Consider the following 72089-nt stretch of genomic DNA (forward strand, 5'->3'; position numbering starts at 1 on the left):
GGTATTTGGTAATCTTTGTTGATTTTTTAGGTATGTATGTTATAATGCTTAGGTGGTGATAAGGTAACCTGTTGAAATATGGTTAGTAAATGAATGGTATGTATATAATATGTTGGAATGAATTCGGTAAGGTATTGTGCATGCTTGAATGATTGATGTTGAATCATTATTATAAGGTGTTATAAATAGTTAAATAAGGTATGCTACGTTAATTGTTTTGAGGTTTTTTTGGAGGGAATATTGGATTGTTTTGAATATGGTATTATGTTTGAATTTGAATTGTTAGATTGAGGTGTCAATTGTGACATATTGGTGGTATGTTAGTAATGGATTGAATGAATTATTTGGAGGTTATTTGTGTACCTATATGTATCTATGAGCTAAGATATAGATTTGGGCATGAAATAAACTTCTAAATTTGTGATTTTGACCATCTAGGTAAAAGTACTGATACCAGGGATATGTATCAATACTTGACCAAATGAACAGTGTTTTGAAAATGAAAGAATGCTAAAACCGTATCGATACTGATTATAATATTGATGCCTACTATAAAAGTATCAATATTTGTTACTTTGGTATCAATACCTAGTTCCAAACTTTTAAAAATTTTTAGATTGGTCCTTAATCATGCTCAAATCTGTTAAACTATGTTTGTATGCTCGATTTAGTCCCTGTTTTACTAATAACTTCTATTATGCATGAATATTGGATTAATTTGATGATTTTATTCAATATTATAATTTGTGTGTCAATATTTTTGTGTTTGTTGTAGTATTCTGTAACTCAGGTCTGACAATTGGGTCGGGTGAGGGGTGTTACAGGAAAAATTATCCTAGTGTAACCTCCTTTCTTCTCAACCAATTTTTGCTGATTTAGCAGCAATTTCTAACCCATTATGTTGACCAAAATGCTCTTGAACAGGCCTCTCTTGATTGGTGCTTCGGTTGGACAAGCATTACCCATGGACTAATGATGTCATTTTTTGTCCCCTGACGACAGTGATATTGTGATACTCAGGGTTGGATATCGTGATATCGTCTTCACTCTTGAAATAGAGGTCTTCTTGTCACCTAGATATTGCAATACCCAAGGGAGATATTGTGATACCACTGTAGCTTGCTTTAATCCCGAGATTAATGGAGGTATCGCGATTCTAATGCCTTGATGTCGTGATACCCATACTATGGTGATTTTTTGCACAATTTTAAGCCCTTAACAAGTACCTACAACACTCAACCGAATGTTAAGGTCCCCAATGACACCATTGACAAATTTGGGTCTAAAAAACGAGTAAAATGATGCAATTCTCACTTATTCAATTGAAACTTAAAAACTACATAAAAGACACGAAATTACTCAAAAATAAGCTCCTTTAGTATAAAATCAGATTACGACAAATCAAACGTTTCCCTATTATGCTTGAAAATGTTGGACATAGACACAAACAAGACATGAAATAAAAGTATATAATAATTTGTTGAATTTTCCTATCAGTTGCAACTAGAGAAATAATTGGAAGATTAAAAATAAATGTGAACACAAAAATTGATTATAAAAGTATTTCTAATTTTCTATCAACTCTAATTATTTCTTTTACTAACACTTTGAAAATCCTATTTACCCGCTTTGTAACATCTCGAATTTAGGGCCTAGTCAAAATTTTGGTTTTGAGACCATAAATTTGAAGTATAAATAAATATTTTATGATTATTTTAGGTCTATGATATGATTGCATGCTTGTGTGAAAATTTCATGAAGAAATTATATTGATAAAGTGTCAAATTTGACATTTATGACTAAATTGCAAAAGTTGCAAAATATGAGTTCTAGAAGCTTTAAGTATGAAATTTTCATGGATTATTAATTAGAGGTCCTTAAATAGCAATTTTTATAATTTATATAATTACGGACAAAAATGGGCATGAATAGAAAAAATTTGAAAGAAAGGCCTTAAGGGCATTTTGGTATTTGGTTAATAAAAGAATAAAAAGGGAAAATGAAGCAAATTTGCTCATCTTCTTCAAGTTAGGGCCGAAACTTTGAAGCTTTCCATAGCTAAGGTTTCTTCACTTTCCAAGCTTGATTGTAAGTCAATCCTAGCCCCATTTTTTTAATGTTCTTTATATTTTTGAAGTTGTCATCAACCAATCTAGCTATTTCTACCATTATTTTGAGCTAGAGTTCATGTTCAAAAACTTAACTTGTCCATGTGTCTCATGCTTGTATTTTGATGTTTAATGGAGGAATATGAAAGTTTGATGTGTGTTTAACATCTTTTATTAAGTGATTTTTTATGGAAATGAATGAAAAGGACCTATTTCTAAAATATGCAAAATGAGTAGTAAGATATATATGTTTTAATGAGAAATATGCGTTGCTATGAGCATGTTATAAGTTCGGCTAGGCTTGGGTAACAAATAAAATGAACAAATTTCATTTTACGAGCCTAAGGGCTAATTTGTAATTATGTAAAAGTTTAGGAGAAAAATTGTAATTTTGCCAAAGTATGATTTATGGACTGATTTGAACAATGTGATAATTAAATAAGGGAAATTTGCTATTATAGATCAAGAAAGACAGAGTTCGGACCTAAACCAAGGAAAGAATAAGGTTATGAACTAAATCGAATAGTTAGCCATATTTTGGTACCGATGTAAGTTCATTTGTAAATAATGCGACATTACATTATCATGTCTTTAATGCTTTAATATTTCATGAATTCTGTAATTGTCTTTGTCGATTTAATTAATGATGACTCGATGACGATTCGACGAAGTTTGATATCTCGAAACCCCAGGTTGAACCTCAAGAATAGTTACGATATAAATGTCATGACATTAGGGTTATGTGCGATCCCATGTAAGACCATGTCTGGGACATGGCTTTGGCGTCGATATGTAATTTCGTATAAGACCATAGCTGGGCTATTGGCATCGATCTACGATTCTATGTAAGACCATGGGACATGGCATTGACATCGATCTACAATTCCATGTAAGACAGACCATGTCTGGGACATGGCATTGGCATCGATATGTGATCCCATGTGAGACCATATCCGAGATATGGCATACCATGTGTATGAGAGTTCCCGACTATCCTTTATTATTCCAAGTGGTTCAACTGGTAATCCAATGATTATGTCAAAGAGATGACAAGGTATGATCATGTTGAAAAGGTACAGGTACGTATACAAAGCTCCTAAACATTGAGATTATGAACTGATGAGACTCTGAAAGAAGTGAAGGAATGAATTGTGATCATAAGTTTTATTTTACATTATGTAAATGGCACGACTTAAAATATACCTATGATACTTGATGACATTGTGGTAAATATTGTTGTGCTATGTGTATAATAATGCATGGTCAGTGTTGTTAATTATTTACATAAAAACTAAGCTTTATGCTTACTCCCTTTTCTTTTCCATTTTCTTATAGTATCACCAAGCTAGCTTGGGGACCGAAGGACGTCGAAGCTCGATTCACACTATCAAACTAATCTTTTGGGTATAGTGAATTCAAGTATTTTGAGTATGACATGTATAGGGACTTAGTTTTTTTGCTATATGTCATATTGGTTTAGCCAAATGTGTTGGCTTATAATGATTTGGATGATTCATTTTGTACATGACCATGAGATATGGCCCATATTAATTATGGGAATGTAATCCTATTCATATATGCATGCATGTGCTAAGATCACTCATGATGTGGTTAAATTCATTTGGCATGGATGAATTGTGGATATGATCATGGATGTTTGATGATGAAAATGTGAGAAATGGCATAATAACACTAAGGCATAAATGTATGAAATAGAAGTAAATTGATGTCTCATATTGCATGTGACTGGTAAGCTTGGTCTAAATAAAATATGAAGTCTTAAGCATGTATAAATTGATAAGAAGTTAAAATGCATGAGCTATGTTTATGAATGTATAGGTCCTCATTTATGCCATGTAAGATGTCATTGAGATGTGTAAGTATGCATGTGTTATTGAGGGTGACAAAAGGCTTGGAAAATAGCCTCAAAGTTGTCCACACGGGTAGACACACGAGCGTGTGTCTAGACCATGTGTGACACGCGGTCTGCCTCATGGACGTGTGATTCGGTCGTGTGTCCCCTGCACCCTAATTAGGTAAAACAAAATGCTCAGTAGTAAATATATGGGCAGAGACACGGACATTTGTCTTAGCCGTGTGAGGGACATGGCCTCAGGACATGGGCGTATGCCCAGGCCGTTTGAAGTCTACACCTGATTTTTAGAATTTAAGTAGCCACACAACCTAAGCACACGGACGTATGACTTGGCCGTGTGACCCTATTTAGTTGATGATTTCATAAACAGAGAGTTACATGGGTTGAGGACACGGGTGTGTGTAACCACACGGCCTACCCATACGGGCGTGTGACCTTCCAAAATAAGAAATTTTTCTAAGTGTCGTAAAAATTTTAAAAGTTCTTGGTTTAGTCCCGAACCACACCCAATGTATGTTTTGGGCCTCGAGGTCCTATAGAAGGTACGTTATTCATGTGAATGAAAAGTTTTAAATTAGACAGAAATTCATGTCTCGATTTTTTATGATTGTGTGAGTTTATGTCTGGTAATGCCTCGTACCCTGTTCCAGCGTCGGATACTGGCAAGGGGTGTTACATTTATGGTATCAAAGCTACGATTTAGTTGATTCTCGGACTAACATAGCCTGTGTACCAATCTAGCTATACATGCCATAAATGAATTATAATAGCGTGATGACTCCTGACGTTTTAAATTGTGTTTCCATATAGTAATGAATCCCAATCGAGTTGAAGCTAATGATGTAGAAAGTAATGCGCCGGCTCCCGCTCAAAGGACAGTGCCAGTTGAGAGTAGACCCTTGACCATGAGTCAGGGAGGAGGAGAAGAGGCTAGGGAAGCCTTTCTCCATATGATGAATGCCTGGTATACGGAGTTTGTTTGAACGAACCAGAACGCTCAATCCCCTCCACCCCCACCTATTCCTCAGCCTGTTCCTATAGCACCCCAAGGTATGGATTTTGTGAGACTGAATAGACCTCTAGTGGATAAAATTCGATAGCAAAGGGTCGAGGAGTTCCGAGCTAGTATATATGATGACCCTGAGAGGGCAGAGCTCCGGTTCGAGCATACTATCAGGGTATTTGATGAGTTATCATGCACACCTGAGGAATGCATGAAATGTGTTGTGTCACTCCTGAGAGACTTGGCTTATCAGTGATGGAACACCATTGTGTCGGTTGCATCAAGGGAGAGAGTTAATTGGGAATTTTTCCAAGAAGTACATTAGTTTGAGATTTATCAATCAGAAGTGTAAAAAATTTCTTGAGTTAAAACAGGGCAGAATGACTGTAACAGAATATGAGCATTGGTTCGTAAGACTTAGTAAGTACGCTCAGGAATTGGTTCGTAAGACTTAGTAAGTACGCTCAGGAATGTGTATCGACTTAGGCCATCATATGTAAGAGGTTTGAAGATAGGTTAAATAAGGACATTCGATTGCTGGTTGGCATCCTAGAGTTAAAAGAGTTTGTTGTACTGGTTGAGAGAGCTTGCAAGGTCGAGGAATTGGCTAAAGAGAAAAGAAAGGCTGAGTTTGAGTCTTGAGATTTGAAGAAGAGACAGATGAGTAAGTCAATGCAGTCCTCAACTAAGAAACCGAGAGAGTTTAACACTCGATCGAGTGCTTCAGTTGGGTACTCAAATAGAAATAAAGGTAAGCAGTACTCGGTTTCAAAAGCTCAGACTACTTCAATTGCTAGTGTTGGTAATGCCCAACCGAGTAGACCGGAGTGTTCATATTATGGTAAACGTCACCTTGGCGAGTGCCGAGCTAATGATGGAACTTGTTTTAAGTGTGGTTCCCAAGATCATTTCATTAGAGACTACCCGGAGATGGTTAAAAAGGAAAGATTTCAGAGTGCAAGATTAAGCAATGCTATTTTTAGAGGGAGACCGCAGACCCAAGAAATTGAGCGAGTAGTAAGAGTGCACCTAGAGATCCAGCATGACACCCGAGGGTAGGGCACCTACGAGGACTTATGTCATTCGCGCTCACGAAGAGGCTTCATCTCTTGATGTGATTACAGGTACTTTTTCTCTCTATGATACTCATGTTATTACTTTGATTGATCCAGGATCTACTTATTCGTATATTTGTGTGTAATTGGTGTCTAACATGAATATGCCTGTTGAGTCTATAAACTTTGTGATAAAAGTGTCAAACCCTCTAGGCAAGCATGTGTTAGTTGGAAAAGTATATAGGAATTGCCCTTTAATGATTAAAGGTCATTGTTTCCCTGCTAATCTTATGCTTTTTTCTATTTGATGAATTTGATATAATACTTGGTATGGATTGGTTGACCATACATGATGTAGTGGTAAACTGTGGAAGGAAAATCATTGAATTAAAATGTGAAAGTGGTGATATTCTTCGGGTTGAACTAGATGAATTGGATAGCTTATCTATAGTGATTTCTTCTATGACTACTCAGAAATATATAAGAAAGGGTTGTAAATCTTATCTTTCCTTTGTGTTGAATACAAAAGAGTCTGAGTTAAAAATTGAATCAATGCCGGTAGTATGTGAGTATCTGGATATGTTTCCAGAAGAGTTGCCCAGATTACCTTCTATTAGGGAAGTTGAGTTTGGTATTGAATTAATTCCTGGTACTACACTTATTTTGATTGATCCATATAGGATGACTCCAACGGATTAAAGAATTGAAAGTTCAGTTACAAGAATTAACGGATAAAGGTTTTGCGAGACCTAGTTATTCTCCGTAGGGCGCACCGGTGATATTTGTGAAAAATAAAGAAGGTTCAATGAGATTGTGCATTAACTACAGACAGTTCAATAAGGTAACCATAAAGAACAAGTATCTCTTTCCAAGAATCGATGACTTGTTTGACCAATTGAAAGGAGCCACAGTATTTTCTAAGATTGACTTGAGGTTCGGTTACTACCAGTTAAGAGTTAAGGAGTCTGATATGTCGAAAACTGTATTCCTAATGAGGTATGGTCACTATGAATTTTTGGTTATGCCTTTTGGTTTAACGAATGCTCCTGCGGTATTTATGAACTTAATGAATCGTATCTTTCGATCATACTTGGATAAATTTGTGGTTGTTTTTATCGATGATATTTTGATTTATTTTCATGATGAATCCGAGCATGCCGAGCACTTGAGAACAATTTTGTAAAATTTGAGAGATAAACAATTATATGCTAAGTTTAACAAAAGTGAATTTTGGCTTCGAGAAGTCAGATTTTTGGGGCACATTATTTCGGGTGATGGTATTAGAGTTGACCCGAGTAAGATATCAACTATTATTGAATGGAAACCGCCAAGGAATGTTTCATAGGTTAGAAGCTTTCTAGGCTTAGCCGGTTATTACAGACAATTTGTTAAAGGATTTTCTATGATTACTACCCTGATGACAAAATTTTTACAGAAAGATGTCAAGTTCGAATGGATGGAAAAATGCCAACAGAGTTTTGAGAAACTAAAGGCATTGTTGACCGAGGCACCAGTTTTAGTACAACCTGAAGCGGGAAAAGAATTTGTAGTTTATAGTGACGCATCCTTGAATGGATTGGGTTGTGTACTTATGCAAGAAGGCAATGTAATAACTTATGCCTCGAGGAAACTTAAACCGCATGAGAAGAATTATTTGACCCATGATTTGGAGTTGGCCGCCATTATGTTTGCATTGAAGATTTGGAGATACCATTTGTATGGTAAGAAATGTTGAGTATTCACTGACCATAAATGTCTGAAGTACTTAATGACTCAAAAAGATTTGAAAGTACTTGATGAATCAAAAAGATTTGAACCTACGGTAAAGGAGATGGTTGGAGTTGTTAAAAGATTACGGGTAAGTGATTGACTATCACCCGGGAAAGGCGAATGTAGTTGCTAATGCTTTGGATAGGAAGTATTTATTTGCTTTGAGGGCTATGACCACTCAGTTGGCCTTGTCAGATGATGGTTCGATTCTAGCTGAGTTAAGAGCTAGACCAATGTTTCTCCAAGATATTTATGAAGCTTAGTAAAGTGACAGTGATTTGGAAGCCAAAAGAGTCCAATGTGAATTGGGTATGAATTCAAATTTTCGGATTAGTTCTGATATTTGCTTGATGTTTCGAGATAGGATTTGTATTCTTAAGAATACCGAGTTGATTCAAAAGATTTTGCATGAGGCCCATAGTGGTTGTTTGTCTATGCATCCGGGTAGTGCGAAAATGTACAATGACTTGAAGAAATTGTATTGGTGGCCAAGTTAAAAAAAGATATTTTTGAATTTGTTTCGAGATACCTGATTTGTCAACAAGTGAAAGCCGAACACCAAGTACCTTTAGGCTTACATTAGCCTGTGATGGTTTCCGAGTGGAAATAGGACCGTATTACTATGGATTTCGTGACGGGTTTGCCTTTGACACCAAAAAAAAAATATGTTGTATGGGTTGTTGTAGATCGATTGACAAAATCAGCTCACTTTATACTGGCACATACCGACCATTCACTTGATAAGTTAGCTGAGTTGTATATTTCCGAAATAGTGAGATTGCACGGAGTACCTTTGTCGATTTTATTGGATAGAGATCCGAGGTTCACTTCGCGATTTTAGAATAAGTTACAAGAAGCGTTGGGTACGAAGTTGAATTTTAGTACCCCCTTCCATCCGTAAATTGACTGTCAATCCGAAAGGGTAATTCAAATTCTTAAAGATATGTTACGGAGTTGTGATATTGAGTTCCAAGGTCGTTGGGAAAAGTACTTACCATTGGTAGAATTTGCCTACAACAATAGTTTTCAATCGAGTTTGAAAATGGAGCTATATGAGGCATTGTATGGGCGTAAGTGTCGAACACCCTTGTCTTGGACCTAACTTAGAGAGAATCAGATTCACAAAGTTGATTTAGTTAGAGAAACTGAAAAAAAAGGTAAAGATAATACGTGATTGTTTGAAAGCGGCTTCGGATAGACAGAAATCCTATGCGGATTTAAAACGGAAAGAGATTGAGTTTCAAGTCAGTGATAAGGTATTCTTGAAAGTATCTCCGTGGAAAAATTTTTTGAGGTTTGGCCAGAAAGGCAAATTAAGTCCACGCTTTATTAGACCGTACGAGATCATTGAGAGAATAGGGCTGGTAGCATATCGGTTGGCTTTGCCGTCTGAGTTGGAAAGAATTCATGATATATTCCATGTGTCTATGTTGTACTGATACTGATCCGATCCTTCGCATGTGATTTAACCAACAGAGGTAATATTCGACCGGATATGACTTATGGTGAAGAGCTGGTTAAGATTTTGGCTTGAGAAGTCAAACAATTGAAAAATAAAAGTATTTCCCTTGTGAAAGTATTATGGCAAAGACATAGGGTTGAAGAGGCTACATGGGAGACCGAGGAAAATATGAGAAACCAATACCCAATCCTTTTCACTGGTAAGATTTTTGGGGAGAAAAATCCCTAAGAGGGGAGAGTTGTAACATCTCGAACTAGGGCTTAGTCAGAACAGTGGTTTCAAGACACAAATCTGAAGTAGAAATAAATATTTTATGATTCTTATGAGGTATTTGTTATGATTTCATGCTTGTGTGAAAATTTCATAAAGAAATTCTACTGATAAAGTGTCCAATTTGACATTTAAGACTAAATTGAAAAAGTTGCAAAATGTGAGTTCTAGAAGCTTTAAGCATGAAATTTTCATGGATTATTAATTAAAGGTCCTTAAATAGCAATTTTCCTAATTTCTATAATTATGGACAAAAATGGGCATGAATAGAAAAAATTTGAAAGAAAGGCCTTAAGGTTATTTTGGTCATTTGGTTAATAAAAGAATAAAAAGGAAAAATGAAACAAAATTTACTCATCTTCTTCAAGCTAGGGCCGAAACTTTGAAGCTCTCCGTAGTTAGGATTTCTTTACTTTGCAAGCTTGATTGTAAGTTAATCCTAGTCCTATTTTTTAATGTTCTTTACATTTTTGAAGTTGTCCTCAACCGATCTAGCCATTTCTACCATTATTTTGAGCTAGGGTTCATGTTCAAAAACTTACCAATGTGTGCCATGCATGTATTTTTATGTTTAATGGAGGAATATGAAAGTTTGATGTGTGTTTAACATATTTTACTAAGTGATTTTTGATGGAATTGCATGAAAAAGACCTATTTGTAAAAGAAGCAAAATGAGTAGTAAGATGTATGTTTTAATGAGAAATGTGGACTGGTATGAGCATGTTATAAGTTCGGCTAGGCTTGGTAACAAAGAAAATGAACACATTTCATTTTACGAGCCTAATGGCTAATTTGTAATTATGTGGAAGTTTAGGGGTAAAATTATAATTTTGCTAAAGTATGATTTATGGAATGATTTGAACAATTTTATAATTAAATAAGTGAAATTTTCTATTATAGATCAAGAAAAATAGAGTCCGAACCTGAACCGAGAAAAGAACAAGGTTGTGGACTAAATCGAATAGTTATCCATATTTTAATACCGATGTAAGTTCGTGTGTAAATAATGCAACATTACACTATTATGTTTTTAATGCTTTAATATTGCATGAATTGTGTAATTATCTTTGTGGATTTAATTAATGATGACTCGATGACGATTCGACGAAGTTTGATATCTCGAAACCCCATGTTGAACCTTAGGAATAGTTAGGATACATATGTCATGACATTAAGGTTATGTGTGATCCCATGTAAAACCATGTCTGGGATATGACTTTGGCATCGATATGTAATTTCGTATAAGACCATAGCTGGGCTATTGGCAAGGATTTACGATATCATGTAAGACCATGTCTGGGACATGGCATTGGCATTGATTTACTATCCTATGTAAGACAGACCATGTCTGGGATATGGCATTAACATCGATATGTGATCCCATAAAAGACCATATCCAGGATATGGCATCGGCATCCTACCATGTGTGTGAGAGTTCCCGAGTATCCTTTAGTATTCCAAGTGGTTCAACTGGTAATCCAACGATTATGTCAAAGAGATGACAAGGTATGATCATGTTGAAAGGGTACAGGTAAGTATAAAAAGCTCCTAAGCATTGAGATTATGAACAGATGAGACTCTGGAAGAAGTGAATGAATGAATTGTGATAATGAGTTTCATTGTACATTATGTAAATGGCACGACTTAAAATATACCTATGATATTTGTTGACATTGTGGTAAATATTGTTGTGCTATGTGTATAATAATGCATGATCAATGTTGTTAATTATTTACATGCAAATTTACTAAGTTTTATGCTTACTCCCCTTTCTTTTCCATTTTTTTATAATATCGCCAAGCTAGCTCAGCGATCGAACGACGTTGGAGCTCGATTCACACTATCAAACTAATCTTTTGGGTATAGTAAATTCAAGTATTTTGAGTATGGCATGTATAGGGACTTGGTCTTTTTGTTATATGCCATATTGGTTTAGCCAAATGTATTGGCTTATAATGATTTGGATGATTCATTTTGTACATGGCCATGAGATATGGCCTATATTAATTATGGGAATGTAATCCTATTCATATATGTATGCATGTGCTAAGGTCATTCATGATGTGGTTAAATTCATTTGGCATGGATGAATCATGGATATGATCATGGATGTTTGATGATGAAAATGTAAGTAAATGGCATAATAACACTAAGGCATGAATGCATGAAATCGAAGTAAATTGATGTCTTATATTGCATGTGATTGGTAAGCTTGGTCTAAATAAAATATGAAGTCTTAAGCATGTATAAATTGATAAGAAGTTGATATGCATGAGCCATGTTTATGAATGTATAAGTGCTCATTTATGCCATGTAAGATGTCATTGAGATGTGTAAGTATGCATGTGTTATTGAGGGTGACAAAAGACTTTGAAAATAGCCTCAAAGTTGTCCACATGAGTAGACACACGGGCGTGTGTCTAGACCGTGTGTGACACACGGTTTGCCTTATTGACGTGTGATCCAGCTGTGTGTCCCCTGTACCCTAATTAGGTAAAATAGAATGTCCAGTAGTAAACACACGGGCAGAGACACGGCCGTGTGTCTAAGCCGTGTAAAGGACACAACCTCAGGACATGGGCGTGTACCCAGGCCGTGTGAAGTCTGCACTTGATTTTTGGAATTTAATTCCCCACATGGTCTAAGCACACGGGCATGTGACTTGGCCGTATGGCCCTATTTAGTTGAAAACGTCATAAACAGAGAGTTACACGGGCTGAGGACATGGGCGTGTCCAAACCCACATGGGCGTGTGACCTTCCAAAACAAGAAATTTTTTTAAGTGTCGCAAAAATTTCGAAAGTTCTCGGTTTAGTCCCGAACCACACCCAATGTATGTTTTGGGACTCGAGGGTCCATATAAGGGACATTATTCATGTGAATGAAAAGTTTTAAATTGGATGGAAATTCATGTCTCGATTTTGTATGATTGTGTGAGTTTATGTCCAGTAGCGCGTCGTGCCCTGTTCCGGCGTCAGATACGGGCAATGGGTGTTACACGCTTCTAAAATTCTCTAATATTCCTTACTCGCTTTGGTACTGTTCCTAACTCAAGGGTGTACTGAGGGTGTTACATTTGATGTGTTCTAATAAAACCACGTGGTTGATCAATGACTGGTCAAAATAAATTTTTTTAATATTTAAAAAATTAATATTATAATTTTTTATTTTTTATGTAAATTTAATGTTTTTATTTTAAATAGACTTAATTGGGACGTGACATTTTTTCATTGGCTAAAACATGTCACGTGACGCTTTTTCAATAGAAAAAATTGCCTAACAATTTTTTTAACGTCCAAAAATAATGGAAATTGATACTTTAGGTACCAAATTGGGACAAAAAAAAGTTTAAGTACCAAAAGTTTAAGAACTAAATTGTGAATTAAAGAACTAAATGGTGAATTAATTGTTTTTAAAATTACTTTTTAAATAAAAAACCAATGAATGTGTAGATATCATTTATTGATTAATTTACCTATAAAGGCCCATTTCAAGTCTAATTTACGAAAATAGGTCAATTATTTTAAAAATTAGAATTGCATGGATATTAACTTCAAACATTTAAAATTGAATAGAAGATTATTGCATGTACAAGTTTCATATGTGCAATTTATTCTCTCTTTTTTAATAGCCCTTTTGTATATTCTAACAATTTTAAAATGCAACAAGATTAAATATCTCAAAAGATAATTTTATAGTATAAGAAAATGTTAACAAAATAAAAAATAGAAATTGTTTTGTAAAAAATATAAAATATAGTGTAGTCTTTAATCTTATGTTGCGTTTTGTTAAAACGGCCCTTTTCGGTAAATAATACAAAGATTGTACATTTTCATAGATATACTTGAAAATAGGCCTTTATAGGTAAATTAGTCATCATTTATTTTATTTATATATGTACACATATATACATAGGTTGTGATGTAGTTGGTTTTACCAAAACTTTTTAAAAATATTAAAAAATATCAGAAAGGACCAAAACAAATTTAAACTGGTTGTTATTGGAAGGGTAGGAATTATGAAGGCCCCGAGATATTTGATCCTAACTCAGTGAAAGTGACCCTTGCTATACGTAGCATCTTTGATCACAGTATTGAATACCATTTGATCAGATGGTATCGCTCTCACACTGTTGTAATATATTCTTGTGCATTTTGGACTTCAATGACAGTTCTATAAAGCTCTGAAATTCTTCAATTCTGGTTTTCTATTTCTCATTTTGTTCATAGCTATAGGAAAAGAGATTCCAAACAACATCAGATTAAATCTTTTCCATTTTTTTTCATAGTTGTAGGAAAAGGAAGTTCTAAATATAGTATGCATCATTTACTACAAAAAACCTGTCTATATTTGATCCTATTCATGATTAACTAAAATCTGCAATTTACCTCTAACATTATTAATTCTTCATGATATTATCATATCATTTGTTTAACTTCATGGTACTGAAGCATCAGTCCCCGAATCGACCGATTTGCATGTTCTAAATAGCAGTCCCTATAAACTTGCAAATTGCAATCTAGTTGAGCTCATTTAGTTTTTAGTCCCTATAAACTTTATCGTGCTTACTTTTCCCCCAATACAAAGTACAGGCAAGCACTTCTGGTATTGACTTCTACTCGTCCAAGGGAAAAGCAGTAGACTTGACAGTACAAATAATATGAAAAAAATTGTAATAAATTAAAGAGTGACGGATTCTAAAGAATAATAACAGAGTTGGAATGTAAGTGGTGTGTTTATCCTTGTTGACTTTAACTTCTACTGCTTTTACTTTTTTAACCCACATGGTTTTACTGACCCTTTATATATATTGAGCTTCTATTCTGTTTCGAAGTATCTTCCGCCGCAGTCCACACCAATCTTCTGCTGCCTTGAAGGTGCATTTTTTTGCTTCTTTATGTTTATACTACGATTTTTTTTTTCTTTTTTGCACTGGGGTTATTGAACTTTCCGGGTATCTGGGGATTGAGGAAAAGGCTCTTGTTTGATTGAATGTTTGATTTGAGGACTTTTTATTAATGGGATTCTGTAGTTTTGTAGTAGGGAAAAAAATGAAACTTGTTTGATTGGACAGTTGTTTGTTTACTGAAATTCAAGATTGATCGTTATGTTCATTGCTTATTTCTTGGAAAAATTGGATTATTTTCGTGTCTGTGGCTTGAAATTTGAGATTCTTCTTTACTGGGTCTTTAGTTCTTGAAAAAATTTACGTAGCATGTTCATAAAAATGTTTGTTTGGTTTCTTCAATTGAGGTTCAAGCTTTTTTTCCCCCGAGAATTTTGAGTTTTGGTTGAGTTGATCACTGAGATTTTCTAACTTGATTTAGTGAGAAACATTGGTTCTCTCTGTTGTCATCATTTGTAGTGCTGAAAAACTTGTAGGATATGAGTCGAAGAGTAAGGCAGAAACGTGAACATAGTAGGGGAGAAAAGACAAACGTTAGTTCAGAGACCCTTGATTGTGGAAGTTTGACTTCAGCTACTATTTCTGGAGTTGATTGGACAACCTTGCCTGATGATACAGTTATTCAACTGTTCTCTTATTTAAACTACTGAGACCGAGCTAGCTTGGCATCAACTTGCCAAACATTTAGGCTCTTAAGTTCTTCGCCCTGTTTATGGGGGTCACTGGACCTCCGTTCTCACAGATTTGACACTGAAGCTGCAGTCTCACTCTCCCCACGATGCAAAAATCTCCAGAGACTTAAATTTCATGCAGCAGGCTCAGCAGATGCATTAGTTAGTCTTCAAGCAAGGGAACTTCGAGAAATTAGTGGTGATTTCTGTCGGGACATTACTGATGCTGCACTTTCAGTGATAGCAGCAAGACATGAGATGCTTGAGAGTGTCCATTTTGGCCCAGATGCTTGTGAGAGAATAAGCAGTGATGCAATCAAAGCACTTGCATATTGCTGCCCAAGGTTGCGGAGGCTCTGGATGTCAGGTGTTAAGGAAGTTAATGGAGATGCTATAAATGCTTTGGTTGAACATTGTAGGAAGTTAAAGGATGTTGGGTTCATCGAATCAGACAACATTGATGAAGTTGCTCTTGGAAACTTGAATTCTGTTAAATTTTTATCAGTTGCGGGGACTAGAAACTTGAAATGGGGATCTGCGGCACAAGTTTTGAGTAGATTGCCTTGCTTGGTGTGTTTAGACATTTCTAGAACTGATGTAAATCTGAGTGCTATTACAAGGTTTTTGTCATCATCCCAAAATTTGAAAGTAGTGTGTGCCTTGAATTGCCCAGTTTTTGAGCGTGAAGTTGACAGTAACCCTATGCAAAGTCACAAAGGCAAAGTACTGCTTACTTTTCTGAATGACATTTTCAAGGGAGTGACATCATTATTTGCTGACAATTCCAAAAATGTTACTGATGTTTTACAGTATTGGAGGAGAACAAAGAATAGAGATAAAAACTTGGATGAGATTGTTGTTTGGATTGAATGGATCTTTTCATATTCACTTTTGCGTATTGCTGAAAATAATCTGAAGGAGTTGGACGATTTCTGGCTCACACAAGGGGCAGCAGTATTACTCAGTTTATTGCGAAGTTCACAGGAGGAAGTTCAAGAAAGAGCAGCTACTGCTATTGCAACTTTTGTAGTCATTGATGATGAAAATGCTACTGTTGATTGCCAGAGAGCTGAGGCAATTTTACGGGGAGATGGAATACGGTTGCTATTGGACCTTGCAAGATCTTGTCAAGAGGGGCTTCAGTCTGAAGCAGCTAAAGTATGAATTGCCTCTTTTTTCCGAGAATATACTAAAAATAAAAAAATTCGTTACTTTCATGAATTATAAGCAATGTTAGAAGTCGCTACAGCTGAACTTGGATGTTTTCATGAATATCATTTTAGAAGTTATGCTCTCATATAATTCTCCTCCTTGGAATTTGTTTTTATCATATAATTCTCCTCCTTGGAATTTGTTTTTATAAGTTGCTTGGGTACTGGAGTAGTCATTTTTTTATTGTTGGGATTCAGGCTATAGCAAACTTGTACATTGATTCAAAAGTTGCAAAAGCTGTTGCTGAAAGTGGAGGAATCAATATTCTTGCCAATTTAGCAAAATCAATAAACAGACTGGTAGCTGAAGAGGCTGCTGGGGGGCTTTGGAATCTTTCTGTTGGGGATGATCATAAGGTTGTGAAAACTGAAGAATTCTATTGATAGTTATCTTCAGATTTTCTATCTTCATTCAACCGTGTTCTTTTTCAGGGTGCCATTGCAGAGGCCGGTGGTATAAAAGCTTTAGTTGACCTTATATTCAAATGGTCTTCAAACACTGATGGACTTCTTGTATGCATCTTTACCTGTTCCTTCCTGGAGATATTTGCATTTTGTTAGCTAAATTGATCCTCTGCTGTATGAAGGAACATGCAACTGGAGCACTGGCAAATTTGGGAGCTGATGAGAAATGCAGCATGGAGGTGGCTGTGGCTGTGGCTGGTGGAATCCATGCTTTAGCTATGCTGCTCGCACTTGCAAATTTGAAGGAGTGCAAGAGCAGGTATTTTGTTGTTAGTTTCTTTTGTACCTTGAGAAAGACAACTGATGCTGATGGTTTTCTTTATGATGCGTTGTTATTGATTGATATAATTTGTTTAGGATAATTAATAGATATCTTAGAAGTCCATTTGAAAAGATTATGGATCTGCATTTGTAATAACCATACGGAGATTAAAGAATTTGATCGAGACTATTATTGTCTTCCATAGTAGGTTGGTATAATGCCTGAGTAACCAAAGACAGTTGACTGCAAAGTACCTTCGCCTTTACCATGGAATATGTATCTAATACTTTCACTCAGAGTGCCTAATGATTATAGCTCCCTCTACTCTATGATTATCAAACAAGGCATCGAGTAATGCAATATTTAACTGGATTCTTTTTCAAGTTTTTAATTTCAGGACTTGGAAAATTGTCATATTTCATTTTTAAGTGGTCATACTATCCCTGGTCAATAATATGCCTGCAAATGGGGATGTCTTTATAAGTTGAAGAAGTAGCCCTTAACTTCATTCAGTTGCTTTCGAACTTTTATCATAAATCATGAGTCCATTCTTGAAGAGTTTGAGAATAATTCTGCATTTCTATGCAAACTAACGTTTCAGCAGATAGCATTTATTTTTTCTTGATAAATAGAATTCTTCTCCTCTTGGCTAGGCTGCTCGTGCCTTGGCTAATTTGGCTGCTCATGGGGATAGCAATAGCAATAATGCTGCTATTGGACAAGAGGCAGGTGCATTGGAAGCATTGGTGCAACTTACTTATTCTCAAAATGAAGCTGTAAGGTAATCTACTTTACTTCATATCACATGCTGTAATAATAATGACTTCTAGAGTAGATTACCTGACACTTGGGATTTCAACCTATACGTTCCAATATGCAATTGCATCTATTAAACTAGGCTCGAACTCATAAACCCACCTTTCAAAATGCCATTTTATTTATTCATATCTACTATCAAGCAGGCAGGAAGCGGCTGGTGCTTTGTGGAATTTATCATTTGATGACAAAAATCGTGAAGCAATTGCTGCAGCTGGTGGTGTTGAGGCACTGGTATGATGAATTGCATGTCAAAACCTTATTATTTCATGTTTTCAATTTTCAAGTAAATTATTGTTCTGTTTTATTTTACATATGATGCATCAATTATGAAATTATCTCAAGTACTTCGTTACCTGTTAGACAACTATTAAATGTTTTTCTACCATGCTTTTTATCTTAGTCTTAATTTGATCGTATCCCATGCTATGTGTATGCCCTTGATGATTCCTTTGTAGTTTGCAGTTATGGTTACTTTTATAATAAGAATGTTGACAAGTTTTTTTGTCAAATTCTTCTATTAGACCCTGTACTTTGTATAAATTGGGGATTTAATACCTATACTTTAATTTGATCAATTTTAGTCCCTGTACTTATCGAATTTTGAAATTTTAGTCCTAACCCAATGGTAGCAATTAAATCTGTTTGGTTAAATTATATCATTAGTCATGTATTATATGTAAAGTTATAGCTTTATTCTACGTTCACCAATTGGATCATTCTTAGTGGCTATTTTTTTTTAATTTCAAAATTTTAGTCTTAATGCAAATGACAGTTGTTTAAGTCCATTAACTGATCTTTTGTGAGTAATATGTGAAAGTAACAAATAGACATAGCATTACACATGTGATAATATGTTTGACGCATCAAATTTTAAAAATAATAGAACTTAACTTAATGAATTTAATAGTGATCATTTGGTTAGGACTAAACTTTTTAAATTCTAAAAATATAGGGACTGAAAATGACCAAATTAAAGTACAGTTACTAAATCCACAACTTATGCGGTCTAATAGCAAAATTTGACCTTTTTTTTTTTCTTTCAATTGGCTTTCTTTTCTCCTTATTCTTATTTTAATTTGAATTATTTGTGAAGATTCAGTACAATCATTTAGAATAGGACACAAAATGTATGATTTCAAACATAAGAAGTAAGGTAATAATTAATATGCAAAGCCTCAACCTAGGAGACTCATAATATGCTAGTCATTCTTGTCTTTAAAATGGATGTGGCAGTATTGTTGCATTAGCTACGTTTAGACTTGAGGTAGATGTTTCATAGTTTTAGCAATACTAATTCATATTTAGAATCAGCTTTGATTTCAGTGATTCATTTTATCTATCGACTATTTGGAGGTCTCTACTATATATCCCTACTGAATCTAAACCAAAATTGGAGTTTGTACAAAGTTTATTCTATAGTTCAACTAAAACTACATAAAAGAACAATGAAGATAACTGCGTCTGATGTCAAAAATGGAAGGAAGTACATTTGCTAAAGATGATTTTGTTTCATATAGAGAAGCGTTCATGTTAAAGAAGCTCTCTGCCTTCATGGTTCTATTAGTAATTTACCCTATACCTCTAGACAAGAAAAATAGAAGTTTATGATTCCACTACTTGAACTGATAACCCTTATCTAGGTTGTGATTTTGCTCAAATATATTATTTTGCTATCAACCTTATTGCAGGTTGTTGAAACATTTTATTCCGGTTTTGCATGATTAGGTTGCCCTAGCTCAATCTAGCTCAAGTGCCTCCCGAGGTCTTCAAGAAAGAGCTGCAGGTGCCCTTTGGGGATTGCCAGTATCAGAGAGTAATAGGTATTGCATGAAACTTCTTATCTGTAATTGTTTGTTGTTTTCACCTTATGCATGAATACTTTTCAAACCAGTTCGTAGGTTAAAGTTCTCCTTTGCTTTGGTACTGTATACTAATATAAAGATCTTTTTTTGTAAATTGAATGCCAGTGGTGATGGCCTTGTTCGTGCTATTTAGTTTAAAGTTTGAAGCATTTAATACATGTGTGTAAACCTTAAAATCTAGATGTAATTCATCTTCAGTTTTCATGCATCGACAGAATGTATGATCTACAATGATTTAGGCCTCAATTGTGTAATATTATGTCAAATTGAAAGACTCAACCTCCTTTCCCTTATTTTATTGGTTATAAATGGCCATTTTGATATACATATTTCTATATTTTCTATTAATGTAGCATTGCTATTGGAAGACAAGGCGGTATAGCCCCCCTTATTGCCTTAGCATGCTCAAATATTGAAGTAAGTTTTTCACTCCTTGCTTGCAGATTAGTCGTTTCTTTCAAATTTAGTTTAAGATGTTTTTCTTTACATTCATTGTGATTGTAATCTTGTTATATCCTCTATCTAATGTTGTTGTTAGTGCAATTGCATTGGTTGTGATTTCTTTGACTTTTTTTTTTTTTTGAAAACAATTTAGAGAATAAAATGACTTAAAGTTGATGTGAATGGACAAATGATGAAATTAGAGATAAATACTCTAATATATTAAGGAAAAACTCACTCAAAAACTATATATTTCTAAAAAATATATGCAGATATATATACATGTAGCATTGAATCATGTAAGTACAAAATATCTCTAACTAGAATCTCTAAAAATCAGTTATAATCCCTGGAGAAGACTATGATAAGTCTTACAGCTAAGCCCTTTAATAAAAACATTAGCTAACTGTTTTTCGGATCCTAGATAAGATAGACTTAAGGCACCATTGACTACTTTTTCCTTAATAAAATGACGATCTATTTCAATGTGCTTGGTCCTATCGTGTTGCACTAGATTTTAAGCTATGCTGATGGCCGCTTTATTGTCACAGTATAAGGTTGATCCATTTTCATTCAACACCTTTAGCTCTTCTAATACTTTTCGCAGCCATAAAAGCTCAAAAACACCTTGAGCCATGGCCCTATATTTAGCCTCTGCACTTGATCGAGCAACAATACTTTGTTTCTTGCTCCTTTAAGTGACTAAGTTTCCTCCCACAAGAGTACAAGAACCTATTGTAGACCTTCTGTCATCAAGAGAGTCAGCCCAATCTGCATTTATAAATACTTCTATCTTGAGATGATTATTTTTGGAGAAGGGAATACCTTTATTCGGTGCATACTTCAAATAGCACAAAAGGCCCAATAATGCCTGCATATGGGCTTCATGAGGATCATGCATAAATAGGCTTATCAAACTAACTGCATAGGCTATATTAGGTTGAGTATGAGCAAGATAAATCAATCGTCCGACGAGTCTTTGGTATCTCCCTTTATCCACCATTTCACCGATCTCTACTTGTAACTTGTGATTACTCTCAATAGGTGGTTCTGTTGATTTGCAACCTAACATGCCAGTCTTTGTCAGAAGATCTAAGACATACTTTCTTTGGGAAATAAAGATTCCCTCTTTTGATCTGGTCACTTCTATTTTGAGGAAATATTGTAACTTTCCTAAGTCTTTGATTTCGAATTCCTGAGCCAATTGTTTCTTAAGTTGGGCCATTTCTTTCCTATCGTATTCTGTCATAATTATGTTATCAACATAAAGTATGAGTAATTTTACCATTGTGATGTTTTATAAAGAGGGTATGATCAGTATTACTTTGTCGATAGCCAATCAACACCATGGCCTCACTAAATTTGTCAAACCAGGCTCTAGGAGATTGCTTTAGTCCATATAGAGTCTTTTTCAGTCTACACACCTCCCCTTGAGTATCTTTATCCTCGAATCCTAGAGGAACTTTCATATACACTTCTTTCAGGTCTCCATGTAAGAAGACATTATTTACATCAAACTGTTGTAAGTTCTAGTTGAGATTTGCTACACATGATAAAAGGATCCTAATCATGTTCAATTTAGCAATTGGAGCAAATGTTTCTTGATAATTCACTCTGTAGCCCCCTAAACCCGGCCTAGACGTTGTGGCCGAATCTTAAAGATCACATTGGTCAAGTTGATGGCGCAGAAAAACATTTAGCTATTTTTCTTCTGGAAATCGTCATTTAATAAAAATCATTGTTTTTTACTTGAGTAAAGTCAAGTAGTGTCTATAAATTTTCTTTTTAAAAGTAATTATCAAAAATTGATTAACTTAGATAAAAAATCGAGTTTCGAATATATACAGAAAACATCATATTTCAAAGAAAGTGTCATAGCGAAAAATAACTAAATTTCATTGGTTGATTTTAAAATTGTAGTTTGACGTGTCTTGTAAAACATTGATTAAGTGGGCAAATAGATTTCAAAATTCTAAAAATGAGTTCTTAAGTTTGAAATAACAACATCAAGTTAGGTTTTTCGTTGAGTTTTTCTTACCAAATTTATAAACCATATTAAAATATAATTTTAAAAGCTTAATCATGCAATCTCATCCAAAAACCCTAAAATTCAAATAAAAAGTCTCATGTCATAGTCCACAATAATAAATAATAGTTTCAAAATATCAAGTAATAAAGTATGATAGTTCATTCGAAAATATCCAAGTGCACCTCCGTAAGTTGAGTCGATGCCTAACCTTGATTGTTATCTGAAAAATTAGAAATTTAAAGGAGTGAGCTTTTAAAGCCTAGTGTGGGTCAATTTGCATAATAACAAAAATTAAGATAGAATCTCAACAGCATAACAGAACACATACAAAAATATATAATCATAGTCACATTTATCAATATGCATATCAATGATGTCGATGCAATGCTTTTTCAAAAACAGTGCAGATTTTCATAAAACATTTCTTACCCATCTCTGCTACACACCATAATGAGTTTCCTAGAACTTGTCCATCCAATATCACACCAATAATGTGGTTAAGCCACCAGATAGTGCAGACAAGCTGCCAGATACAGAATATTGTGGTAAAATCATCAAATAATGCAGACAAACTGCAAGATACAGAATATTGTGGTCAAGCCACCAGATTTGCAAATATACTATTAGATAATGTGGTTAAACCATCAGATTGTGCAAATTATTAAACTGTAAGAATCTTCCTCTTTTCACATAATCCCAACCCCATGCATGTGATATGACATACAAAACATAATTTTTGGTTGGCATGCTTTACATGCGAAGATCTCATTACAAATTAACACATTGACATGCTTAACATGAGAATCAGATCTCATTATAAATTAACACAGTGGCATGCTTAACATGCGAATAAGATTAATAACAGAAACAGTGACATGTTTATTTTCATGCTTATTAAATAATGTCTATGTCACAATACATGAGTGTCATGAATAACATGGTATATCATTTAATAGAAAACATACAATACATTCACAACATCACAGATCTGTAAGTTTAGATTTACTTACTTGGGAATCCTCATTTTAGACGAATTTATCAATCAATTTGAATACATAGCGTATTCGCACATTTTCGCGTTTCAGAATTTGTTAAACAAATATTTAATATTATCACATTTATTTAATTATTAACAATTTCACACATTTTAAGAAGATTAATCCCCACACCTAAGTTATTTAGTTTCGACGCAATACTAGTCTCTTCAGTTGATCACGCTCGGATTTAGCTAGACTACAGTAGTTTTGAGTATAAAACGATGTTTTATTAATTAAACAATATTTTATTAGTCCTTAGACTAAAGTGATAACCACGACTTGTCTTTTCACGAATCATTACTTAAGCTTTAATGGATACTATTTGGATTCGTGACTCACTTCCAATGCTAGGAGTGTTCTGTGTTGATGATAGTCAACCCTTCAACAAACAAATACTTTATGAGAGAGGATATCTAAAATGAAAGAATAAAATTCGGAACCCCACTTTCATAATCAACCTAAGAGAGATTAAAAAAAAAGATTGGTATGGTAGGATTTACCAATACTTACACAATATCGATAGGAAAGGGGCTCAATGATTCCCACGATGATCCGATTAGAGAGGAGGATTTACAACTAACCAGATTACTATAAAATAAAAAGGATAGATTAGAAAAATGATGTAAATAAATCCTTTCTAAAATAGAAGTATAATAGTTGTACGAGTAGAAAATCAATTACAAGGTAAAGGATGGGAAAAGAAAGAAAAACAGAGAAGAATGGTGGAAGACGGCCACGACGGTGGAGGTCCGACTGTGGTGATGGTGTTGTGGTGGTGAGATGGTGGTTCGGTTGGCTAAAAGTGTTGGAGGATTGGAAGAAATATAAAGAAAAGAGGTAATTTAGGTGGTGAAATGGAAGAAAAATGAGAGAAAGGGGAGGAGTAAGGAGAAGGGGTGGCAAAAAGAAAGGAAGAGAGTAAAATGAACAAAAAAGAAAAGTGTTTCATGTGTCTAGATGCATTGGACGATTAAGGTATGGTAAGGGTGGAAAAAAGGCCATATGAGAAAACAATGGCATGGAAATGGGATCAAATGAGTGAAAATAGGGCTATTGAAGAAAAGTTTTATGTAAACAATGGAAGAATCTTCCCAAGCATGGCAACTATAGGTTGGATGGTAAGGGGGTTGACAACCCCTTTTTAAATGCCAAAAATTCTTAAAAGAAGTTCTAAGTAAGGGGAATTGAACCTAGGATCTTTAGAAATTTAATTAGGCACTTAACCACTTGACTACTCACTAGCTTATTTATGAATTGACAAATTAATTAATAAAAATATGAGGTGTGACACACTTCATATGTCTGAGTAAATCCTTGCGCTACTAATTTGGCTTTGAGTCTTTCAATTTAACCATCAACCTTATACTTGGTTGTAAACATTTATTTGCAATCAACCATTTTTTGCCCCTTAGGAGGATTAATCAATTCCCATGTCTCATTGTTTGCTAAATCCGAATTTCTTCTATATAACTTTCTTCCATCTTGGATCAATGATAACTTCTCTCCAATCTTGTGGAACAAACATAGAGAGCAAGAATAAAGTAAAAGCTCGATAGGATAGGCGTAAGGAATCATAAAGTAAGTTATAGATAGGATGTAAAGTGCAAGTTCTAACACCTTTTCGTTGAGCTATTGGTAATTCTAAATCAGTAGCAATTCAGGTAAAGAAGATTCATCTGTCAGTGAAGAATCAAGGCACAGAGTAGATTGTATGATGTCTTCTTTCTTGCCATTTCTAGTGTATGTCCTTAAATCAGGCCTATCCAACAACTGTCCACTAGTATTCTCTTGAACTAAAGTTTTTATTGAAACTAAATTGGGAAAAGTAATAGAGCAATGTGTTATCTCTTCATTTTCAATAACTACCTCTAAAGAGATGGTTGTGATGAAGAAAAGTAGGGTTCATTCTCACAAAATGTTACATCCATACTTACATAATACTTTCTAGATGGCGGATGATAACATTTGTAACCCTTCTGTGTGGGAGAGTATCCAATGAAAACACATTTGATTGCTCGAGGATCCAGTTTAGTCCCATGTCAAAGATAGACAAAGCAAACACAACCAAATACCTTAGTAAAACCGGGTAATTCGTCTTTCCCTATAAGATTTCTATGAGACTTTTAAAATTAAGGACTCGAAGAGGCATCCGATTAATGTGATAAGCAACAAACAAAATCGCATCCCCTCAGTAAGCTTTGCAAGGTTCATAGTGCACATAAATGATCTAGTAACCTCTAAAAGATGTCGATTTTTCCTTTCGATAACACCATTCTGAGCACTTGTACCAAGACAATTGGTCTAATGTAAAATCCCATATGATTCTAAATAATCATTAAAATTTTACTTAGTTCCATAATCAGTTCGCAAAATCTTAACTTTAGCATCAAACTGAGTAGTAATCAATTTAGGAAGAACAGAAACATGAGAAAACATCACTTTTGGACTTTAATAAAAAAACTCATGTCATTCGAGTGCAACAATAAATAAATGTAACGAACCAACGATTACCAGATAAATAAGTAAGGCGAGTAGGGCCCCAAACATCAGAATGGATAATCTCGAAGCAAACAGTACTTTTATTATTAGGTAAAGGATAACTGTTTCTTGTATGCTTAGCAAATTCCCATGCATCACACACTAAAGAATCCAATTGAGTTCTTGAAAACAAAGTAGGAAACATCTTGGCAAGAATAGTAAATGATGGATGTCCTAACCGCCTATGCCACTGAATTATATCCCGATTGACATCTTTATTCTCTCTAAATAAGGCTTGGAACATATTGGACGATCGGACCAGAAGATATAAGTCATCGCATAATCTACCATTGCCAATTGTCTTCCCTATCTAGAGGTCTTAAAAGATACAATGATTAGTAAAGAACTCAAGTTTACAATTTAAAGCTTTAGTGATAGTAATAATAGATAAAAGGTTAACCGAAAATTTAGGGACATGAAAGACAAAGGATAAAGTGATATTGGGAGTACAAACAATAGAACATGTTCCAGAGACGGAGGTAAAGGAACCATCGGCTATTCGCACACTATCTTTAGATGGACAAGTGATATAGTTAAATAAGCTTTTGTTTGACCCTGTTATATGTCTATTTACACTGGAATTAATAATTCAAGATTCAAAAGTAGATGGAGAATTTAAAACAGTACTTGATTTCGCATGATTAGACTTGGCACCGAGGTAGAGTCCAATTGAGACAAGAGACGTCGGAGATGTTGAATCTCGTCTGAGGTAAAACTCTTAGCAGAAGTGGACTTGTCTTCTGTTGTCACAGAGTCTGACAAATTTACCTGAGAATGAGAATTACCCCATTGCTTTCCACCACGACCTCAGTGGGGTCACCATGTAACTTCCAACACAAATCTTTAATGTGCCGAGGCTTACTACAATAGTCACACGTCAAGTGAACCTTGTCAGACTTATCACTTGACGGACCATCCTGGTTAGCAATGAGGCCAGCTTTCTCAATTGATGGATTATAGAGCATAACAGTATGCTGACTCTCCTCCTGTTGTACATAAGAGTATGCCTCATGAAGAGAAGGGAACGAAGTTTTGCCAAGAACTTGAACCTAAATTTGATCAAACTCAATATTCAACCCAACCAAGAAATCAAAAACTTGCTTCTTCTGCATTATCTTTTGAAATTCCCAGCATCACTGGTACAAGTTGCTTGAAAATCTTGATAATAATCAAGTTCCTGCCACAAGCCATTTAATTTAGTAAAATATTGAAAAATCGTTAGCTCCCCCTGTTTTGTACCATGCACTTTATTACGAATCTCAAATATTTGCACATCATTCCCGATATAAGAGTAGGTGAGAGTAGTAGCATTCCAAATTTTTTCCGTAGTAGTAAGCAACAAATAAGTTTTGGAAATATGATGTTGCATAAAGTTGATAAGTCATGCCATAATAAAAGAGTTCGCCAAAACCTGGTATTAGTGATGTATCCCTACAATCCACAAGCCTTGATAAACAACAAGCAAGACTTTGACCAAACAAGGTAATTACGTCCATCAAGCTTCATAGGATTAATTTGCAATGAGGGATTATCAGCTGGAATCACAAGTTTCTCATCCTTCGACATAATGTTGAGAAAAACATCTAATACCTTAAAAAAAATCTACTTGGAAGAATTATAACAATAATCACTCCAAAAAAATGCAAAAGAGATCCCACACAAAAAACTTAGCTGAAATACACCACCAATTAGAGGAGAATGATTGGAAGGGAGTAGAGAGCACAGCGATGGCGTCGATAAAAACACAGCAGCAACAGGTGAAGGCGACGTGCGGTGCGTGAAACAAAAAAGGCAGAACCTTGTGATGATGCGTGAGGTCCACACACGTGTCTTTTGGTCATCGGACTCGAAGTTTTCGCTGGTGAGTAGAGTCCGACTCCAATGGTAGGGGCGGTGAGAGAGAAAATAAAGGCTACGGTGAAAAGTACCAATGTAGTGTTTCTAGGGTTTTTGGAACAAAGCTTTGAAAATAAAATAAAAAAATTATCCAAAAAAAATGAATCAAATATCTGATACCATGATGAAATTAGAGATGAATACTCTAATAATTTATTGAGGAAAAACTCACTAAAATAAATATTTCTCAGAAATATGCACAGATATATATACATAAATATAAAGAAAGAATATCTCTAATTAGAATCTCTAAAAATCAGCTATAATCCCTAAAGATTAGCTATTGAATGCTGTCAAATAAATCAAAGATTCTCAACAACAGATTATATTATTGTTAGGCTTTGGCCAATGAGGGTTATTTAGAGAATAAAACCTTCTTTTGGGGCACTCAACCTGAAAATTTTACATTGCAATAAACAATATAAATATTGAACCTCTTTGTATAATCTCAGTCTAATCCTTAAGACTGGATCTTTTAATAGAAAATAAATATAATGGTTCCTATAAATGATGATGTTTTAAATTGCATATTTGAAAACAATGTGCGACATGCATTCCACATGACTTATAATTTTCTCATTTGTATAACTTTCTAACTGTAAACTGAGGTTTTGGTATTTGATTGAGTTTCAGGATGTCCATGAGACTGCTGCTGGAGCACTCTGGAATTTGGCCTTTCATCGTGAAAATGCTCTCCATATAGTACAAGATGGTGGAGTTAAACCCCTTATTCATCTATGCTCTTCATCAGTCTCAAAAATGGCATGGTTTATGGCTGCATTAGCCTTGGTTTACATGTTCGATGTGAGGTATGTCAAATTACTTGGTGCGAGTTGTCAATACTTGTGTGTTAGAATGCTGGACTCTTAGTTTCAGCAATCAGCTTTCAACCCTTGGGAGCCTCAAATATATTATTAAAAAAAAGCCGTGCTTTCTACTCAAGAGAAGCAAATAAGAAGAGAAAGGAATACTATTTAAGCTTTGGTAAAAAGGTGGAATTGACTGGTAGGAAAATGCTTCTAAAAATTTCTTTTGAGGACTTTTGGCTTAACTTTTTACAGAATAGACACATCTGTTCCGATTGGGCCCTCATCACCAGGCAGTTCAAAGATTCTGAACATGGATGGGGTTGGAAGGATGGCCTTGAAGCATGTTGAAGAATTTGTGACCTCATTCTATGATCCACAACCCTTTCATTCCGCAGCTGCATCATTAGTCCCCAGTGCTTTGGCACAGATAGCAGAAGCCATAAGAATACCAGAAGCAGGACATCTAAGATGCAGGTTTAAATGTTTTGGCCTTTGCATTTGATATTCAACTGGTAAATTTGTAGGAGTTTATGGTAGTAAACTTGCATATTGTATCAATCTGTTTAATTTGTTAACCCTCTAACACCATTCCTCACTTCTTGTAAAGAACATGATGTTTACATCCACTTGTCAGTTTCCTTAATCTCTGTATCTGTCTATCTCATTCGTCTCTCCCTTTTATCTATCTCTCCATAGACAATGAAAATCAACCCAAAAGAGCAACGAGTCCCATGAGGTAATTGCTGATGAGATGGTAGCCTTTGGATTTTTATAAACAACCCTAAGGCCTTAAACCTTGTTGATGTAACTTATATTGCCCCTTATGTATTGAAACATCAACGTATGTACCTGTCACTAATGACACTACCCTGGACTCATTTATGAAGCAGCCATGGCCAAACATTGTGTTTTAGTGACTCCATCTCTTGAATCCTCATTTTTACCTCTAGCATAGTTTGCATCTCTTGCTACTCTTGGAACTTAGTAAACACAAATGACCAGTAGACCACCCCAGTCATTTTGTAGTAAAAGTTTATTCTTTCACTCGACTAGGAAGTGACTCGAACACCATTCTGGACTTTCTGTACCTGAGATCAACTTGTTTCAACATTGTTCAGTCATATTTGTATGAAATTCAATATGTCTACTCCATACATTTTGTAGGAAATGCCTTTGCAAGCTGACTGCCAAGACACTAGCACCTTTTCTTGTAACAGTTCATGGCAATTGGCAAGTTTTGAGTTGATCATACATTTATGCCTATTGCATCCATGCTTGTCACTCCTGCATGTAAAAGGAGTTCCTGGAAAGTGTTAACTAAAAGGGGTGAAAAATCAAAGAAGTCAAACCAGAGTTTAAATTATCAGATTGAGAAAATGAATCAATGGGGGTAAAGTATTTGATGATGAAAATGCTGCCAATCTTACACCAGGTTCGTCTTGATCCTCATATAGCTATGAGCAGTATGTGGAAAAACTTCCAGCCTATGGTACTTGGATTGTGTATTAGTGCCAGATACAGATATGTATCTGACACCGTTATGTTTGGTTTTTTCCAAGTTTTTCCTAGTATTAGAGGGTCCTTGTCTAAATAAATGTCAAAAAAGGGTGTCGGACACAGGTTCTTCATAAATTGAAGAGTCACTCCTGCAATGTCTAGCTTTAGGCAGTGAATTTGAAGCTGTTGTCAATTTTAGCGTCCATTTCCACATGCATTTTTATAAATACAAGTGAGGTTTCCGTTTGCATAAAAAGAGAGTTTCCATACCTACTACTTTTTTCTATGTAAATGACATTTCACAAGTTCCATGTTCATGGCTTACCTTCAGGATTCATTTCTGCATTCTAATACGTTTTTTATTCCTTTACACATCTCTCCAGTGGTGCCGAGATTGACAGATTTCTCAGAATGTTAAGGGACCCTTCTTCTGTACTTAAGTCCTGTTCTGCATTTGCTCTTTTGCAGGAAAGCGCCTATTCTCTATCCTATTTATTAAAAATGTTTATATTGTTTAATTCCCATTTTGCAATACATTTTGCAGTTTACCTTGCCTGGAGGACGGCATGCAATGCACCATTCAAGCCTCCTTCAAAATGCAGGAGCACCAAGGGTCTTACGTGCCGCTGCAGCTGCGTCAACAGCTCCTATTCAAGCCAAAATTTATGCAAAAGTTGTGCTTCAGAACCTTGAGCACCACCATGAAGTCTCAATTTAGTTGTGAGGATAGTTTGTTCTGAAAAAGCACAATCTTCTTTAGAATTGAACCAGGAGGATGAGGCAGGCGACCTCAACGTCTTTTTAGAACGAAAACCAGTCTTTTTCAATACTAAGGTTCAAAACTAGGAAACTTCTTGGGCCTCCATTATTTGTGGTAAGAAAATGAAGAGGCCTGCATGTTCATGAAGATCATAGCAGTACACTGATGTTAATGAGGTTTAACTGAGTACCAAGGGTTTTTTGTTTGTTTCCCTAACATCACCAAAAGGAAAAAACGAAGGAGCAAATAAGAATAATCCCATCTCAAAGAAGTCAATCTTTTTACCTTATATGTACATATAGTTTGCAGTGATTTTTCATTAGTATCTGATCAAGTGAGCTCTAAGTTTTCCTTATTACCTCTGCAATTACTCAGATCAACGACACTTAATATTATTCTAGTTTGAGTCCTTGGATTTGTATCATTTGGGGTCCAAATTGCTTTAGTTTTAAAATCAAATCAGTTTGCTTTTGAATCATTTTGAGCATTTAGGTTTAATTCTTTTTAAAATCTGAATAAATTTGACTTTAGATTATTATATTTTCATTTAGCAAATTCTTATAGTTAGACATTTTCTAATCAAATTGGCTTGGAATGAATCCAAAATATTCACATAATTTTTGTGTTTGTGTAAGGGTGCTATTTGTTTCTCGTTTTTTAAGAAATTTAAATGAACAGTTAGTGGATCACCATTAACCTGTCCTACAGCACTTGGGGAGGGGAAAAAGGAAGAGAAAATTTATTCAACTAACTTTGAATTAGCATCAGTGACAGTGCCAGTATTCAGCAAATAATTCATGCATGTGACCAATAAAAGAAAGAAGAAACGTTTACTAACAAAAATAATGGAAATGTTTGTATAAAAAATAAAGTCTCTTTTAACTTCTAATGATAAAATAAAATTTTAACCGAAATAGTTAACAATATTAATTGTTTAAACTGATTAATGACATAATAAAAGTAAAGAAATTATATTATGTTCAAAATTAAAATATATGTATTTAAATCCAAATTTTAGTATAGTATAAGGTGTCAAGATACTTAGTATGAAGAAAGTATGAATTGTGTTATTTAAGAGAACAATCAGTTACCTATTTAGTACAATAGGGTAACCATCTTCATAACTACTAACTGTTACAACAGACTAACTAACACCTAACTAACAAAGCTTAACATCTTTACTACTAACTTACATCATAACATGCCCCTATCAACTTCTTCCTCCTGGTAAACTTTCTTCTTCTTTGGACAGAACTCGAAGCTTGTTCCGGAATCTGTCAAATAAGCCAACTGATAAAGGCTTAGTCAAAATATCTGCAACTTGATCTTGACCAAATATATGACCAACTTGAAAAGAACCACTCACAACCCTTTCTCTGAGAAAAAATAAATCCAGCTCCACATGTTTAAATTGGAATGCATCACAGGGTTGTTAGCTACAGCAACTGCAGCTGAGCTATCACACCGGAGCAATGCTTTGTGAGTAACTGGAACACCAAGTTCAAATAGTAAAGACTTAACCCATACTAGTTCAGCCGTGACCTGAGCCAAGCTCTTGTATTCTGCCTCTGCTCTGGAACGTGACACAACTGACTGTTTCCTACTACTCCAAGAAATCGGATTACCTCCCAAGAAAACACAGAAGCCGGAAGTTGACCTGCGATTATTAGCATCTGACGCCCAACTTGTATCAGAATACCTCTCAAGAAGCAACTTCGAGGTTCGAGTGAAATATAAGCCAAAATCCAACGTTCCTCGCAGGTATCTCAGAACCCGTTTCACAGCTTTGTAATGAGTGTCCAAAGGCCTATGCATAAACTGACAAGCCTTGTTTACTAAAAACGCAATATCAGGTCTTGTTATGACCACATACTGCAAGGCGCCTACAACACTTCTGAACAGACGCTCGTCTTCAACAAGAGTCCCTTCATGAGCAGACAGTTTGCATGAAGTCATCATCGGAGTGGGAGAGGGTTTTGACTTTTCCATGGAGGCACGCTGTAATAAGTCGAGAATATACTTCTTTTGACTCAAGAAGACACCATGAGGAGTGTGAGTAACCTCAATACCAAGGAAATAGCTTAGTTGTCCCAAATCTTTCAAAGAAAAAGTATCATGTAGAGCTTTGACAAATCATCAATCTCACTCGAGTCAGTATCAGTTACTATAATATCATCAATATATACAAGCACATAGAAGAGCTGAGTGCCTATTTTTTGAATGAAAAGAGAACTATTAGCTTTAGAAGCTACAAACCGAGTGGTTAACAAAAAATCCCTCAACTTTTGAAACCAAGCTCGAGGGGCTTGTTTAAGCCCATAAAGTGCCTTACGTAACCTGCAAACAAGTTGTTGCCCATCACCATTGTGCTGTTCAAACCCAGGTGGCCGTGTCATGTATATTTCTTCATGAAGATCGCCATTCAGGAAGGCATTGTTGATGTCCACTTGCTGAAGGGACCAGCCTCGAGAAACAGCAAGAGCCAACATCACTCTAACCGTTGTTGGCTTGACAACAGGACTGAAGGTTTCATAAAAATTGACTCCAGCCTCCTGAAGATAACCTTTGACGGCTAAACAACCTTTGTATCTAGCAATCGAACCATCAGCATGTCGCTTAATCTTAAAAATCCACTTGCAACCAACAGCACGATGACCAGCAGGTAGAGGCACCAAATTCCACATGCGATTCAATATTAAAGTGTCATATTCAGCCTTTACAGTAGCAGTCCAAGCAAAACTTTGAAAAGCTTCAGCTATAATGGAAGGCTCATTCTCGTCTAAGATAGAAGAAAACACTCGTGGCTTGAAAATACCATTCTTTGACCGTGTCTGCATAGGATGACAATTTATAGGAGAAGACGGTCACACACTGATAGCATCTTGTACAACAGAAGAAGATGATTGCACACTAGGCGCAGGCATAGAAACATCTGCAGAAACTGCTCTAGGAGAGGAGACTAAACTGGGAGACCTCGAAGCAGAAGAAGAAAATGAAGAAGATGAAACTAGACCAGGAATAGCTGGTCTAGAACATGATAAACCAGAATCGGAACTAGCCACTGTAACCACAGGCACACAAGAATGTTGATGACTAAACTGGACAGATCCAACACCTTGTGAAAACGAAAAACCAGTTTGAAAAGGAAACTCCAGCTCATCAAATAGAATATGACGAGAGATGTATACACGACCATCAGCAGCAAGACACTTATATCCCTTCTGATGAGACCCAAAACCAAGGAAGACATATTTGCTAGAGCGAAATTGTAGCTTATGCTGTTGAAACGGTCTGAGATGAGGAAAACAGACACTACCAAAGAGCCACAACTGAGCATAGTCAGGCTGAACTTTGTACAATTTCTTATAAGGAGAAATATGCTGCAACACAGGAGTAGGGAGCCTATTGGATGAACTGCATGGGAGAAAGCATTAGACCAGTATTCTAAAGGCATAGAAGCCGTAGCCAACAGAGTCAACCCTATTTCAACTATATGACGATGTCGGCGCTCAACAACTCCATTTTGTTCTGAAGTGTAGGGACATGTGACTCGGTGTTGAACACCAAACTGAGCAAGTTCAGTCGAGAGAGAACGAAATTCTCCCCCCATCAGTCTGCAACATTTTAATTGACTGGCCAAATTGCACTTGAACCATCTTGTAGAAATGAGAAAAACAACGAGGGACCAATGACTTGGTCTTTAGAAAATACAACCATGAAAATCTACTATGGAAGTCAACAAAAGAGACATAATATGAGTACCCATTGGACAACACATGAGATGAACCCCAAACATTCGATGTTACTAATTCAAAAGGAGTAGAGTACACTGTTTTTGAAGCAGGAAAAGGTAGCTTATGAGATTTGCCTATTTTACAATGTGTACAATTAAGAGGCAAACCATTATTCTTGAACGAAATATTACAAGAACGTAAAACATGAGTAAGCACATTAGAGCAGGGGTGTCCAAGTCTATTGTGCCAAAGATTGAGAGAGGAATGAGTTTGAACATTATACAGCAACGGAGAACCCAGATTGTGACCAGAATCAGCCTTACACGAACCAGCTCGAGAAAAATTGAAACGATACAAGCCATCATGCATGTGGCCCACTAGAAAAGTCTTCCTTGTCTAAATGTCCTTCACAAAACACAAAACAGGATGAAACTCGAAATAAACATTATTGTCCTTTACAAATTTCCCTACAGAGATCAAATTTTTACATACTGTAGGCACATGTAACACATCCCTTAGATGCAACAACCGAGAACTAGCCAAAATATTTGAAGAGCCTACGTTATCAATGGAAACATAATCACCATTATCCATAGATACTTGGCCTATACTTGTGTAGGGAGACATATCAGTAAGAGTGGCCATAGTTGGGGTGACATGATTAGTTGCACCCGAATCAGAATACCAGTGCTGTGTTGGTAAGGAAGCTTGCAGTGTTCGAACAACTGGTGAAGAAGCCGGAGAAGACTGTGAAAAATGTCCACAACACTGAGACATTGAACAGTGAGATGAAGGATGCTCATTAAGATGATGATAATTGACTGAAGGTAAGGAATTCGAGCCAAGACTAGAAAAATTTTCATCAAACCTATGATAACAGGTTTGCACCATATGTCCTATTTTACCACATAATTGAAGCTGTAGTTTCGATCGTGACCACCCTCGACCAGAACCACAAGTACGACCACAGGACCATCCACGACCAAAATTCTTGTGACCTTGATGAGAACCACGACTAGTGTCAGAACCTGCTTTCATAGAATCCTGATTGCCTTGCTAAGAAACCAGGTTAACTTGTAAAGGTACATCAGTCAACATAGCTATTTGGCGTGCTTCACAATCCAACAACATCTCAGTAACTAAGTCAAGAGTCATGGGAGTAGCAGTAGCAAGAACACGAATAGACTCAAACTCAATGGGAAGACCAGCTAAGATTATACTCACCTGCTCTTGTTCAGTGACAGGACTTCCAGCAGCAATCAAACTATCACTAAGACTTTCGACCTTAGATAGATAATCTTTGATAGAAAGATTGGATTTCTTGATCGAGTATAGGTTATGGCATATACTCGAGATTTTAATACTAGACTTGGCACTTAAACGTCTGCTAATAGCTGTCCAAATGTCAAGACTCGTTTTAGCTGCAGTCAGATGAACTAAAATGTTGTCTGTGATTATAGATAGAAGCCAAAAAGCCAAGAACTTATCTTGCTTCTTATGGACCAAAAATGCTGGATTTTCCACAAGTTGACCATCATCACCAGGTATAAAAAGAAGGAGGAGTAGGAACCGTACCTAACACAAACCCTTCAAGACCATAACCTTAAAGAATGAACAACAACTGATGTTTCCATAGAAGGAAGTTATGTTCATTGAGCTTGATAGTATCATGCTTGGAAAAATACTGCACATTCGATGAAGCAGAAGTACCAGAACCAGAAGAATGAACTGCTGTACCAACATTTGTAGACTGTCGATGTGTGTCAACAGTAGGAACACCTTCCGTTGCCATGAACACAAAAGAAGAGAAAAAAAATACCAAAAGAACCTGTGCTCTTGATACCATGTCAAGATACTTAGTATGAACAAAGTATGAATTGTATTATTCAAGAGAACAATCAGTTACCTATTTAATACAGTAGGGTAACCATCTTCATAACTACTAATTGTTACAACAGACTAACTAACACCTAACTAACACTGCTTAACATCGTCACTACTAACTTACATCATAACATAAGGGTCAAAACAAAAACTTGATCATTGTCCTATAATATCAAAAGGAAAAGAAGGTAGACTTTGAAGATGATATATTTCTAAGACATTTAGGCTTTTCAAATTATATATAACTATATGACATTTTAACTAAAAAGTCAATAATATTAATTATTTGTATTAGCTAATAATATTATAAAAATATATGGACCAATTTATGTTAGAAATTTAATTATAAAGATTAAATTTCAAATTTAGGCATAATAAAATTACCGAGACAATTTTAATTTTTTTTAAATGTAATAAAAAACATGTAGGTGGAACCATATGTCAATTAGAACTTCCTCTTATAAGTATATAGATATGACAAAGAAATTAATTAAATAATAAAATAGGTATATTTAGAAGTTATTTTTGAAGATGAATTTCGTTCATCCATACTTATGAATATTGAGTTCTTTTATAAGTTGTTCAACCATCATATTTCTCAAGTTTAGGTTCATGAATTTTGGTAAGTATAAAAAAACAAAGAGTGCACTTAGTATAGAATAAAAGAAATCCATTTGTGGGTGTTAAGTAGAGATGCTCATGGGCCGGGTTCGGTCCAACTAAAATCTTAGGCTTGGGCTCGGTTTAAAAAATAGACCTAAAATTTTGTTTAAACTTGGTCCGGATAAAAATGCTAAAATTCATATTCGATCCGCCCATATTAAATTTTTATATTATTTTTATATAATTTTAAATATATAAAATATATCAAAATATTAAAAACATTAAAATAAATATTTCTCAATAAGTTGAAAATAAATTTTAAAAATATGTATACTTAAACATCACTAACATAAATACAACTTAAGAAGAAAATACTTCTAAAATAATAATAAAGTTAACAATAAAACAAGTGTATACAACAATCCAAACAATAACAACAAAATAGTAGCAATATAATAGTGAAATGACAGCAAAATAGGGTGAAAGCAATAAGAAAATAGCACTAAAATAGAAAAAAAAGTAGCAGATTTTTTGTCCTTTAGTGAATTCAGGACCAGCTCGGGCCAAAAATGTCTTATCTAAGGCCCGACCCATTTTTTAATTTTTTTTGTGCAAACTAATTTTTCAGGCCTATATTTTTATCCAAACTCTCTCGATTTTCAGGCGGGCCTGACCCGACCCATAAATAGACTAGTGTCAACAAAAGTGGTTATTAAATTATTGATTTCGTTTTGTTTTTGGTTACTCAATTATTAATTTTTTCGATTTAGTCATTAAACTTTTCGAAATCAAATATTTTAGTTACTTTTTTGTTAGTTGCAGTTAGATGAGAGATGGAAAGTTGATGTGGGTTTTTATTAGTCTAATAAAAATTTAGCCCTCAATATTTAAAAATTGTTATTTTAGTTCAAGTTTTAAAAATAATAATAAATTTAACCCTCAACATTTATAAAATTTGTCAATTTAATTCTAATTCTAAATTGAGCACTTAATTTAGTATCAAATGATATGATTAAAAACATTAATTAAATTAATATTATATAATTCTTAAAATATAATTAAATTAATATTATCTTATATATAAATTAAATTAAATTATAATTTTTATAAAATATGATACTTATATCAAACAAAATTCAAATTGAAGTTGAACATTCTAACTTGATTTAACAGATAAGGTTAGAAATGTTTATTTATTTATCAATCCCCTTGACACCAGAGTAAGTCTCTCCTTTTTTTTGGATTGAAGTTTTTTCTTGTTTAATGCAATCGTAAATTTTGTTTTTAATTTGTTTCTCGGAGTGGGTTGTTTGGTTCATGGGAAAGTGTGAGAAAATAGAACGAGATGAAACGAGTTCCCTTTTTTTTAAAAAAAAAAAAATCATTGATGCAATAGTTATATGAGTGAATATTATCTCCTTTATGCATAAGAAAATTTTCTTTTTAATTAAATTCCTTACTTGATTTTATTTAATTTGCTTGATTCATCGATGAGTTGATTATTTCGCTGCCATGGAAATGTGAAGAGAAAAGAAAATAATTTAAAATGTTAGATGCCATTGGATTTTGTTTTGTATAATTTTAAAATATCTTCTTCTTTTTTAAATTTCAAAATTAGAACTAAATTAATAAATTTTGTAAATTTTGAGGATTATAATTATTGAGTTTTAGAATTGAACTAAAAAGACATATTTTGTTAACATTGGGGGTTAAATTTGTTAAATATTTTATATTTAAAATCAAATTGATAGAATGTGTAAACATTAAAGGCTAAATTTATTATTAAATCAATAAATTAAAGTTCACATCAACTTCCCATCACTCATCTAACGACAACTAATGAAAGAGTGATTAAAATATTTTTTTCAAAAATTTAGTGACTAAATAAAAATAATAATTCAGTGATCAAAATAGAATAAAAGCAATAGTTTAGTAACATTTTTGTAATTTACCCTTACATTTAATGGTGATTAGTGAATTTTTAATTGTAATTAATACAAGGGATTTTAACATTTAACGCTAAAATAAATTTTAATAATTTGGTAATCCTAGTTCTAAGGTTTTTTTGAAACGGATTAGGCGATCAAACTGATTAAATCAAGAATTGGTTAGTGTATTAGTTTGAAAAATACTTTTAAATCGATTAGACCAAAAATTAGTACAAACCGATTGAAAAACTGATTTAGGCTTCCTCTGGTTTAGCAATTAATGTCAGTGTGGTGCAGTTTGGGTAGATAACTGCTATCAACCTCACTGATAGCCTGTTTGGATCAGCATTAACAGTACGTTCAAATTTATTTCAATCACATTGATAACCTCAAAATTGACTAGAGGTTTTAGCACCAGTCCAACCCAATAAAGCAGTAGGTATTATTAACAGAAAAAAGTACCCATACTTTTATTTATTATTTTACCATTTTATACTTGAAAGTTAAACTAATTTTTTTCCCAACCTTATTTGTTTTCAAATTTGGGAACAAAACAGTCACTTGTTTTTCAAATTTGAGAACTAAAATAGTGATTATTGTTGGTTTCTCCCTACTTTTTTGCTTTATTCTTGGTTGTGGCTGCTACTTTTTTCTTTGCCTAAAGGCTAGTTTTTATATATTTGTGTTGAGTATGGTATCATGTTCATGTTATGTTTTTGTCTCATTTCAAAAAATTTCAAGTTTAGATCAGATTATTGATCAGTTTGGGGTATTTGCAAATACGAGATGTAGTTTCCACTTCTACAATGAATGCAAAAATTTAGCTTATAGTTGGAAATTTTTTAAGAATTTTTTAGTGCAGTGTAGTGCTCAGTTGTAGTTTTTCTTCTTAATACAAGATTGAAATGATGAAACAAACGATAAAATTGGGGAAAATTCTTGAAGGACAAAAAATTATTAGGCTAAGAACAAAGGGTTTGTTTAAAAACTAATTTATTGCATTTGAATAGGCAATTGAGTTTTGCTCTAATGATATTAGAGATGTAGTCTTTCCATATAGGTATATACGTTCTTATGCTTCTTCAGTTTTCCTTTCAAATGATGTAAGCTTTTGAGACCAACAAATTTTGAGAAACACAGCTTTGAAAGATCCCTCTTTTGAAAGAATTTTAGCCTTCTCAATCCCCTACAGATCTTTGTGTTTGAGAGGCCGAATTGTTATACATCTTTAGAAATCTAGATATATGAAACTTAGGTGGTGTGGAAAATTGATCTAACATAGTTATACAATTATCTAAGAAGTAATGAAATGTTGTATGATTTGGTGGTAATGCTAAACTGTCACATTGACTCTTCATTTTTTTTAAGTATTCATATTGGACACCCTTGGTTTTTTCATTCATATTTAGAAATCGGTGTGGAGACACGATATACATGTATATATGTCCCATATTAGTGAAATTAAATACTTATATTTTAATATTTTGTTTAGTAATACATCAAATTGTTAAAGAGTTTTTGTGAGAAATATTGAAGGAGCTCTACAAATGCGTGGATATATATATACCATGTGTTAGAATTAAGTGACCCGAATTCTTATTTAATAAAATACGATGGAAAATAAAATAAAAGTAAAATCCATATAGAACTAGACTTCTTTTATTTTATTTTAGAATAAGGTTTTTAAACCTTATTAAACTCCATCTATTTTATATTGATTAGGATAAGGTGTTTCAATCCTACTAGAATATGGCTTTACAAGCCTATAAATAGACATAGTCTATTCCTCTTGTATTGAATTCAAATTTTTCGACATAGTGAATTTTCTTCTCCTCTGCCCGTGGTTTTTTTTCCCGAAAGGGTTTCCACGTAAAATTTGTGTGTTATTTTATTTTATTTTTCACAAATTGGTATTAGAGCTTCCGGGTTGTTCATCTCAATCACAGTAATGTCGTCTTTGAAGTATAAAATTCCGCTGTTAGATCGCAACACCAGATTTGCATTGTGGCAGATTAAGATGCAAGCAGTTCTTGCGCAGATGGATCTGGAGGATGCCCTGCTAGGGATAAATAAGATGCCTTCGACATTAACAGATGAAGAGAAGAAGCGTAAGGATCGAAAGGCGTTAACACAATTACATCTACATTTGTCCAACGAAATTTTACAGGATGTGATGAAAGAGAAGACTGCCGCTGCATTATGGAAGAGGCTAGAACAAATATGTATGTCGAAAACTCTAACAAGCAAGTTGTATATGAAGCAGCGTCTTTATGCTCATCGTTTGGAGGAAGGTGCGTCTGTACACGAACACTTAACAGTGTTTAAAGAAATTCTCTCAAACTTGGAGGCCGTGGAGGTTCAGTATGATAAGGAAGATCTAGGGTTGATTCTACTTTGTTCGTTGCCCCCGTCTTATTCAACCTTTAGAGACACGATTTTATACAACCGGGAGTCTCTCACAGTTGATGAGGTTTATGATCCTTTAACCTCGTATGATAAGATGAAGCATCTTGTGGTTAAACCCAAATCTCAAGGAGAGGGTCTCATTATTCGTGGGAGACAAGATCAGAATGCTGATGATAATCGTGGTAAGACACAGGAACGAAATCCTCGTGGTAAATCTAAGGGTAAATCGAAGTCTTCAAACAAAGGTAAAACTTGTAACTTCTGCAAGAAGAAAGGGCACATTAAATCTGAGTGCTATAAGCTACAAAATAAGATTAAAAGGGAGGCTGCGAATCAAAAGGGAAAACAACCAGAAAATTTCGGTGAAGCTGATGTTGTAGAAGACTACAGCGATGGTGAACTTCTAGTTGCTTCTGTCAATGATTCTAAAGTAAGTGAGAAGTGGATACTTGATTCAGGCTGCACCTTCCACATGAGTCCCAATCGGGATTGGTTTACAACTTACGAAACAGTGTCTGAAGGTGTTGTTTTGATGAGAAATAATACTTCGTGTAAAATCATAGATGTTGGAACAATTAAAGTTAAGATGTTTGATGGAGTTTTCAGAACACTTAGTGACGTACGGCATGTTCCAGAATTGAAAAGAAATTTAATTTCATTGAGTACTCTTAATTCAAAAGGGTACAGATACATAACTGAAATTGGGGTTTTAAAGATTTCCAAAGGGTCCCTTGTTGTAATGAAAGGGTAGAGAAAGATTGCCAAGTTATATGTTTTGCAGGGTTCTCATCATTCGGTGATGCAATTGCCGCTTCCTCTTCCTTGTCAGATGATGATATTACTAAACTTTGGCATATGCGCCTAGGGCATATGAGTGAGAATGACATGACAGAATTGAGCAAAAGAGGACTTCTTGATGGGTAAGGAATTTGCAAACTGAATTTCTGCGAGTACTGTGTTTTTGGGAAGCAAAAGAGAGTTCGATTCACTAGAGGAATCCATAACACGAAGGGAACGTTAGAGTATATTTATTCTGATCTGTAGGGGCCATTCAGAGTGCCTTCGAGAGGTGGAGCTAATTATATGCTAACCTTTATTGATGATTTTTCCAGAAAAGTTTGGGTGTTCTTCCTGAAGCAGAAAAGCGATGTGTTTTCCGCATTTAACTCTTGGAAAATTATGATTGAAAAACAGACGGGAAAACAGATAAAATACCTCTGCACAGACAATGGCTTAAAGTTTTATTCTGATGAGTTTAATAGATTGTGCAAGTCAGAAGGGATTATGAGACACTTGACAGTTCGTCATAATAGATTGTGCAAGTCAGAAGGGATCATGAGACACTTGACAGTTCATCATACTCCACAGCAAAACGGCATTGCAGAATGAATGAACAGAACGATCATGGAGAAGGTTCGATGTATGTTGTCAAATGCCAACTTACCGAAGTCATTTTGGCGTAAATGACCTCTCTGCATGTTTTTGATCAACTGATCTCCATCCGTTGCCATTGAGAAAAAAACTCCACAAGAGGTATGGTCTGGTAATCCTACTAATTATTTTGATTTAAAGATTTTTGGGTGTCCTGCGTATGCTCATGTTGATAATGGAAAATTGGAACCGAGATCTATTAAATGCGTTTTTCTTGGTTATAAAGTTGGTGTAAAAGGGTATAGGTTATAGCGTCCTGAAAATAGAAAAGTTGTGATTAGCAAAGATGTTGTTTTTGATGAAACTGCTATGCTACCTAACTTATCTCTTAAAGACTCTTCCAATAAAGAAAATTAAAAGCAGGTGGAGCATCGGATTAATACAGAGTCAACTCCTCAAGCCAGAATAAAAATTGAGAATAGAGTTGCTTCTTCACCACAATACTCTATCGCCAAAAATAGAACTAGAAGAGAAATTAAACCTCCAAAAAAGTATACCGAGGCTGATCTTGTTGTTTATGCTTTAAATGTGGCTGAAGATATAGATGGGAATCAAGAGCCATCTAATTATTCTGAGGAGGTTAGCTGTAAAGACTCAGAAAAATGGATGTTTGCTATGCAAGAAGAGATGGAATCACTCCACAAAAACAGAACATGGGACCTTGTGAAACTTCCTAAAGGTAAAAAGGATGTTCGTTGTAAATGGTTGTTTAAGAAGAAAGAAAGGGACTCTAGGAGTTGAAGAACCCAGATATAAAGCAAGGCTTATTGCAAAGGGTTACAGTCAAATTCCAGGAGTAGACTTCACAAATGTGTTCTCTCCAGTAGTTAAGCATAGTTCAATTCGAGCTTTGCTTGGATTATGGCCATGCATGATTTGGAGCTTGAGCAGTTAGATGTAAAAACTATATTTCTGCATGGAGAACTTGAGGAGGATATTTACATGCAACAACCAGAGGGTTTTATAGTTTCAGAAAAAGAGGACTATGTTTGCTTGCTGAGAAAGTCCCTTTACGGTTTGAAACAATCACCAAGACAGTGGTACAAGAGATTTGATTCCTTTATGACTTCTCATGATTTCAAAAGAAGTAGTTTAGACAGTTGTGTTTACTTTAAGAAAAACAGTGATGGTTCTTTTGTGTATCTACTTCTTTATGTTGATGACATGTTAATAGCAGCAAAAGATAAAGGAGAGATAAAAAATGTCAAAACCCAACTAAGTGAAGAATTTGAGATGAAAGATTTAGGACCAGCAAAGAAGATACTTGGTATGGAGATTCTCAGAGATAGAAAAGCAAGTAAATTGTACCTAAGTCAGAAGAGGTACATTGAGAAGTTCTTTGCAGGTTCAATATGCAAAGTGCTAAGCTTGTTGTACTCCTTTAGCAGCCCATTTCAGACTTTCATCGGCTTTGTCTCCACAATCAGATGATGAGATTACATACATGTCACATATTTCATACTTTAGTGCAGTGGGATCTCTCATGTATGCTATGGTTTGTTCACGTCTAGATTTATCATATGCAGTTAGTACAGTTAGCAGATACATGGCAAATCCTGGTAAAGAACATTGGAAAGCAGTTCAGTGGATTTTAAGATACTTACGAGGCACTACTGATGTTTGTTTACAATTTGGAAGAACTAAAGATGGAGTCATAGGGTATGTTGATACTGATTTTGCTGGAGACCTTGATAGAAGAAGATCTCTTACAGGTTACGTCTTTACAGTCGGAGGTTGTGCAATTAGTTGGAAAGCCACTTTGCAAACCATCATCACTTTGTCTACCAACTGAAGTGAGTACATGGCGATTCTTGAGGCTTGTAAAGAAGCTATTTGGTTGAAGGGACTATTTAGTGAACTCAATGAAGACCTTCAAATCGATCAAGATTTTGTGACAATCAGAGTGCCATCTTCCTTACAAAAGATCAAATGTTTCATTAGAGAACAAAACATATTGATATTCGGTATCATTTTGTTCGTGATATTATTGCTCGTGGTGATATTGTTGTGAGCAAAATTAGTACTCATGAAAATCCTGCAGATATGATGACTAAGTCACTTCCTATAACCAAGTTTGAGCATTGCTTAAACTTGGTTGGTATTCATTGTTGAAGTTAAACCCTTAAGGGGTTTTATGGAAGAGGTGGAGAACTTGTTCATTCAAAGTTTGCGATGAAGAACTTGTTCATTGAGAATTTGTGTCAAGGTGGAGATTGTTAGAATTAAGTGACCCGAATTCTTATTTAATAAAATACGATGGAAAATAAAATAAAAGTAAAATCCATATAGAACTAGACTTCTTTTATTTTATTTTAGAATAAGGTTTTTAAACCTTATTAAACTCCATCTATTTTATATTGATTAGGATAAGGTGTTTCAATCCTACTAGAATATGGCTTTACAAGCCTATAAATAGACATAGTCTATTCCTCTTGTATTGAATTCAAATTTTTCGACATAGTGAATTTTCTTCTCCTCTGCCCGTGGTTTTTTTTCCCGAAAGGGTTTCCACGTAAAATTTGTGTGTTATTTTATTTTATTTTATTTTTTACACCATGATATCTTAAGATATATGCTTGTTTATATTTGTTATAATGGTGATCTTTAAATGATCCTTATTATGATATATATATATATATATATATATATATATATATATATATGGTTTTATGTCATTGACATTTAAAATCAAAATAATAATAATAGATGGTAAAGACATGAAATTTTGTGGAGGGAGATGGTACCTTAGCAACAAAAGTTGTTTGATATGATGATCTGACGTTGATATTTTGTGAACTTTGCATGAATAAAGTCAATGCTGGTAATAGATCGACAACTCATCTAAACTCAAAAGGATAGGAAAATGTCATTGCTCTTTTTCAAGCAAAAACACAAAAAAATTTATGGAAAACCTCAATTGAAAATAAGTGGGATACATTAAAAAAGGAATGGAGGTTATGGAGGGAGTAGCTTAAGGAATCTACAGGTATAGGATGGTGTCCATTAAAAAAGACGGTCGATGCTACCGAAGAATGGTGGGCTGAAAAAATATAGGTTAGTATTCACTTTATCATTATTTTAATGGATAAATTTTATTGAAATTAATAATTTACAAATATAAAAAATCTTAGTATAACATTTAACATTTAATATGTTATGTAGGAAAATCCTAATTTTAAAGGATGTAAGAAGAAATGAATTGAACCATGATTGAATGAGTTAATGTGGCAAAAGTTTGGTGGCATTGTAGCCACTGGAGAGAATGCATGGGCACCTTTGTCTGGTGTTCTTCCAAACAGGGGTCCTATGAGAGATGATAGACTTAATGATGGATATGGTGATTTAGATGAACATAGTAATGAGAATAAATGTATTCCTCCTAATGAGGCACCATCAAACTCTTATAATGAAACTTCTAATCAAAGAAAGCAAACACTTGGAGTTGTACACTGTAAAGAAAAAAAATCAAGTTTAAGTAGAAAATCATCAAGAAATACATTAACTACTCAGATTGAGAAATTGTGTGAGAGTATGGCTACTCCAAGGAAGTCAGTGAATGAAATTATTTTTCTTCACTCTTAATATACTATTTCAAATGAAATAGATGCTTTGCGTGCTTTGGGAGATGAAATTCCAAAAAAAGACGAACTGTACTATTTTGTCATCAAAATGTTTCAAATACCGGTGAAATGAGAAGTGTTTTCGAACTTAGATCTAGATGTTAGGGTTTGGTGGCTTCGACGTGAGTATGCTGAACAAAATCCAAGTGTATCATTTTCATCATTGGTAGTAACATCCTCATTTCCCTTCCAACCATACCATCAACCACCTCCACCATAAGCTCCTTAGAATTATTATTGTAATATAACTATACTATTTTTTTTTATGTGTAAAACTAATGTATGATATTTTTTATGTTTGGTATTTTTATGCTATGCTTTTATTCAAGTTTCTGTGTTGTATAGAATGTCACAAAATATTAATTTATTTTCATTTGATTACTTTTTCAGGTTATGGATGAATTTAACAATATGTATAATAATTTTGATATGAATTATAATACCCTTGAATTAAGTGAAGAAGTTCAACGAAGAATAGCCACAATTGTTACACAATTTGAGCACAACAATTATCATGAAGAGGAAGAATATGTGTTAAGAAGTGTATTGGTACACTATGAAACTTATTTCACTATGCAACCGTTTATGGATTCAAATTATACAAGTAAAATGTGGGTGGACGAAGTATTAAATGGGCATGATGATCGTTGCATGAATAGTTTTAGGATGCCAAAAATATATTTTACAGCTTGTTGCATGATTTGCAAACAAATTATGGCTTAAAGCATGGGAACGTATCGTGATGGAGAAGTTAGCATTATCATTGTAGATTTTTGGAAATAGAGAATCAAATTTAAATGCAACAAAGTGATTTCAGCGATCTAGGGAAACCGATAGTCGAATTTTTACTAATATGTTGCATATATTTGCTCGAATAGGAATAGACAAAATTAAACCCATTAAAGGTCAATTCGAGGAAGTACCAAACCATATTCAACATGATACAAGATATTGGCCTCACTTTAAGGTAAAATTTACATAATCTTTATATTTTTAAAATATAAATTATTTCTAACTTTTATCTCATTACTTGTATTTATTTTAAAGGATTGTATTGGGGCCATAGATGGAACACACATAAAAGCATGCATTTTGCCTTCTTGTCAAATACCTTATATCGAACGAAAAGATGAACCAATTCAAAATATTATGACAGTTTGTGACTTCAACATGTGCTTTATTTTTGCATTTCCTGGTTGGGAAGGAACAACACATGACTGTAGAATTTTTTTTGCAAACACTTAAAAAACAAGAGTTAAAGTTTCCATACCCTCCACCAGGTTGAACTTTAATTTTTTAATTAATCTTTACATAAAAACAAGATTAAAAATTTTAATTTATTTTTAAACTTGATATTATGTTTTACTTTTTTGTAGGAAAATATTATCTTGTGGATTCAGGATATCCACAAATGACAGGTTTTCTAGGTCCATATAGGGGGAATGATATCATTTACCTGATTTTCGTCGAGGTAATCATCGAGTATCTGGAAAAAAAATAAATCTTTAATCATGCCCATTCTTCGTTACGCTCTATGATTGAACGAACATTTGGAGTGTGGAAAAAAAATGGCCAATATTAAGAGACATTCCAAGTTATTCATTCAACAAGCAAGTTTTAATATTTATTGCAACAATGGTTTTGCATAATTACATTCGAAGAGATGCTTAGTCAAATGATGAGGATTTTCGACAATTTGAGAATATACTCGACATGCCAGTCTCTTCAGGCCATTTTGATCAAGGTGAATCTAGTTCTTCTAATAGTGAAAGTGACCTTAAAATCGCGGTGTTAAGGGAAACCATTACAACTAGTTTAATTAATTCATATTTGTAAAAACATTTTGTATCATAACCTATTTTCTAATAATAATGAAACTTGTTATGTCTTATGTTACTATATTTTTTATTAAAATCATCCGTTTAGATACTTCAAAATTTGATCCAAGTATAACGTTACTATTTGTGAAAATAATATTTATCATTGTTATAAAAGAATATTTAACTATAAAAATTTAAAATAAAATTTAACTATAAAAATTAAAAATAATTATAATTTTATCTAATAAATAATTTAAATTTATTATATAATTCATTAAAATATTTATAATAAAATATTGGAAGATACATTTTAATATTTTATTAAATGAATTTATAAATTCACATATTTTAATAATTTTATAAAAGTAAAATAATTTAAAAACTTCTATTATATATCAATTCTAATATGATGTCCTTAATAATCATTTTCAATTCTCACCTCATTTCTATAGCTGCGTTTGGATCCAAACACACACTCCACTATTGTTTCTAATCTCATCGCTATGGTATACAATATCACCACTACAGTAACTAATCTCACCACCACTGCTATTTTTAACCTCATTAAAGATAAATATACCGCCTATCCAAACTAAGCCTTAATATATTGAAATCAGTACATATCAATTGAAGTTAACAGTTGTTGTTTAATTAAAAATTAAGGGTTTAAAGTTAAGTGTAATAAATAGAATAAATACTTATGTGTGTGTAATCGTTTTTATGGTATTTATTTAGAGTTTTGACTGTTGAGTTTGCATTAGAAGCTACGGATTTGCTCCTTTTTTTTAACTTATAATTTAACTCGGTATTTATTTTTTGATTTTAGTGGTAATTTTTAAACATTAATTACCAGCAATCTTTTCAAGTTCCACATTTTCAGAGCACTAATAGATGTAGCTGGTTTTTTTAAGGAAAAAGATAAAAGAAAAAATAAATCCAATTTCGTACTTCAATTTCACATTTCTTTTTAATTTGGTGCTTAAACTTTTGTTTTATTTAATTTAATACTTAAACTTATATAAATTACCTCAAAACAATACTGGTGTTAGTCTTTTCTTATGAGGGACAAAATAAATACAATATAACTGACAAGAGGTAAATGACGTAAAATTTAATGATAAGAATACTTATCTTCTTTTCTTTTTTTTTGAGTTTTCTTTTTTCACAACAATATGCTCACATTTTACTTTATATATGGGTTTGAGGTTACTTAAACTTTTAATGACAAAATGGTTTAATAGGGATTGCATGCTTAAAGTACGCACAAAATCCTCAATTTCAAAAAAATATCTTTAGTAGCGAAGGAAATACATTAAAATTTATGCTTAATATTAAAAATGAAACCAAGAATTTTATAAACTCAAAATAAAATAAATTTCTTATGTTAAATTAAAAAATTAAAATAAAATAAATAAAAAGTGATTGAATATTTAAAATGTAAAAAGAAATTTCATGTCATCTCCCACATGTGAATCATACATTAATTTTTTTTATTATCTTATAAAAATAAATCTTGTAGTATATTGAAATAATTTATATAATGTTTAATAAATTTAAAAATCAAATTAAAAAATATAGTTCAATTATTAATATATATATATATATATATATAGATTGACTAAACTCAACTCATTTTTCATTAAGTGATAAGTCACCCATCATTGTTTACTTATCTTTTCAATAGAAAAGGGTCTGTGAAAAATATATTTAAAAAAAATTAAACCAGAAATTAATCTCAACATGGGAACTATTTCGTGTACATTTGGACTAAAAATTAACATTTCAAAAAATACAGGACCAATTAAGCTAAATAACAGTAGAGGATGCACAAAAAGGGAAAGTATAAGGAGCATATATAAATTTGACCATGTATAGAGTTTCCATTTGTAGGTTCTCCTCGCCACGTCTTCCCTGACTACGTTTCCTTCGCTTTCTGGTTTTTCCTATCCCTCATTTATTTATTTATTTTCAAAGTTCCAACAAATTCTCACCCTTGTTTTTCTCGCGCTTTCTCCTTCCTTTTTATTAATATTTTGTCAACAATCTTGGATCATCTCCGAACTAAGTTTCAATTCAAATTCAAAATTAACTTCTTTTTATTGCTAGTTTACTGAACATCACTAAGAATATATATAATTCAAGGATTTTAAGTTATTAAGGATGCAAAACGACGTCGCCGCCGATGGAGTTTGTTCGTCAGAGTCGGTGAATGGGAGTCGCGATGTTTGGAGTTGTAAAGGTTCTTTTTCTTCATCAGCTGATCATCTTGTTATCATGGTCCATGGAATTCTCGGCAGGTCCCCTTTTTTTTTTTTTTGTCAAAAACTTTCCTTAAAAGGAACATTGAGATGTTTTTTCAATTGGATTTTGATTTGATTTTTTTTTATCTTGTACTGTTAATTTTTTTTCTTTCTTAGTTGTAGCCATATTTTATGCTCGGTTTAATTTGAAGTTGTTAAATTATGATCTGATTCTTGGATTAGCTCTATCAATGTTGAATTTGAATTGAAAATTTTCTTTTGTTCTTCTGTTGTAGCATGGTCATTCATTGCATCATTTCCAATTCACATGGAAATTTTCGAATCCCTTGTGTTAAATCGTGTTATAATATCTATTTACGGTGTATTATCGAATATTAATATTATTACAAATTCTCCTGAAATTGGTTTCGGCATTGCTTGTATGCTTGCTTGTGCAGTTCTTCAAATTGGAAGTATGGAGCAGAGCAATTTGTTAAAAGGCTACCCGATAAAGTATTTGTCCATTGTAAGTAACATTTTTAGGCATCCTTTTTCAGAGAAACAGCGCTTGCTACTTCTTTTGTATGTTTGCTACTTGTTCATATCTTCTTTAGAATGTAGGGGATGTTGGAACCATCAATTCATTCATACTGGTATCGAAAAACGTTGAGTTGAGTTTCTGCATTGCTCAAAAATCTCCTTTTAAAACAAGACTTTTACTTTTTAGTAAGCTGTTGAGTGTTTAGTTTGTAAGGCCAGCAATGTTGATGTTTAAGTTTCTGGATAGAGTATGTCTGCTTGATTTTACTTGGATGATTTACTTGTTCTGCAGGCAGTGAACGGAATATGGCTACGCTTTCCTTAGATGGTGTGGATGTAATGGGTGAACGGTTGGCTGATGAGGTTAGCACACTTTGTTAATAATACCCTATTTAAGTTGTCAAAACTCAAAATCAATGAAATTTATCTGTTCTAATATAAGAGTATCAATTACATAATCTTATTTGCTATCAACAAAAATGTTTCAATGCTAGGTCCTTGATGTTATTCAAGAAAAGCCTAATCTAAGTAAGATCTCTTTTGTTGCACATTCTGTGGGAGGACTAGTGGCTAGATATGCGATCGGGAAACTCTATAGACCGCCTAAGGAAGAAGTTAAAGATGATATATCCGGTAATGGATGCAAGGAGGAACCAAGGGCTACAATTGGTGGCCTAGAGGCTATTAACTTTATAACTGTTGCGACACCTCATCTTGGTTCAAGAGGCAATAAGCAGGTAGCTTCTTTGTCTTAACATGCATAGATGAATGAAATAGCTAAAACACACTATTTTTCTCTCTCTGTGTGTGTTCTGCACATGCTTAGTCACACACAAAGATCACCGTGAAGGAGTTATTCAACATTTCCAGCTTTCATTATATTTCGGAGTGTGTTCTCTAATTTGGTTGTTTTTGGTCTGGAATAGATTTGGTTTATGACTTTGTGTTCGCCGTTGTACTTTGTTGATTGTAAAACAAAGCATATAGATTATGGCATACTTTGTGTGTTATACAGCATATTATCTCTCACCAGTGTTGGTATGTCAAGGATTTTAGCAGTGAATGAAAAGCCGAATTGGTTTAACCAGTGGCCCCTCTAGTTCAATAACATATATTAAACACAGATTTCATTGAACTGGTTATAAACCTATTGAACTGGCAGAAACCGGTTTTATATTTGTTTTATTTTTTATTATCAAAAAATTACTTGTTAGCAGTGAGATTTGAAGCCTTTAACTTTATTTAAACTTAAAATAGTGTTTTAATATTAAAATCTCTTCTACATTGGATCCTCACCAGTTCAGCTCCTGTTTTTTATTCTATAGATTTTACCAGTTGTTGGTTTGTGATGTAATAACAAAATGTTTATTTACAGGTACCATTTCTTTTTGGGGTAACTGCTTTTGAGAAAGCTGCAAGTTATGTTATTCATTGGATATTTAGGAGAACAGGTCGGCACCTTTTTCTTACTGATGATGATGTAGAAAAGCCTCCACTGCAGCCTCCACTGCTTAAGCGAATGTTGGAAGATTATGAAGAGTGTTATTTCATGTATGCAATATGAACTTTTTTTTTTGTCAAGTTACTTAAGATTTGATATTTAAGACCTAAATTCGTAAAATGACTGAAATAGTAGTAAACCTTTTTTGCAGGTCTGCACTGCATTTATTCAAACGACGGGTGCTGTATGCCAATGTTGGCTATGATCGTATCCTTTCACCAAGATCTGTTCAATTTTTTTGTCACCCATTCCAGATCTGTGCTGAATTTTATTTGTTTTCTGTTAATAAAATATTCAATAGATATTGTGGGCTGGAGAACATCATCAATAAGACGGGAAAGTGAACTGCCAAAGGTATTTTCATCTTTGTGAACTTTTTACAATTTAGTTCATATTTACTACTCTTTTGGTTATTAATGACCAGTTCTGTAATGTTATTAGTGGGGGGAGTCTCTAAATGAAAAGTATCCACATATTGTGTATGAAGAGCACTGCAAGGCATGTGATTCTGAACAGTATGAAACTATTTCAACAGAGGATGATGGCTCATCTGACAAGCTAGTGTCATGGGTTGCGCATCCTAAGTCCGTGACACTAGAAGGTATAAGAACTTAGTTTCTGACTTGAGATGGAATGTTACTTTTGTTTTGTTTGCTTTTTCTGGTTATCTTCAGCATTCAAAGTTCCCTAGCTTGCTTTCCCAAAATAATTTTGTATCTATGTTGTGTTTCTCTAAATCCGAGCCTTAGCGCAAATGGTTCAACTTAGGAAGTTGGATTCCAGCAAGGTTTAATCCCCAACATTCACAAATGCTCCTTCACTAATTCTCTTATGCTTTGGTCTCCTTTGTACCATGGAAGGGAAAAAAAAAAGTGTTCAGCTTTAAAAAAAAGTGTTCAGCTTTCTTCTGTCCGACTTTTAGTGAATTTGTTGCCTTATCATTATGAATTTAATTTCCATTGCATCTAAATGGTTTTCTGTTTCTTAATGAATTTCCATGACTAAGTAATCTAACTTGCATGCTTTTTCCTCCAATTACCATATGTTACTTTCTTTAGTGTTTCCAGATTGTACAACTCCATTAATCCAATAATGTTGTGCAGAGGAATTGGTTAGAGGCCTATCCCGAGTTTCATGGGAAAAAGTAGATGTTAGTTTTCACAACAGTCGACTGAGGTTTGCTGCTCACAGTGTCATACAGGTTGCCCTCTCTTTCTCTATGAATCTCTATCCATTCATTGGGTACTACCAATGGTTCATATTCATGCATGAGATCATTTATGCTTTTAAGTTTGTTTTGATGTGCTAATTCCTATTCTGCACATTTTGCAGGTTAAAGATGAATTTATGCATACAGAAGGTGCGGACGTAATCCAACATCTGATCGACCATTTTCACACATGAAGATCTCCTTTAGGTAAGCGAAGATAAATTTTTGCAACTCACTGTAAGTCGGTGCTTGAAATCCCCCATTGGCAAAGGATGGGTATGAAAACTATGATTGGTTTTGGCAGTCATGAAGAAAATTTTGTTCATTCATTGATCATTTTTATGTTGTATACACGTGCACGTTCAGCAATATACACCGACATAAATACGTGTTCTAACGAGATATTATTCAGTAATTTATGGTTCGTGAAAGCTGTTTAATAATTTCTTGTCTTTGATCATTTAAAACATTCTAAAGTTTGAGGAAGCTTGCTATAATTTAAATATTTTATAGTAGTAAGTAAATAGAATTCAATCTTTTATGTGGTTAAATATATATTCTCACGGTACTGTATATTTACTTGAGCTTTAACAGCAATAAACTAGTTTCATCATGTAAGGTTTATTGTATTTGATAATTAAAATATTCTTTTAAAAAATTAAAGGATTCACCATATGAATTAAAAATAGAAAATGATAATCGAAAAATAATGTATTAAAACATAATACTTGATAAATTCAAAAATAATGTATTATATTTGGGATAGATATCAAAATTACTTATACATATGGAACTTTGATTGTGATTTAAATTTATACATAAAATTTTAATTTTAATTTAATTGTATAGATTTAAAAGAATAATTATATCAATTTATTATTATATTAGATATATATATATATTTGTATTGCATTATGCATACTTAAAATGATATTATATTGATAATTGAGTATCGATAGTTTTTATTGAGTATTATTAGAACAAAGATTTTATCAATACATTTTTTGCTATCGATCTGAAAATGACATTTTGTTTTCTAAAATGTTTACAAAGTATCGATCCAGTATCGATATTTTTTTGTTGGGTATCGATAAATTTCTTCAAGTATTAATAATGATATATTTTTATCAATAAATTTTTCAGTATCGATACGAAATTGACATTTTGACTTGCAAAATATTTATCAAGTATCAATAACTTTTATTTGGTATCGAATAATTTCCATGGGTATCGATAGAAATGATTCCAAAGGTCACTAAAATAGGCATTAAATGCTATTGGTATCGATCCCTATTCTTGCAGGTGAAATCAATGTACTGGTATTTTCATCCCTAATGACTTTATTCAATATCCCAATAACCACAACGGTTAGAAATCAATTGGAAGGTATAAATACTAGCTTCTAAAGGTCTTACAATAACAAGAGAGATTATTGAAGCCTAAAGATCAATCAAGCAACCATTGTGCTTAATTTTTCCATATTTTTCTTACGTACACTTTTAAGCTTCATTGTTTTTCTATCAGCTCAAGTATTTTTCTTTGTAATTGAGCTTAATTGGCAAATACTTTGATCTTGTAAGAGTTATTATTTTTTATTTGTTTATTTGTTTATCTTCGAGAGGGTCTGAGTCAGAAGATTTGTGTAGAAATATTAAAGGAGATGCAAGGTTAAACCTTGTCACCAAAGGTTGATCAAATTAGTGAAATTAGGAAAATCCTTAGGTGTGGAAAGCTAAGGTAGTAAAGTAGGCAATTGGGGCTGAACCACTCTAAATCGTTGTGTCAATTGTTTCATATTCTTCCATTGCTTCCATCGTATTTTTAAAAGGCCAATTCACCCATTTCTTGATTATTTCCATTGAGTTTTTGACCTATTATTGAGCTAACAATGGGCTTTTGTAGTAGTGAGTTGAAAGTTGGTATTTCATGTACATAACTTATGTATAACATGACTTCACTCATAATAGCATAACTTATAAAGGGTAAATGATATATTCTCGATGACATTGTATGGATTATAAATGAAACGTGGCCTTGGAACATTTGTTTTGTAAGTAATGATCATCATCAACATAGAAGATATAATGGTTATAATGAGATAAAATGGATTGGATTAGGGAATAAATTTTAACTTAAAGGGATCAAGGATATCTTATGAATGTAATACGTGTATGACATGGTCATTAGGCAAAAGCATAATATATGTTGCTTCCGTAATGGTATATAATAAGGAGATTAATCATGATATTTTTAGTGGATTGACCTTATGACCAAATAATTTGCAATTAATAGACTTTTAGTGGATTGACTCCGTGACCAAATAATTTGCAATTAATAGACGAAGCATTGGAACTTAATTACCAATTATTTAATCCCTGACTGCTAGCTTAACACAATTCTAAGTGGATTACATAAAAAGAATTTTTTGAACGAATGGATAAAAATGAGATATTAGTTGGATGCGTTACTATTTGCAATAAATGTATTTTCTCGAGATGGCTTAGAAAGTAATTTTATTTTTGATTGATCATTTAATTATATGGAATTAAATAATTGAGTCCAAAGTGAGAATTAAATTAATTAGTTATCATAGTTATACTTCAATTGGATAATTAAATTGATTTACACATAAATTTTAATATAGTAAAGTCATCATAATTTAACGAAATTAAAATTAAATTAATTAATTAATTAGAAAAATAATATTTTAAAATGGAAAACTAAGTTATTAGATTGAATAATTATATGATTTTGTTTTTAATTAAAGACTAAAATGTACCTGTAATTGTACCAATACAGAAAATGCGAAAAACCTCAATATTTGGGCATGTAATGCGACACACTAAGGAAAGGTATCCCTTGATGTTGTTGGCCTCTACTTGAAGTTGTATTAGAACTTTGGTTTTCTTTTAAAATATTATTTTTTACTTCTTCCTATTTTGATGTAATTCTTGTGTTTTTTTTTTCTATAGCAGAGACAATAAGGGTGTTGAAATTCATAACTAAGCAAGTGAGGGAAATTCTGGTGAATTTTAATTTTATTTTAGTTATTTTTTAAATTCGAATAAATTTTAATTTTTTTAGTTTTTTTATTGTAAATTTGAGAGATTATAATTGTGTTCTTCTTTGTAGTTATAATTGAATTTAAAAATTGAATTTTAAATTTAGATACCCTTTAGGAAAAGTCAACTACCTTTTGGGAAGTAATTATTTTTTTCTTGTGTTTAGTTATTTGAATTAGACCTCACTCTCTAAGCATCCAAGAGTTTGACCAGTTGAAACCTAAAAGTATTTAGACTCTAAATTAAATCGTTTGACAAATTCATCACCTTCCTAGAAGGTTATTGCATTTTGGCCTATTTCACTAACTTGAAAATACAAGTATTTTATTTGATCAAATCTATTATTGTAGATATCATAATAGAAGTCTTATTTTATGAAAAATTTTAAAAATTCGTTGTGTCAACAAAACAGTTTTTTGTACCAATTATTTTAACATTATTATCCTCTCAACCTCTTTTCGGGTGGATTTAGATGGGCAGTGTGTTTACCTATTGTTAGTGTAAAAATAACAATAGCGGTAAAATTAGATATTATAGTGATTGTCGTAACCATTTTTTTGGAAAATGGGTATCAACTTGAAGAAAAACGAAAACGGGAGTCGCCACCAATCTTTTTAGGTGTGATTGGATCACCTTGTAAAAGTGGTTGCTTTTAATAAATGGTTTAATTTATTTAAACAACGATTTTGGTCCACGTAAATCAAGAAAACAAGTTTGGGAGTCTGTTACGCACGAGGAAAGATTAGCACCCTCGCAACGCCCAAAAATTGGTACCTAGTTGATTAATTAGTGTCTTAGTGTCGAAAAAAATGAAAGCTTGAAAGACATTAAAATACGATCCCTCTTCGTAAAAATACTAATTTGAAAATGACCGAATAAATTAAAAATGTTAAAGACTCCATAATAATAGTGGTAATTATAATGAAAGTAAAATAATACTAGATATAACAATAGTAATATTAGTAATAAAAATAATAGCTATAAAAATATTAACCATGACAATAAAGAATAATAGTAATAATAATAATATAGATAATAATATATATAAAATAATAATAATAGTTAGAGATAAAAGATAATGGAAGTAGTAATAATAAAGGTATTAAAACAAAATATATATAGATACAAGTATAATAACAATAATGGTAATAAAAAATAAAAACTAGTAATAATATTTAAAATATATGTATATAAAAACAGTAGTAAAAGGATATGTATATATATAATAATAAAATGACATTAGGATAAAATAAATATAAGTATAAATATGATAATAATAATAATGATAATGATAATAATAATAATATAGTAGTAATAATAAAAGTAAAATTAATAGTAAATTGATAATAATAATGTACGTCAATAACAATAACAATATATAAAGGATAGGAAATAATGAATGATAAAAAAATGATAATAATATGATAATAAAATAATGGTGATGGTAATAATGATTATAGTAAGAATATACAATACATAGTATTAGAAGTAAATACATAACACATACATATTAGAAATAATCATAATAAAAAACACTATTAATAACTATATAAATATATATACATGATATAGTTTGAAAAACATAAACATAAGATGATATGAAAAATAAAAATAAAAATGATATAGTATTAAAGTATTTGCATAACAATAAAAATAATATTAAAATATATATACGAGTAATAAAAATGTATCCGTATTAAAATATATACATAATAAAAATACAATATTTAAAATATTTACACAAGATATGCATAATAATATTAAAAATAACTATTAATGATATTATATAGATATATACATATGTAAAAAATAAATACATGATAATATTAAAAGTATGTACATAACATAAATATCATACATATAATATCTAAATATATACATATATATATATAGTATTTAAAAAAAGAAATATACATAATATAATATTGATGTATAAATATGTGTGATATGGAATATAATACATATATATTTATAGAGTACATAGGTGACATACAAAATAAAAACAATAATAGTAAAACTATTAAAAATACTATATAATATATATAATATACATATATATAAGTATAACAAAATATAACAGAATTAAAATATAATAGCATGAATAAAATTAAAATTAAAGTAAAATAATGAGAAAGAGTAGAAGAGGGACGAAAATCGAAGCAAAAACGAATTTTGGGGTGAATTTCAAAGAAAACAGAAAGAAAAACAACCAAATTGCAGCATGCGCATATCCTAGAAGTACAGAAAACGCAATATTCCCCATCCTAAAAAAGCAGCGCGTGGTCGAGGACCAAATTGAAAAACGGGACATATTCCAGGGCCGAATTTAAAGTAGCAATAACTTGATTATAGAGACATGAAAAAGCGGAAGGGCTAAATGTGCAAATAGCCCTTCCGCTAAAAAAATGCGCGGATCCTCTTTCTAGGCGGGTCGAATCGCGAGTTCCCTCCCCAAAACGACGTCGTTTTGCGTCTGGGGAGGGAACCCCAAAACGCTGCCGTTTCCTAATGCTATGAAAGCCAAGTTTTTGGGCTAAATTCATTTCCGCTATCTTCATTTGAAAAGAAATCAGTTGCTCTCTCTCATTCCCTCTCTCTCGCCCCCTAGCCAGAGTTAAAGTCCGGTGAACAAGCCACCATATGCCCGTCGATTGGCCGTCAATTAACGCGTCGTTTTTGCTTCTTCTTTTTTTATGTCCTTATGATATATGGTATGTAGAGGTAAGCAAATTCAAAATAAAATAAAAGGAAAAAAATAATAAATAGAAAGAAAATAATAATAATGTAATATCACCTTTTGTTTTAGATTTTGATTCTTGATATTTCAACTTTTATTTTCCTGTTTCTTTGGTGTTGCTTGGATCTCTGCTTTCTTTTGTACTTAGATCTAAAAATTGTCAAATGCTTTTTTTTTTGTATTTGCTCCAAAAAAAAATTTCTTCTCCCTTTACAATGGTTTTAGTATGGCCTTTTTATAGCCATTTACAAACTTTATTATATATATATATATATACACCTAATGTCTTTTCTTCTTTTTGTATGGCAGGCAAACGGTGGTGGAGGCAAGTGCTATTTGCACTATCAATGCAACTAAGGCAGTGGGATTAGGTGATTTAGGGTTTCTTTTTCTTTTTCTTTTTTTTTTTGTTTTGGGTATTGGGCTAATTGGGCTAGGGTTAGGTATTAGGTTTGGGTTTAGTGGGTCATTTGGTTTAATCTGGGCCTACAAATTGGGCGTGTACAGTGATATTATAACATGAGACGAAAAGTAAGCTAAACACACCGCACCACACTGTCCATCCAAAGTCATTTTTAGCCTTCAATAATTGGTGCAATGAGTATAGATGAACATAGCTCATCCTGAGATCATCCTTGAAAATCCCATTGTATCCACCAACTCTATCACCCAGCATGTTGGCCAGACCAACAACCCCCATACAACCCATACAATGACACTTATGAGAGCTTGTGTGTAACACCCCATAATCCTAAACTGTCGTCGGGACAGGGTTACGAAACATTACCGGACATATCGAATAATTTATGATTATTAAACAAATAATTAACATACACATTATAATTTATTCATTAAGTCCCTTTTATGGACCCTCGAGGCAAATAATACGTGTTAGAAGTGAATCGAGACTTGTTTGAGTGCTCCAAAAATTTTTCGTAATTTTTATTTATTTATTTATTATTTTTTTGTGAACTCAATATAACCTCTTTATAAACATTTAATCTTCCTTGCAATTTCAAACAGCAACCAATTTACAATCAATATGACAACCAATACATTTTCACATTCAAACATACCTAATTATGCCTAAAACATTGACTTGATAATTTACTCAATGAACATTCTTAACATCATTTAAAATTGGCTAATAGACTTCATTCATTCTCCATTTTAAATTTCATACCATATACACCATTTCATATTTAACATCTCACTTAACTAATTTCAGAACAACATTTGACATCCTTTACAACTACTATTCACATTGACTTATAAATTTAACCTAGGTACATGCGACATTTACCAAAAAGAGAGATACTTCACCGAAGTTTAGCTGAGGTCGGGATTGTTCTGGATGCTGAACCGAAACACTTGATTTCTACTGATCTGAGCACGAAAACAACCACACGCTGAGTATAGATATACTCAATGGTATTACCATAATTCAAATTTGTAACATTATACAATAAATTATATACATTCAGTTTATACCTACAATTATTCAATAATTATTTCATACTTTAAATCAACTTGTTCAATAATTACAATAAGCATTATTTCAAATCTTGTATTTAATTGAATTCATACATTACTTCACTATCTCAATTTCATTAGATTTTTCACATCTCATTCCAATAGCTCATTTCATTTCATATACAATTCATTCAATTTATTCAATACCAATTCTATTGCAATTTGTTCTTTTATCCCTATTAACATAACTCGAACCTTGGCAGATACACGGATCCAACCAACACACCAATACGGCACATTGTGCCTAATAAATATTGCCGAAGCAAACGGTACTCAATACCTAATCAATATATCAGAAGTAATAATACGACACACATGGTGCCTAATATGACACATATAGTGCCTAATCGACTCGAGGTCAAATATCTCTAAATACTTCCAATCCTATGACATGCCAACCATATCCGACTTAGCCCGACTAGTTAATAGGGTATTCAATATACTTTCTCAATTTAATTTCAATAAAATCCATATCAATCACCAATTTCCGTATTCCAATTCAATACCATAATAGTTCAATAATTCAATTCAAACCATTTCAATTTCCATTCAATAATCATATTTTAATTTCATTTTCTCAATTCAATATACATCTCAATTACTCACATCTAATCACAATTCAATCTAATTCATTCAAGTTAATACTAATACTTACCTCAATTTGATTATCATGCATATTAATTTAAAATTCAACAATTAATAATTAAATTCGAATTATGGTAATACGAACTGAAATTTCTCGATCTATTCCTCGTTCACCTTTTCCTTTCCTTTCTTGGTCGACGAAACTAGTACGATATTAGCTATGTAATTAAACAATTAAAAATCATCAATCACACAATTCCATCTGATATTTCCTTTTATACATAAATTTTATCTAAGTTCCAATTTAATCCCTAAATCAATACTAATTTTATTTTACTAAAACTATTCCATATTCTCATTAAATTTCTTCTATAAACTCATTTTAACTCTTCAATTTCACCATAAGTCCCTAATTTTGAAATTCTTTCAATTTAATCCCTACTATTCAAAACTTACACTTTATTTTACAATTCAATCCTTTACTAACTTCTAACTTGAAATTCAATTAATTTAACCCTAATTCATCAATTAATTCAACATAACCCATGTCTAAAAATCTATCAACTAACAAAATTTCAACATAAATCATAACATATTTTGTTCTAGGTTTCTAAAAACTCAAAAATTTTAATAAAAAAAAGACTTAAATTAACTTACCAATTAAACTTCAAGCCTTGAAATTTCCCTTTTCTTTCTTTTCTCCTTTCTTTCTTTCCTATTTCGTTTTCTATTCTGTTTCTTTGTTTCTTTTCTATCTTTTATTTCTTTTTATTTCATTTGTTCCATTTGTTTATTAATAATATTATAATAATATACTTATATAATAAGTAAACATATATGTATTTTACAAATGTATGTATACTAGTATTACACATTTCATAAATTTTACCATACATTTCTTAAGATTTAGTTAAATTTTACATAATAATATAATATAATATATTTTATAATTAAAATAATATATTAATATATTTAAAACATAAAAATCTAAGATTTTATCATACTTATGCCGCCTCATTTATGGGACTTGATATATTTGCCTATTTAGTTCCTTTAACTTTTCTCTAATTTATAATTAAACTTTCACCCCTATTTCAATTTAGTTCTTTTTCCTAATTACTCCTAATTAAAACGAATTCACCTAACTAAAACTTAATTAAACACACAACTAGCTTCATAAATATTTTTAATAAATATTTACAAATTTGTTTTACTAAGCCGGAGGCTTGATACTATATTTTTCCGATGCCCGTAAATTTTGGATCATTACATTGTGTCCCCAATAACTTGAGTACAACATTGCATTTCCCCCTCCACCAAATTTCCATCAAGTATAGGCATCTAATGAATAAACAACAAAGAATTGTAACTCCAACCAAGTACAATTTGGGATTTGGTAACTTTGAAATTTATTATTTATGAAATTATTATTTTAAAGTTTTTGTTTGAGATTTAACATATTTGAAATTTAAGATTTTGAATTAATTTAAATTTATTATTTGGATAATTTAAATTTAGATTTGGATTTTAACTAATTTGAGCCTTAAAAACAAATTTTTAAAATTTAATTATCTAGGAGGATTTTGAACATTGTTATTTGAACTAGATTGGGTCAGCCAGTCAGATCGAGAATTGGACAATGTATCGGTTTAGAGAAAGGTATTAGATTGATTGATTTGAGAATCAGTACAAACTTGTTGATTGGGCGGTAGACTAGTTAAACCAATTTTTTCATATAATTTTTTAATGATTTATTTAATAGAATTGAACGGACTAGTTGAATCGATCATAGCAGTCAAACCGATCAAATTGATTGGACTCGCAAATCGATGGCCTAATCAATCCAACCACCAATTAGATTCTAAAAATCACATAGGACTAACTGGTCAGACTGATTGCACTGGGCATAGTTGGACTTACTTAAGTATAAATTAAAAGTCAAGGGTTTAAAATTAAAATTGTAAAATTATGGTGTAAATGAAAATTTTAAATTTTTATAGTATTAAATTAAATGCATGAAGTTTCGTCATTGTTTTCAAAATCAAATTGGACTAACCGATCAGACCGATTGGATCGAGAATTGATCGGGGTACCAATTCAAAATAAATGATCAAATTGATTGATTCGTGAATCGATCAAACTAGTCGAACCGATGGTCGAACCGATTGAATTAATTTTTATCTATTTTTAAATATGTTTTATTTTAATAATTTATTCAATCGAATCGATTGGATCTGTTGGGGTGGTTGAACTGAGAATTGATGGTCTGGCTGGTTCACTTACTAGTCCAATTTTAAAAAACTTGAGCTCTGTTGATGATATATTATGAATAAAATTAATTTTTTTTTATTGTTTGGATTTTGAATGAAATACGAAAGAAGAGAGAAAAAATTCTCATATTTTTAATCAATTAAAATTCCAAATTTTAAAATCCAAAAATTAAATCTTTATGAAATTAGACTTGAATTTTCAATTTATTATTATTATTATCCAAACAAATAATTTGAATATTCAAATCCAAATCTAAATGTTTTAATCCAAGGAACCAGTCAAACACTTAATTACATGAATGTCCTCTTATGCTTTTAAGTGCAAAGCCTTTCTCACCATTTTGACCACAAATGCCAAGAAATGATATTTATGTCTTCAATTTGTAGATTTGAACAGCTTGGTCCTAGTTCCTAACTCACTTTTATTACATAATTCATCTTTAGAGAAATGTTGAAGTTCCAATTAGTAATAAAAATTAAAATTTTCATCACAATTTTACACATAATTTATTTTGTTTTTTTTAAAATTCGACCGATGACTAACAAATCATTTATATCACATAAACATTAAATTAAAAATATTACATTTTAGCGGACATAATCTTTTAACACTCATTTATGTAAAAAAATTCTCAATTTACACCATTGTATTATGAATTGTATTAAGTTTTACATAGGTGTAAGTAGATCGAAATAATAAGAATGTGATAGGAGGTAATTAAATATAATTTTTTATACAAATGGTAATGATAGGGCTATTACTTTTTATTCTGTATGTAACAATGAAAGAAGAAATTATAATGATGAATCAGAAATATAATTTAATTATTAAAATAAGTAACATAAATTTAGATTTATTATGTAGTAGGTTCATGTATTATGAAAAAATGATATTGATATAAAATTCAAGAAAGAAATTTGGTATTCACTAAAAAACCAAATAAAAGAAGAAAAAGAATGTTATAAATAAAACAAAAGGCAATGTACACTAATGATACAACTTGAACTAGCCACGTCAGCCAACCATTCCTGATTTTAGTTAACGGCGTCCAAAAACCCATCAAAAGCGTTTCACTTTCACATAACCGCAAGCCCGGAATACCCAAACGGAGATAACGGAGATAAGGGAGGGATACTGAATATTCCCTTCATATCTTCACTATCCCAAAACCCCGTCCAATTTGACGGCGTTAAACATACTCCCGGCGTCACACTTCCCTTCTCCTCTCTTTTCACTACTTTACTCTCCACTCTCCCTTCTTCTTCTTCTTCCTCTCTTTTTCTTTTTATACAAGCTTTACTTAATTCAGAGTGGGTTGAACTTGATTTTCCAGCTTCAAGAGGAAAATTCAATATAGCTTTACTTCCACGAAGCTTAAACGCAGCTTCATCATAAGCTTTAGCAGCTTCAATGGCGGTATCAAAGGTTCCCAGCCAAACCCTCGCACCTTTTCTGTTGGGGTCTCTAATTTCAGCTGCATATTTACCCCAAGGTCGTCTCCTAACACCCCTGTAATGCCTCTGCTCGTCGCTTACGTTCACTTTCGGTGCGGGAATGGCGACGTTTATAGCTGGACGGCGTTGGCTTAGAGTAGAATGTTTCATCTGATTGGGGCTATGAAGTTGAGAGAATTGTGGGGTTTCCACTATATGATGAAGACTGGCAAGAAAAGAATCCATGGAAGCAAAGTCAGTAAGAAGATGTTTTCGAATGAGTTCCAAGGCTAATGTTTCTTCAGAAGATGTCATTTGTAGGAAAAAGAGTTGATTTGAGTGGAAAGGCAAGAGTTGGCCGGGGTATATAAAGGGAAGAAAAAGCAGTTGAAGGGGGAGATTTCAGACAAGTTTCTAGGATAGACACTGGAAGTATCGTGGGGGACCACAGCACAAGTTGATCTCTTCTCGTCATTTTTATATTCCGCAAGGGTCCCACGCCCATACTAATCTTACTTTCCAGGGTGCTTCTTCTTCTGCTAATTCATACAATATGTATAATAAGTTAGATTATGGACAATAATTGCTTTGTATATTTTACAAAGAAATGTTGAAAAGATGTTCATTCAAACTAATATACAGTTTTCAATGTCTCTAAGACTTTTAATGACCACGTTTTTCAAATCTAATTAATTAATAATAAAACCAGTCAACAAACATTTTACCTTGCAAAACTGGATAACTTGTTCGCCTATACCTATTTAAGTTTTGGATCAATGAAAGGGAAAGTGAATCCAGACATACCAGTCAAACATGTAAATTATTTATTCAACATTTATGTATTGGCCACTTGCTTTTAAATAAAATCAACGGCTGATGGGTGATGATTGGAGGTGGCCACCTTTTTTGACAGCCACACAATTTCTCCACACTAATTTTTTGCGATTAATCTACTGAAAATTCCAACACTATTGCAATTCAAGATTTGGAGGGAGGTGTTTCATGTACTGAATTTTTTGGGATAATACAAAAACTCGTCTGTACTTTGACAAAAATTTCAATGCAATACTCTAATTTATTTTTAATTTGTCTAATGTGGTATATCATCTTTTATTCCTTCTATTAATATCATACTCTAATTTAATAGTGTTTAACTTTTTACATTAATTGACACATTTTCCAGTGAAAGAATGACATGTAACACTGTAGGCTAGAAAAGAAAACCTAAACGGTTAAAAAGAGGACTTAAAAAAATTTCTCCTTTTTTTTAAAGTCAAAACTTCAAAAAAAAAATGTTTATTTTGTTGGCAGAAAGAATGGTTCATTTCTATTTGTTTCTTCAAATTTTCTTCTCTTTATTCTCTAACATATTTTTCTCGCTTCTCTTAAATTCTCGATTCATTATTTTTCTCCAAGAATCTGTGGCTTTCACTATGATAAAGAGCTCCCTTTGAGCTATAAGAACGATTCATCCCAAGACCCAAATTTTGGGAATTTTGGATTTAAGAATTTTGGGAATTTGATTGGGATTAGAGAGTCAACCATTTTTGTTTTTATTTTGTTTAACAAATTAGAAATAATAAAAAATCAAAGAGTATTCGTTTAAGTCAATTGTTGGGGTTTTTATTTTCTATTTTAAGTTGCTTAATTCGATTGGGATAGGGAATCAACGATTTTGTTATGGTATTTTCCGTTACCGACATGAAACTTGAATTGTCGACTTGCGACCCGATAGGAGGGCTCTCAAGCCCAGTCTGCGAGCCCTATATTAGGGGTTTGTCGGGGGTTCGTGAGGAGGGCTCGCAAGCCTAGTTTGCATGTCCCTAAGTGTTTATAGGTAGAGGTTGTAAAGTTATGCGAGTGGACCAATGAATACGTGTTAATCTAAAACAACATATGTATTGGCATGCATGGAGCCTACCTAGGACGTCATTTCAATGAATAGTAACCATGTCTTATAAATATTCGATTCTCCCCATCTTGAAGACACACATCAAAATACTCAATAATTTGGTGCGGTGAGCATGGAGAATTTTCGATATTCAGATTCTCAATTAGAAATGGCTCACCTCGATGACAATTTCCCCATCAATTTCTTTTCTGGACAGCTTGAGAATTATGGTGCTAGGAATCAACCTAGTGAGATGGATTTATTCGCTGGTTGGTTTACGGATCGGCTAGAGAACCTAGGTAACTTGGCTCATGCAGGAGCCTCAAACTCTTTGGACTTGAATGTCCCCGTTGGTCATGGAAACCCTTCTTGCCAGGGGTTATCATTCCCTTTTGACCGGGAGGCATTTCCACAATAATTTATTACTCTTCAAGAATAAATGAGATTGATGAGAAAGCAAGTGACTTTGCAAAGTGCTAGATATGAACAACAACAAGCATTTCAGCAAGAGTTGTTGAAACAAAATGAAAAACTTAGGAAGAAGGTACAATCTGATAACTCTAATCTCCATGGTAATAGAAATGTTTATGAGGGTAGTTTTGGGTTACATGCAAAACCTTGGTAGAACAAAATAGATGCTCTACGAATAGATGTGCGAGCTTTGTATCTGGATTCTGAAGACATGGATTGGCTATTCTTTTCCAATAATCTGTTGGTTGCTGAGGTAGTAGCGGTGAGTTTACCGTCAGATTTTAAGGTCCTTAAAGAAATGCTCGAAGGTAGAAGGGACCAGCGAGCTCACCTCATATAGTACAATGATTACATGAATGTGTTGGGAGCTTCCGATGCTGCGAAGTGTAAAAATTTCTCAACAACCCTCAAGGGAAGTGAAAAAGATTGGTATTTGTCCTTCTCGCAAGGTCCTATTCAAAGTTTTTCACAGTTAGGACAAATGTTTTTGGGTAGATTCCGAGCGCACAAGACAATAATGAATACTAATGTCTGTTAAATAGAAAGAGCGAGAAAGTTTGTAAGATTATGTTAAGCATTTTCACGCAATAATGTAAATACAAAGAATCTAGAAGATCAATAGGCCATTGATTCTTTTATCATAGGAGTCTTAAACGAGCACATACAGTATTTGTTTATAGACAATAAAACACAAAGTTTAGCAGATTTGCATGAAATGGCTCACAAGTTTGTTGAGGCGGAAGAGATCAAGAGGGAAGCCTTTGGTATATTGTAGAGAGAGGATAAAAGTTCTAGGAATAGAGAAGCGTTTCGCAATCGTTAGGGTCCATCTTTTCAGGCTTTGCGTGTGCAGGGTAGTGGACAATAGAAAGGGCAATCACAAGATGATTCAACCAGAACTTACCAGAGATCGTAGCCTAAGCATGTAAAAAGGTACCCTCATTATGGTAAATTTAAAACTTATACTTGTTTGAATGCTACACGTACATATATTCTGAGTCAGATCAAAATTTGACTATTTTGTCAACTCTTCCACATATCAGGCATAACGCGAGAAGATCAAGTGCAAGAGAAAGGTGCGCCTTTCATGAAGATGGAGGTCATAAAACTAAAGAATGTTCTTTATTCAAAAACGTTATTGTAGAAGCGATTTGCAACGACGAGCTCAATGATTTTGTGGCTTAGAATAATTACCAACATGGGCAGAATTCTACCACTAGTGATGGGTAAAGTGTTGAGGTTTACGTTGATGATCTGCTAGTTAAGGGTTCTACCATTAGTGAGCATGTGAAGAATTTGACTAAAATGTTTGTTGTGTTGTGAGCTTATAACATGAGGTTAAATTTGGATAACTATACTTTTGGTGTTAGAATTGGTAAATTTTTGGGTTTCACGATCTCATAAAGAGAAATTGAGGCAAACCCAAAAAAGATTCATGCTATCCTAGATATGCCCCCTCCGAATATGGTAAAGGATATGCAGTGTTTGACAGGAAGAGTGGTCGCACTTAATAGGTTTGTCTCACGAATGGCAGAAAAATGTTTACATTTTTTTAAAGCCCTGTGCACTTCGTTTCATGGGCCAAAGATGTAACACCCCCTACTCGTATCTGTCGCCGGAATAGAGTACGAGGCATTACCGAGGAGTACAAAACACTTACAGATAATTTAAATATATTTTCATAACAACTTGTCTCGATTTCATACCATTTCATATTTAAGCTTTACTCACCAAAGTATTTGAAATATCATCTTTATGCAAATAGCACACATGATGTACATAATTCCATAATTAAGAATGAACACATTTATCAAACATATTCCACATTCATATATCAATGTCTCACGTTTCCATATATCAATAACCGTCATTTTTCTTATTTTTTAGATAATTATGTGTAACAATTGATAAGCATGCAATTCACTGTTTCTTCTTGTTAATCACAATTTCAAATGAGAAATTCGTGTGAATGAGCTCAACCTTATTAGGTGTTTAAATTCTGCCCACTTTGATTCACATACTCATAATTTACTAACATATCATGTCAAACACAATCTCTGAATGACAAAATCACATAATTGAGCTCAATAATAATAATGATAACATTACTTCCATTTCTTTTTCCACACATTACATTTACGACTTACCAACTTGTCCATTTAAGGAACGGCTTACGGATTTGAGTACATCGTGATCTGAAGCCCGAAGTCTAGCTAAAGCACATAAGTGCTAAACGGAAGCCCGAAGGTTAACTGAAGCACATAAGAGCTGAACTGAAACCCCAAAAGGGTTGACTGAAACTCATATGAGTTAACGGAAGCTCATAAGAGCTAAACGGAAAGCAAACACAAGAATTCACAACAAATGCTGAATCTCGGTTTACTTGGGTAATTTACCGTCAATTCATCTTTTTCACTGAAAGATCGTACTCATTTCCTGCGTTCCGTTCCTCCGAAATTCTCAGTTCAATTTCATGATTTTTGTACATAATTTACTTATTTTCAACAATTAACATACATAAATATTAATCACCATTCATAAAATAATATTGAAATTTAATAATATTAACAAATGGTCACTAAATTTAGTTATATAAACTCACAAGTTCGATTTTTGTATTATAGCGATAATCATAATTTCATAATAAATATTCCAAATAAAACATTATATCGTTTCTAATTCAACACTTATCGATTATAATCGGGCATGTGATCAATTTATACACGAGTCATTCATATATTTTTCCTCCTCCTCCTCTCCATCCACATCCTTGGTATAAATAACACACTTGTAAGTAACCTTATCTATAATTTTCGCTAACTACTTATGTGAATATTCAAGCTATCCACCCGTGTCATAGTCACTAAATTATTTATATCTGAAGCTACGAAACTCCAAATTAAGATCCGCTAATTTTCCCTAAAACTAGATTCACATATCTTCTTACCATAAAATTTTCATATTTTGGTTGGGCCAATTAATATAGTTTATCCATTGAAGTCTCCCCTGTTCTGCTGTCTAACAGTTCCGACCCTTCTTCACTAAAAATTAATTATCTCCTCGTACAGGATTCGAATGATGTTTCTGTTTGTTTCTTTTGAAAATAGACTCATTTAGGATTCTAAACATATAAATTTAAGCCCTTAATTATTTTAATCTAATTTTGTTATGATTTTACAAAGTCAGAACAGGGGAACCCAAAATCATTCTGACCTTGTCTCACAAAATTTATCATATCTCGTGATTTACAATTCCATTGCTTACATCATTTCTTTTATAAGAAACTAGACTCAATAAGATTTAATTTCATATTTTATTCATCCTCTAATTTCATTTCTAAAATTTTTGGTTATTTTTCAAAGTTAGACAACTGCTGCTATCCAAAACAATTTTAGTGCAAAATGTTGATTTCCATTTTGCCCTAAATTTCACAATTCATACAATTCAGTCCTTGCTCAATTAACCCCTCAATTAAGATAATTTTCTCAATTAATACTTTTCCTAAACATTATAAGTTATTTCATAACTATTGAAATTCAAAATTTCCACATAAAACTCTAACTTCAAACTCTTTTACAATTAGGTCCCAAACATTCACTTTCTATTCAATTCTTTCAATAAAATCAACATATAAACAATTTAAAGCTCTAATTCCATGCCAAATCATCATACACTTCCAGAACATATGCATAGAAACTTTCAATTTCTTTCATAGAATCAAAAACTAATGAATTCAACAAGTGGAACTAGTTGTAAAAGTCACAAAAACACAAAAATTTCAAGAAATAATCAAGAATTGAGCTTACTTGAAGTAAAAATATGAAAAAACAGGTTAATAGAACTCTTCCATGGCGTTTTTCTGATGAGAATGCAGAAAAATAAAGAGAAATCTAGATAATTCCACTTTAGTCCTAGCTTTATTAAGTAAATTTTGTAATTTTGCAATTTTGCCCTTAATTCTCCTTATTTTCTTGCTGATTTCATGCCCTTGCCGTCCAGCCCAAACAGACCTTGGGTCTATTTTCCTTTTAAACTCTCTTTCTTTTATCAATTAAGCTATTTAATCATTTCCTACAATTTTGCATTTGATACAGTTTAGTCCTTTTTGTTCAATTAACTATTAGAACTTTAAAATTTCTTGACGAAACTTTAATACTAACATATTAACACTCCATAAATATTTATAAAAATATTTATGGCTCGATTTAAAATTTTCGAGGTCTCGATACCTCGTTTTCGATTCTAATTATTTTAATATTTATTTTTAATACACTATTTCAAATTTTTTTCTAACTTCACATTTAACTTATACTCACTAAATTAATAATATTTCCTACTCATTTGTCGGATTTAGTGATCTCGAATCACTGTTCCGACACCACTGAAAATTAGGTTGTTACAAAAGAGTTCCAAGTAGCCTTTGAAAAGCTCAAGTCATACTT

General features: G+C 33.0%; 4 protein-coding genes across 10 annotated transcripts; 3 read left to right on the forward strand and 1 right to left on the reverse strand.

Moving 5' to 3' along the window:
- The first annotated feature begins 14064 nt into the window (after positions 1-14064).
- Positions 14065-20364, forward strand: LOC108483099 (protein ARABIDILLO 1-like). Of its 6 annotated transcripts, none has more exons than XM_053027496.1 (9): positions 14065-14421; positions 14910-16279; positions 16531-16689; positions 16765-16845; positions 16920-17056; positions 17713-17835; positions 18022-18109; positions 19604-19698; positions 20094-20364. In XM_053027496.1, the coding sequence occupies exons 2-9, from the start codon at positions 15380-15382 to the stop codon at positions 20236-20238; spliced, it is 1728 nt and encodes a 575-aa protein (XP_052883456.1). In that variant the 5' UTR covers positions 14065-14421; positions 14910-15379; the 3' UTR covers positions 20239-20364. The 6 variants fall into 6 exon arrangements, 4 of the variants coding, with proteins under 4 accessions (XP_052883456.1, XP_052883455.1, XP_052883459.1 ...); XM_053027495.1 differs by having other exon boundaries at positions 14927-16279; XM_053027499.1 differs by lacking the exon at positions 20094-20364 and adding an exon at positions 19846-20063 and having other exon boundaries at positions 14927-16279.
- Positions 20365-25676: 5312 nt separating this feature from the next.
- LOC128292631 (protein ARABIDILLO 1-like) lies at positions 25677-31287 on the forward strand. The gene is made up of 3 exons (XM_053027507.1): positions 25677-28490; positions 28743-28964; positions 29655-31287. Exons 1-3 carry the CDS (start codon positions 28441-28443, stop codon positions 29734-29736), a joined length of 354 nt encoding a protein of 117 aa, XP_052883467.1. The 5' UTR covers positions 25677-28440; the 3' UTR covers positions 29737-31287.
- An 18778-nt stretch (positions 31288-50065) lies between these two features.
- On the forward strand, positions 50066-54107 carry LOC108480916 (lipid droplet phospholipase 1-like). 2 transcript variants are annotated; one of them, XM_017784050.2, is made up of 10 exons: positions 50066-50470; positions 50872-50939; positions 51246-51316; positions 51448-51690; positions 52329-52504; positions 52606-52661; positions 52756-52808; positions 52896-53055; positions 53558-53655; positions 53787-54107. In XM_017784050.2, exons 1-10 carry the CDS (start codon positions 50334-50336, stop codon positions 53856-53858), a joined length of 1134 nt encoding a protein of 377 aa, XP_017639539.1. In that variant the 5' UTR covers positions 50066-50333; the 3' UTR covers positions 53859-54107. The 2 variants fall into 2 exon arrangements, with proteins under 2 accessions (XP_017639539.1, XP_017639540.1); XM_017784051.2 differs by having other exon boundaries at positions 50066-50412.
- A 10564-nt stretch (positions 54108-64671) lies between these two features.
- LOC108482059 (ethylene-responsive transcription factor ERF105-like) lies at positions 64672-65656 on the reverse strand. The gene has a single exon (XM_017785161.2). It carries the CDS (start codon positions 65598-65600, stop codon positions 64929-64931), a length of 672 nt encoding a protein of 223 aa, XP_017640650.1. The 5' UTR covers positions 65601-65656; the 3' UTR covers positions 64672-64928.
- Positions 65657-72089: the final 6433 nt, after the last annotated feature.

Source organism: Gossypium arboreum, chromosome 1, assembly GCF_025698485.1.
Source record: "Gossypium arboreum isolate Shixiya-1 chromosome 1, ASM2569848v2, whole genome shotgun sequence".
NCBI lineage: Eukaryota > Viridiplantae > Streptophyta > Magnoliopsida > Malvales > Malvaceae > Gossypium > Gossypium arboreum.

Bases quoted from the DNA above. Each gene is read 5' to 3' on its own strand.
- LOC108483099 (XM_053027496.1), top strand. From the start codon at position 15,380: ATGCTTGAGAGTGTCCATTTTGGCCCAGATGCTTGTGAGAGAATAAGC. The intron at 16,280-16,530 runs GTATGAATTGCC...GTTGGGATTCAG, and splicing joins TTCAGTCTGAAGCAGCTAAA to GCTATAGCAAACTTGTACAT. The intron at 17,057-17,712 runs GTATTTTGTTGT...CCTCTTGGCTAG, and splicing joins TTGAAGGAGTGCAAGAGCAG to GCTGCTCGTGCCTTGGCTAA.
- LOC128292631 (XM_053027507.1), top strand. From the start codon at position 28,441: ATGGCATGGTTTATGGCTGCATTAGCCTTGGTTTACATGTTCGATGTG. The intron at 28,491-28,742 runs GTATGTCAAATT...AACTTTTTACAG, and splicing joins GTTTACATGTTCGATGTGAG to AATAGACACATCTGTTCCGA. The intron at 28,965-29,654 runs GTTTAAATGTTT...TACATTTTGTAG, and splicing joins GCAGGACATCTAAGATGCAG to GAAATGCCTTTGCAAGCTGA.
- LOC108480916 (XM_017784050.2), top strand. From the start codon at position 50,334: ATGCAAAACGACGTCGCCGCCGATGGAGTTTGTTCGTCAGAGTCGGTG. The intron at 50,940-51,245 runs GTAAGTAACATT...CTTGTTCTGCAG, and splicing joins CGATAAAGTATTTGTCCATT to GCAGTGAACGGAATATGGCT. The intron at 51,691-52,328 runs GTAGCTTCTTTG...GTTTATTTACAG, and splicing joins GTTCAAGAGGCAATAAGCAG to GTACCATTTCTTTTTGGGGT.
- LOC108482059 (XM_017785161.2), bottom strand. From the start codon at position 65,600: ATGACATCTTCTGAAGAAACATTAGCCTTGGAACTCATTCGAAAACAT.